The 67,799-nt window shown below is 41.0% G+C and overlaps 4 protein-coding genes, 2 long non-coding RNA genes and 1 other non-coding gene across 8 annotated transcripts; all 7 read right to left on the bottom strand.

Annotated features, from left to right (window-relative positions):
• Positions 1–2,168: 2,168 nt before the first annotated feature.
• Positions 2,169–3,945, bottom strand: LOC145436784 (leucine-rich repeat neuronal protein 1-like). Its single transcript, XM_080314012.1, has 2 exons — positions 3,642–3,945; positions 2,169–2,496 (listed from the first exon to the last, which is right to left on the bottom strand). The coding sequence occupies exons 1-2, from the start codon at positions 3,861–3,863 to the stop codon at positions 2,230–2,232; spliced, it is 489 nt and encodes a 162-aa protein (XP_080170138.1). The 5' UTR covers positions 3,864–3,945; the 3' UTR covers positions 2,169–2,229.
• A 696-nt stretch (positions 3,946–4,641) lies between these two features.
• LOC145436809 (uncharacterized) lies at positions 4,642–5,785 on the bottom strand. The gene is made up of 3 exons (XR_013914413.1): positions 5,594–5,785; positions 5,067–5,191; positions 4,642–4,810 (listed from the first exon to the last, which is right to left on the bottom strand). It is a non-coding gene; the product is annotated as an uncharacterized LOC145436809 (long non-coding RNA).
• A 6,799-nt stretch (positions 5,786–12,584) lies between these two features.
• On the bottom strand, positions 12,585–36,258 carry LOC145438049 (uncharacterized). 2 transcript variants are annotated; one of them, XM_080315422.1, is made up of 17 exons: positions 36,134–36,258; positions 35,950–36,072; positions 34,812–35,033; positions 34,602–34,730; positions 34,420–34,497; positions 34,277–34,354; positions 34,127–34,204; positions 33,927–34,061; positions 33,125–33,331; positions 32,771–32,827; positions 32,523–32,627; positions 14,083–14,184; positions 13,833–13,943; positions 13,696–13,773; positions 13,456–13,638; positions 13,082–13,153; positions 12,585–12,785 (listed from the first exon to the last, which is right to left on the bottom strand). In XM_080315422.1, the coding sequence occupies exons 1-17, from the start codon at positions 36,177–36,179 to the stop codon at positions 12,691–12,693; spliced, it is 1,899 nt and encodes a 632-aa protein (XP_080171548.1). In that variant the 5' UTR covers positions 36,180–36,258; the 3' UTR covers positions 12,585–12,690. The 2 variants fall into 2 exon arrangements, with proteins under 2 accessions (XP_080171548.1, XP_080171547.1); XM_080315421.1 differs by lacking the exons at positions 12,585–12,785; positions 13,082–13,153; positions 13,456–13,638; ... (1 more) ...; positions 13,833–13,943; positions 14,083–14,184 and adding exons at positions 30,230–30,418; positions 31,085–31,159; positions 31,232–31,414; ... (1 more) ...; positions 31,621–31,731; positions 31,868–31,969.
• On the bottom strand, positions 15,850–18,247 carry LOC145437941 (uncharacterized). Its single transcript, XM_080315312.1, has 8 exons — positions 17,998–18,247; positions 17,809–17,916; positions 17,628–17,705; positions 17,482–17,559; positions 17,341–17,418; positions 17,114–17,278; positions 16,163–16,363; positions 15,850–15,950 (listed from the first exon to the last, which is right to left on the bottom strand). The coding sequence occupies exons 1-8, from the start codon at positions 18,245–18,247 to the stop codon at positions 15,850–15,852; spliced, it is 1,059 nt and encodes a 352-aa protein (XP_080171438.1).
• LOC145436984 (uncharacterized) lies at positions 20,890–22,379 on the bottom strand. Its single transcript, XR_013914520.1, has 3 exons — positions 22,231–22,379; positions 21,718–21,848; positions 20,890–21,103 (listed from the first exon to the last, which is right to left on the bottom strand). It is a non-coding gene; the product is annotated as an uncharacterized LOC145436984 (long non-coding RNA).
• A 6,059-nt stretch (positions 36,259–42,317) lies between the features above and the next one.
• On the bottom strand, positions 42,318–42,453 carry LOC145438401 (U4 spliceosomal RNA). Its single transcript, XR_013914934.1, has one exon. It is a non-coding gene; the product is annotated as a U4 spliceosomal RNA (small nuclear RNA).
• Positions 42,454–49,837: 7,384 nt separating this feature from the next.
• Positions 49,838–56,570, bottom strand: LOC145438064 (uncharacterized). The gene is made up of 8 exons (XM_080315445.1): positions 56,404–56,570; positions 55,477–55,581; positions 55,304–55,408; positions 55,141–55,218; positions 54,917–55,075; positions 50,742–50,948; positions 50,414–50,470; positions 49,838–50,288 (listed from the first exon to the last, which is right to left on the bottom strand). Exons 1-8 carry the CDS (start codon positions 56,555–56,557, stop codon positions 50,107–50,109), a joined length of 1,047 nt encoding a protein of 348 aa, XP_080171571.1. The 5' UTR covers positions 56,558–56,570; the 3' UTR covers positions 49,838–50,106.
• Between the last annotated feature and the right edge of the window lie 11,229 nt (positions 56,571–67,799).

Consider the following 67,799-nt stretch of genomic DNA (forward strand, 5'->3'; position numbering starts at 1 on the left):
ACACAGTCTATTGTCGCTAATTTGCATCACTAATAACAAAATACTAAATTGCAAATGTATGGCGAAATAATGGAGATAAAATCGGCATTTTAAAACAAAAGGGTTTCGATTTCAACATGGAAGCTGTTTCGACCCGGGCTGGCTACGTCACTTCATTTATATGCATTGCGGTATTTATTAACGTTGGGTAGGAAGTACCGATTCAAGAAGTCTGAGCTATCGCGGCGGTTCCCCCAAAAATCACTAAAAGACAAATGACTAGCTCAGTGGTTCCCAACCTTTTTCATCTCGTGCCTCCCTTGGCCGAAATTTGAGCCAAAATTCCTCCCTTAGGAGAAATCCGCCCGATGATTAAAAGAGGTAACTTTTAACCACGCAATCACCGGTTGACCGAAGAATAACAATTGTACCCACGTACATTTTCCATTGAAATTTCCAAGTTAGTTATATTTTTTTGTACGGTATGCCGTATTTATTGGTCAGAGCGTTTAAATACTGTGCTTTAGGGAAGTATAGCACATGTTGCTGCACCAGTTCTCTCTCCATTCGTCTTTTATTTTTATCATCCTTTCTGCCCCTTCGATCAGCTATCGTCATGCCAGTCGTCCCACTTCGTTTCCTCTACCTTCGTCTCTTGCCTTAGCTGCTCAAATCCATCATGAGTCCAGAGATGTGTGACATCATACTAAGAGAAACAAATCGAAGGCTAGAAGAGTTTATGAAGCTTTCAACAACAATCTCGCAGAAAGATTTCGTAATGCTTCTGAACAGCCACCACTAAGAACATTCGAGCCCTTTACTGAAGTTGAGCTCAGTGCATTTATTGGCATCCGTATTGCTGCTGGTGTACACAGGAATAACAAAGAGAATCTGGACAATATGTGGAAAGTAGGTGCTTTGCTTCTTATACGTGCAGCTATGTCTCGTGACCGCTTCAAGTTGATGCTCAGATTTATCAGATTTGACAACGATAATACACGTGCAGAGCGTGTGCGAACAGATAAAGCTGCACCAATACGAGATCTGTGGCTAATGCTGAATAAAAATTTGGAGAGAGCCTACAAGCCACATGAATGTATCACGATAGATGAACAATTGTTTCCAGTTCGAGGACATACCAAATTCACACAGTATATACCATCTAAACCAGCTAAATATGCCATCAAGGTGTTCTGGGCTTGTGATGCATCAAACGCCTACCCGCTGCATGGTCAGCTTTATACTGGAAAACCAATAGATGGTCGCCGACAAACAAATGTTGGTGAGCGAATAGTTTTGGACCTGGTCTGTTTGTATAAAGCCTCTGGAAGAAATGTCACCACCGATAATTTCTTCACTGGTATGCAGCTAGCTAAAGTATTGAACACCTGGGACATGACTTTAGTTGGAACAGTCAGAAAAAACAAAGAGGTTTTTGCCGAGCAACATGCAGCCTGGCAAGGAAAGAGCACTTCACTCGACCAATTTCGCCTACCATCGAGATGCAACAGTCTGTTCATATGTGCCAAAGAAAAACAGAGCAGTTGTGCTTTTATTATCCATGTACAATTGCACATGACCGGGGAAGTCGAAGCAACACAATCAAGCAAACCAGAGATAATCAGGTACTATAATAAAACCAAAGAGGGGTGGACACAATGGACAAAATGGAAAATCGAGGAGCTACACCGATTGTTGGCAGTTGCTATGTCTGCAGAGATCAGAAACGAAAACAACGTAAAACCAGGAAAGGGTGCGTGGCTTGCGTTCAGCCTGTGTGCGACGAACACTCCATAACAAAAACAAAGTGTATTACTTGTGACACTTACTAAACCCATCTCGACTAAGTTTTCTTTCATATTTCTGTGTCAAATAAATCATTTCTGTACTATGTTTCATGCAACATTCCAAAAATTGTATTTGTGTTATGTATACTGGCATTATTTAGATACACAATGTGCAAGGGTACAATTGTACCCATACCGCCTGTTAAGGGTGTAAAAACAACTCGACCCTAAATCTCGGTAACGTGTAAAGATTTTTTGCCGACATTTAGTCTGCATAATCTAACACAGAAATGTAGAGATGTCAGGAAGTTTCAGGTCTCTCGGGTTTCTAGAAAAAAGACTGTCGTATTTTAAAATTGGAATGGGTACAATTGTACCCATGCAGTCGGACAAAGGTTAAAACCACTGAGCTATAAAATTATATAAAACTAGTCCGCGGCCAGGGCGGGCTCTTAAGGGGTTCTCAGGTCCCACTTTGAGAACCACAACGAAAAGTAAATGAGCCATTCATTTCCAATTTGTTTTCAATCACATAAGCATCACCCCCATCGGTAGCCACGACTCCGATCTTGAGAGCTGCTACATCGTCGGCTTCCTCGACATTGGCGATGCATCGGTAGATTCCAGAGTCGTCCAGAGATAAGTTCCGAATATTCAGTTTTCCTGATTTCATCATAGAGTGCCGGCCGCTCTCTTCGCCGGCTCCGAGTTTTTCTCCGGAAGGAAGAACCTGAATCAGATCAAACCTCTTGATACAACATACAACTGATGATTCTTGTTGTCTAATTAGAATAATTACTGTAAAATGTCGGTAATTAATCCTAATCTGACTACTGAAATGTTCCTATATGCTCTAATTTTAAATATAATATAATTTGTGGTTTTCATGAAATTGCAACAGAGAATTGTGTAGTGCGAATCGGGCGAAGCTTTGTGGACAGACATTCGAAATTTTTTTGCTTGGGAGAATGAACTTGATGTCGAAGTTTTTGCGAACTCGATAATAATTATAGTCCAAGTTGAAAACAAATGTGTAACTATATTGTGGCAACCCGGGGTTTCCAGAATGTTCTGTATTGGCCTTTTGGAAATTATGTTGCGCGTGGTATGGCTGGAGACCGCGCGTGGAGTTGGCTGATTAGGGACTCGGCTGAGAGCGTGGCTGAGAGCGTGGCTGAAAATGGATGTGGGTGAGTATGTCTCTGTGTTTGGTACCGTGAAGTATGAGTAGTCAGGAGCAGCAGCGTGAAGTTGTTGTAGTATTAGGCAATTTGGATGTCAAGTAGCAGGAAGTTGTCATGGTATGGACTTGAGGTGGATGAATCCTGTCGGAATCCATGAACCGATAGATGGACTGAGGCATGGAAAGATCACGGATGATGCTGTGCTAGCGTCTGGGGAGTGATATTGTCCCGCAGTTAGTCGCTCGCCTGTGGATGGCAAGACTACTGCTGGCGTAGGTTTTGGCTTAGCTGTGTGAAGTTCGGTTGCTGTGTGTAGGCCTGTGTCTAGTATCGGTAGGTCGTATGTTTCCGTTATCAGTTTGCATGTATCGCTCTGTATCGTGAGAATATTAGTTTAGTATGAAACGCCGTTTTGAGTATTGTGTCGTGGAAAACAATCTTATTATAACCGTATGGACCTGTGTACTGTGTTGAGCGTTCCGTCACACGAGCGCAGAGCAGGCGGCGATCCCAGAGAGACGAGGTACCGAGCCCAGGAACACACCCGCTTCCCTGTTATGTTAGGTACACAGCGCGCCGTATCAGGGACGCTACACTATAATTATAATTCCAATCTAATTTGGAAAAGTTGATAATTTTGAAGTTGACAAGCTCTGCACACATACACAGTACACACATCACGTCCACGTACCCACGTCACGGAAGGTTTAGGCTGACCGACGGCTTTGCATTTCGTCGAAAACTTCTTTCCACCTTCCAAGAGTTTCACGTCAATAAATGCCGGATCCGGGTAGCGGATATGAACCCAAGCCAGTTTAGAAAACTTTTCCGAAACTAGATGAGGCTCTTGGCTGAAGGATGAGTTCAACTCAAGACGATAGAAGTTTGACATCTGAGCAGAGAACGGTTCCATAGTTGAGTCGACTCGACATGGATATCGAATATCGAACCTTCCAGAATCGAATCGTAACCTCGTTGCTGTTAACAAGAAATTCGGAATCTGTTCCAATGGTAGCTCAAGTGAACAGCGCATCCTCTTGATCGATCCCTGGCACCTGGACCAAGAGACTTGACTCAAAGACAGGTGACCCAAACCCAGGTTGATCAAAGTAGTCGATGCCACCCAGTGTAAGAGTAATACCGAAAATTGATACCCTAAACAAGTAAAACCAGCTATTCCCAGGACGTGTTAAAACTGCTTCCAGTGGAAGTAGAAATGACATGTCTGAAAAATACACAACTAAAGGTTTCAAAAAGTACAGGTTTTAGTCAAAACTCCTTTCGCCATTTGGACTTTGAAAAGTTTAAAGTAGCTTTAAGAAAAGTGCCATGTTGAAAATATATTCAATTGCCCCGATTCAGTGATGCAAATTTATCTCCAAACGACTTTCTTTGGTAAAAAGTACACACAGGGTTAATGATTGACGATAGCGAAGAAGTAATAGCATTTTGGTAATCAGCCCTCCAAAATTAGTCAAAAACGATGAAAATATGGTGTCAAAAAGAAATTCGTTAGAATTTGTTACGCCGTGTTATTTCACGAGGTTTTCGTGATAATTTCACTCGTAAAAATGACACTAAGTAATCTCAAAACTACATTCCACTTTCTAAATAGGAAAAGTAAGTATATTTGTGTGAAATCACTTCGTATGTCTTGGGAAAATGCAAGTAGCCTACTCCGCTATAGAGCACCTCTGTTCAAACCTCGATTGTGAATCCGCTTCTGCCGTTCCGTGGGATGAGTCTGGTCGAGCGTCTCTCGTACATCCTCACGACCTCCTCTGATAATCCCAAGGACAAAAACATGGCGGAACACCGGAACTGAGATTCGAACGAAGCTCGCAATCGTTGGTCGGCCATCTGTCGGTATTGGGATGAAGTCGAATTGGGATTTTTGCTTACCCAAAACATTTTATATGTTATCTCTAGTTCAATACAAGAATTCGAAATGGTACCACTAAGACAGTAGGGTTACCATATTTTCAGATTCGTAAAAGAGTACCCTTTTTCAAGTTTTAATAACATACATAAAAACGGGAATTTATACTGCTAATCGTGATTCCACAGGTGAGTTGACCGGTATGTCATTTGCGCGAGATACCGAGAAGAGAAATACCTGACGGACTGACTTGATTGGTTCGTTTGCCAACTCGCAACGCAACGTCATAAGAGATCGATGAATGCTGCGCAAGACGATTCCAAGAGTCATCGTAACGTTGCTGTTTTCAAACAAGATAAGATCTGAAAATCAATCAACGGTGAGACATGTGTTGACAATTTGTGGCCAGCTATACAGATGATCAGAGGTTGGTAAACAAGAAAAAAACTTTTTCCAAATTAAATCAGAAATAGAATGACCGAATTCGAAAAAAACTGGATATCGAACTAAATTGGTAAAAATAAAATCAAGTTCTGTTCATATCAAATCACAGTTCATTCTTATAAGCATGGGAACGGCAAATGCCTTTACACGGAGCCTGGCTCGTTTCGTACGATACAGATCTCATACAGCATTTACAGGAAGACCAGAATTCGATTATATTGAAAGTGAGAGCATATATGCGAAATCTCTGTGGAGGCATTTTGCAAATTAGGTTAGAACTAGAATTATCTAGGTGTCCAATCTCTTACGAAGATGCGAACCATTCTCTGTTTCGATTGAACGAATTTCCTTCGTAGGAGAGCGCGAGCATTCCACTGACGAATTCAATGGAAGGCCTCTGGCTCGCTCGGGAGAATGGCACAGCGGACAGCCGATGTCACATCTGCAATGTAAAAAAAAAAACTTTTAATCTCTCACAGATCGGAATTATAGATTCGCGGGCAAAATCAAATCTAATTCTATTCAGTATCAGCGATATCTAACGTAATTGTTCCTGGCAGAGCACTGATCATTTTAAATCAACCGAGAGAAACTGCTTCGAGAACGACGAAATATGGGTCGGTTTGCGGCAACCACTGCTGTAAAGTAATATTAGGAATGTTGTCAGGCTGCCTTATCTGAAAATAACGCATTTCCACATATTCTGTCATGGCAACATGAAGGTATAGTACCAACAGTCAATGGCTCCTGGTGGTCAATACGAAGTACCTTTACTTTTTAAGATTACTGAAGGATATTTTGCCTATCTGCACTACTTAATCAAGTGATTCATGTTTGTATACTACTTTCTTTTCTGTCAAACAGTTTTTTAGGCAAGACAAGCCTACATACTCTTTGCGAAATCCGCAACTAGAGCTATAACTAGAACTACTCACTTTGCAGAACTGGCAACTAGAACTATAACCAACGACCTTTATAAGTGACGAGATAGCGTAGAAACATAATCCACAGCTGCATCACCAATGGGGTTGCGGGTTCGAGTCCGACCAAGGTCGACTCCAGCATTCCTACCTAAGTGTTGGAGGTTTATCTAGGCTCCTCCTCGCCATCTCATCCGTGTAAGCGGCGTAGTAGTAGTTGTGGAAGTGGTGACTGACAATGGCTGACCAACATCGTTCAACAGAACACCGGTATCTTGAATCACGCAAAATGACAAAACGTGTTTTCTTGTTGTTTGGCGACTCATCTTTTTTCAAATATGCAACTAGAACTAAAACTAGAAGTACTGAATTTTCAAAATCTACAACTAGAGCTAGAGCTAGAACTACTCACTTTTCAATATCCTCTACTAGAACTGGAACTAGAACTACTCAATTTTCAAAATCCGTAACTAGAACTAGACCTACTCAAAAAACCTTATTTACTTGACCGTCAACTGACTAAAAAGGTTGTTTGTAGAAGTCTTGTTATAGTATGACTGTAGCGATTTATGGGTGAAATTGTTATAGCGACTGGACATTATATCCCACGTATTTCGTCGACTTAATTTAATTTTAAAAATGCCACTTACATGTTTCGTCTTTTATCATTTTTCGTTACTCAAGAAGACTAACCTTGCAATTTTGAAAGTAGGTGAAACAGCTACCTCCGACCGACTGCTAAAAGTATGCGTTTTCAAACTCAGTTACTCGAGTACTTTTGAGAGCTTCATTTTCTTATTACAATTGAATAAATTTTGATATGTCTTGGACAGTGCTACTTCTACTTGTAACTGTGTAGAAATTTGTGTCGTTGGTTCTATTTCTAGATGGGTATTAACGATGAGTACGGTTATATGACATTCCAAAATAGAAAAACAACATAATTTTTCAAATATATAACTGTCCTTATAGAAAGGCAATCCACTCTCCACGTTACCAAGATCCCCCGACTTCAACCCGAAGAAAAATACCGGATGCAGTCAGCCGAAAAGCCTGACAATGTACGAGAGTTCAATCAAGCAAGACGGAGAGATAAACAACACGAATTGCGCGCCAACGAAACCCGAAGCAAACCAATTAGCGAAGGTCAATATCGTTCACATCGCGACCGGTACATTCGACGTAAAGTGCAACGCAATTCCGATAAGAAGTGTGGGATCTCTTCGAAAATGAAGGCGCCAAGATTACGAAATGACGGAACGGGATTCTCTAAAACACTCCAACAAACTGCTCTGTGGGAGATCAGACACAAGTAAGCTTGGATTAGGTCTACATCGGTGTACGTGCTCTGTACAGTAGTGTTTCTTTAAGTTTTTAGACCGCGACCTAAATCCGGGTTTTGGTGGCAACTCGCGACCCAAACCTCACACATCAAAAGAATGTGTTTTTGATATTAGTTATATGCTACGTTTTTACGGGCATATCGGACGACAATTGTACGCAACGCAGCTGTATGAAACATGTCTGACGCACGCGATTTCCAATGGGGTTGCATTATTTCTTTTAAGGGTCGTATCTGTATTGCATTTGTACTGCTGTCTACACCAGTGGTTCTTAACCTTTATGTCTTCGCGGACCCCTTTATCTCGATTACCGCGCAACCGTCATCTGCCTTGTGCAAATATGAACGGTAGGCCTATGCTAGTGATAAACAGCAACAAAATGACCTTTCTTGAAATTCACATCATACTATTCATGTAGAAATTGGAAAGACGTTCATTATTTAAAAATAAATTCTGTGGCTGCATTATTTGAAATACATTGTCGTGTCTCGAAAATCTGCGCAGTCGATTTGGCATGAACGATTGCGGAAAATCCATTAATTCTCACATGAACAGGTGGAGTGCGGTGGTGGTGAATGTATTAATAACGCGTAACGCTTCCGACGACACGTTTGTGTCTGATAGTGCGGATCATGGACCGGAACCGGATTGGATATCCGGCCGGATTTTTACAATTTCGACCGGACCGGATCGGAGCCGGATCAGTACTTTTTCTGTTACGGCCGGATCGGAGCCGGATCACTACTTTTTTGATCCGGCAAGAATCTTTATGGATAAGCATAACTTTTATAACTATATAACTACCAACCAACCACACGTAAATAACCACCAAGCCAGTGTGAACATAAACGAGGCATATTTATCAATTCACGGAACCTTCGTACCGAGTATGGCCGGATTTCTGGCCGGGCTTTTTCATTTTTGGCCGGAACCGGATTGGAGCCGGATCAGTACTTTTCCTCATGCGGCCGGATCGGAGCCGGACCAGAGAATTGCACAACCGGATCGGAGCCGGACCAGAGAATTTGTCGATCCGCTCCGCACTACTGTCTGATCACAACATGCATGGCACCAATAAAACGTCCACCCTGTAGTCATTATGTACACATTGATATGTATACAATACATGTTTGTTTTAAATTGATTTTTGTTTTAAACACAACCCTAGTTTAGAGCAACCAGCTACGATCAACTTTGTCCAAGCCATTTTCCAAGACCCAGATAACTGAATTTTGGTCGTTTCTATATCCTATCTTACGAATTGCAAGCGTTACCATCGTCTGATTACTGGAATCATCAACGGAACGAAAAATACCTGACGGAGAAGTGCTATCCGAAAAGGGCCTTCACGACACCCAGCAAAACCAGACAAGTTCCACCCGACAATCATTCCCCGCCGATCTACTCCAAATCAAAGACGCCATCCGTAATTCCAATCAAAGAAACGAAAAAGTCAAAAAGGCACTCGTCAACCAATTTGGAGAAGGCGAAGAAAACCGACGGACCTTCTCTAGTCGAAATTAAAAATGTTCCGCCGCCCACAATACGCCGAAAGTCGCGAGACATAATGCGAGAAAAAAGCGAAGCCCCCGAAGATCCAATCAAACCGAAATCCATCGTACAATCGTGCACTCAGTCGCCGAATATCATACCGAGACCTAGCAGGTCTTCCGAAAATCCCGCTGAGGTCTGGGCATTGCGGCCTAGAACTCACGAAGGACGAGAGAAGAATATGGAGGTGAAGCAGCTTTTGAAGTACCAGGTCCGCCACGAGAGGCCTGTCAGCACGTTTATATCGAGCGGTAGAAATTCGCACCAGTCGATGCGATGCGGGTATTGGGTTAATGCCGAAGATCCGCGACATCAGGTATGTAGATCGTATCCAGAACTAAAGCTCCATACTTCGGCATTTCATAAGTATGCGACGCAAGTCACTTCGATCCCGAGTGCAATAAGTGACCAGGTTTTATAGATGTCTGCGTGTACGCTTGTAATTTTTGAACTCAAAATCTCCGATATCCAACGACAACGTCATCATGTATTGAGCTTGATTTAAAACATTCGCAGGGTGGCTAGGTCGATCGTGATTTACCGGTAGATAGCGTAGCCATTCCAGGTAGGTCGTGCAGCAATACAGTTTGAAATGGGTGAAACGGGTGATGTCTACACCAAATTAATTATAGTTAGGTACCAATGCCGGGGTCAAATTACATCCCAAACCAACAAAAATGTCTAGAAATGGGTACAAGCTACTAGTTTCCACGTTTTAGTCAGCAGTAAGGACTTGGTATTGTAGAGTACGATTGGATTTTTGCGAAAAGTATTGTAAGATGAGTACGGGGCGGCACGAAACTATGATATTTTGATCGAACCGTATTCCATGTACTTTTTTCGTATTTCATGGTGGGTAATATGAAAATCCCGATTAATATTATGATTCAGTTGTGGGACGCTTGTCCTAGCAATGTCCTCTCGCACTGCGATGCGAATTGCTTTGCTACTTGAATCCTAGACAAGTCGCACCCGACCAATAAGGCGATAGGCACCTCCTGCGTAATTTTCAATAATGTTTATAATTATAGTGATGCCGTGTAACTCTGTTATCATCAAATATTACACCACGTAGTTATAGTTAATTTGGCAGCATCAATCGTGATTGATCGATGGAATGCATGGGGACGAAGTAGGCAATTTGTGCGACACTGGATTTTCTATATCGGCAATGCTGAAACCTACTTCGAATTATCACGTACTCAACCGATCGGCCATGGCGGGGCTGACCGTGGTCTGCAGATATCTTTGGAAAAATTGAAGTTCATGAGTCACGGTATATGACGTGGTGAGAGGAGGGGCAAACGGTGCACCTGATGTCTTCCTCAAAAATTAATTTGGCAGGTCACGGTATATTTGAAACCCTATTTAATCATTGAAAATGTATTCTTCCTTCAAATCTTTATACCGGTCACGCAAATATAGTCAGGGTATGCTTGCGCAAATGCATTCCTCATATCGAGCCGATTTCGAAACATCAGATGTAACATTCAGTAATTTAAGCAGAGGTGGTCGAAGTAGTCACTTCTCTACTCAAGTAGAAGTAGCAGTAACGCCGAAATTTCTACTCAAGTAGAAGTAGGAGTGAGGGTTTACAAGTAAGTAAGTCGGTATTCTACGCCTATCTTTGCGTAAAATACTGAAAACTGTCAAGTAGAAGTGGAAGTAGTCTAAAAACACAACTACTTGATAAGTTATGTGAGCAGACAAAATCTACTTGAAGTACTTCAAAACGTAGAAGTACTTCGTTACTGACCACCTCTGAATTTAGGTGACCGAAAATTTGTCCAAAACTATATAAGACGACATCGCCATTCATATAATACATGCAAGGATACTGTCATTTACATTTCGTGATTCCGAATCAAGAATTGTTGCAATTTCGGGATAGGCGGGATGCTGTATACACGTGAAAATATCTAGGTAACTTATATTCCATATGAATCAGATGATATCATCTATTGATATCAGCGAGTTACACGGGACACAGCATGAAGGCAATTAGAGCAGGGCATGGATAATCCATGGACTGGATATCCACCGGAATTTTGTTTATTTCTGACTGGATCCAGATCGGAGCCGGATTCGTACTATTTCTGATACGGCCGGAGTCGGATTCCATTTTGAAGAAACAGGATCGGTGTCAGTCTAGAGATTCGGCGATCTGACGTGCACTAAAGGCTATACGCAGCACTTATGCAATGTTTACATTTTCAGATGCATCATATAGGTTCGCGAGGCCGACAAAGCGCGGAAGGGGAAAGGTACACCAAAGATATGAACAGCGAATTCACGGTATTCTCTCCTTCGGGAAACAAAATTTTATATCGGCGGGCACATCAGCCGAGGCAGACTATGCAAACTATACAGCAATTGAAGAAACAAGCACGTTATGCAGCGAGAAGTAAAAAGCACTTTCTCCCGCTGCCGTCGTGCGGCATGCCGGACCGAAATTCACCAAGTCGAATGAACGATGCTCTTGCGATTCCAGCCGAAAGATTGTATAATTCCAAAACTGTCGTATTAAAAATGAATAAAGGCTAAATTGTGTTCAATACAGGACTGCCATACTGTCTTGATTTCTCAGATTTGTGGTTATGTTGAAAGGTATGTTGAAGTTTGATGAAACTACCGTGTCCTTTTTGTTATAAAGTTTTCTTGATTTTGATATGTCCTTTTTTGTCCTTAGAGAGGCCGTGATTATTATTGCTTTTGCGCCGATATTATACGACATCATAACGGAATGGTACTCTCCTGTCGTTCACGTCACAAGTATACTGTCGATTTACGTGTAGATGTATAGGTTACATCGAGCTCTGTCGCACACTTTCTCTTTGAAGTTTGACTGATTCTGCTCGTCCGGATATGCTATGCCCTTGAATAACTGTGTACATTATGATGGTACAATAGACACGATCGAACCGCGACGAAATGCGTCTGAAGAAATTTTAAATCAGTGATTTTCAAACTAGGTGGCGTGAACCAACTGAAGGTGGACGCAAGGCCACCTGGGATAAATGATGTATCTCGAACTCGGAATAAGTTTAATTTGTGCCGAAATCTCCAAGCGTAAAATCGTCCAGCAAATGGCCAAAAGTTCAGTCCGAAAAACTTGTTTTGAAATTGCACCTGTCCCCAAGCTAGAAAAATCTGACAAACGCTGCTCCAACTGAAGGATACGATTTACCACGAGTCAGTTTTTTGAGTTGAGTGCACAAATCCAATTCACACAGTATCAATTGATAGAACGAGTTGCCCGCGCCGCAGACGTCTAGACCAGACGACAAGGCAGTATTGCTAAATAACTCGCGTAGCAATATAACCTATTATAGCATTACATGGCATGAAAGGCTGTAGAGAGATGACGCGGACTAACCACTGAATCACTGACACTCAGTTGATAAATATGCTGCGCTGCTCATACGACATTCGCGACCTTCAACTGATATGACAGGCAATATTCTATGTAAATTAATCCGCTACGAGTACACAGGAAGTTATTGATGTTCACTATTTATTAGAAACTTGATCTGGGATCGATATAGATAATCGAATCCATGGAATGGCATGACTGTTAACGTCCGGTTACGTCCACTTAAATGCTTAGGCACTGACATCGGCTGCGTCTTCACTAGCGTCGGAGTCAGCGTCTTCGGATGAGTCATCCGAACCTTCATCTGATCCAGCGTCGGCAGAATCTACGAAATGTTAAGTGGATGGATATAATATTAAGCATATATGGCGTCTGCACAAAACACTTTGAGATATAATCGCAATTTAAATTGGATTCCGTGACCAACTTGAGTGAAAGGTACGGTATTTTTGTGATAATTGTTGATACGGAATGGTGGGACTGTTGCGGTCGCTGTGGTTCATTTGGCGAAATTCAGAGCCGGTATTATGGAGCACATAAGGTACTGATAACTGACTACCGTGCGCAATGCGGATGGAACGCATAGCTTTGGTCGAAGAATGAAATTGAACTTCAACATACCCTCATTATCGTCCACATCAAATTCATCATCTTCAGAATCATCCGTGGTGTCATCATCATCATCATCATCATCTATAAACATATATTGACTTTATTTGGGCAACTATAAACCAAAATCAGAATAGTGTTGTTTACGTGTCGTAGGCTATATGAATAAACCCCCCAAATACGAACGTGGGTGTAAGCATGAATAACTAAATATATTGGTGTCGGTGAGAGAGAAGTTTTACTACAGAAAAGTGTGTATACGATTCATATCAATACAGCCTTGTCATAAGGTTGAGATATATAAGAAGCACATCGTGCTGCTATATATCCCATGTATTTGGCTGCAGAAAATATAAGTTACTTATTGCACAAATGTAAAATCTCACCGTTCTCATCTAGTATGTCAAGAATGCTCTGAATCATTTCTTCCAAAGACTTGGATTCCTCCTCATCCTCGTCATCATCGGCTTTCCACTTCAGCATCATCTTAAGTGCCTGCCGGAGAAGACTACCACGTTTTTTACGGAGAGCCATTCTGTTTGGTCGTCGGCCACGGGAAGGTTGGAATCCTGTATCGGAATCAAAGCGGTGAAGCGATATCTTCTGGGATTATATTCTGAACTTACCGCGTCGTCTAAACGGTCGGCGTTGGCTCCCACGACGAGGACCTCTTCTGTCATCATCATCATCATCGCCTCGTCCCCCTATAACACATTGCACGATCGTAATATATCACCCAGCGAAACGTTGACGTAAATATTACATCCTGGCGCTATTCTTGACGGTTTGTTATCGTCTTCATCGCTCGTGCCGTTGTGTTTCTTACCCTTTCCTGTCATCTCTCCTCTGCCCCCCTGTCCTCTGCCAGGACGATCTGGTCAATGGATTAAAACCAATGTAAATATGAGTATCTTATACAAAAGGACCATTATTCTGGTCATAGGGATATTTCCGCGAAAGAAGATAGGAATAGGAATATATATTAGATTAATAGCAGATCAGCTCCTCATTACCGCCAGATCCTCTCATTGGTCGTTTGTCATCGTCGTCATCGGAGGTGCCATTAGATTTACCACCCTTTCCTTTCATTCCACGTCTACCTCCAGGTCCACCGCCTAGAAAAATGTGAGACTGACGGTTAGCCTACATATACGATCAGGGTCGGATTGATTGCAAAGACGCGTCGGCGATATTTAATTTGAATATCTCGAAGTTTTCCCAGTTATTGCTAAACTTTGAATGCACAATTGCACATTGCACACTTATGGATATCTTTGATGGCTACATGGAAGACCTATGGCTTGCTTGTTCTTCTATCATGATAATTCGGGATCACACAGTCCATGCCTCTCACTGTGTAACCGTGACTTGTATTCGGAATGGATTACGAATGTTACAGCACTTTCAAGGAATCGTTATCGATTGATCCACTCTTTACTTTTTATCTGTAATAGGAAAATGACGTGAACCGCACATTTGTCAGATCGGCTCCTATTGAAGTATTATATAGGCTTACATTACATGACTTAATGCAACATAGTGAATCAAAATGAGTTGGACATGTGAGGGAATAGTCGTGATAATAAAATATTTGACTTTGAAAATGAAGCCATTACCTCGCATTCCCTTTTTGCTTTCATCATCATCATCACCATCATCTTTGGTTCCATTAGACTTCTTTCCTTTTCGACCCTTACCACCCATTCGCCTTTTAATAGGGGAGATGTGGTACCGATGGATCAAAAATTGGAAAATGATCGCTGGCCCCGAAATGTTCAGCCGAAAACAGCAGATCTTTTGCTGGCTCAGCACTTTGATACAAGCTCTACATATCGCGCACATATACATGAATATCCGTCTTTTCAAAAAATATTTATGGACGTTCAAAATTTGTTGCTCGAACGTGTCATCGGTCCCCACCCGGTGGGTCCAATGACACACGACCCGGGGACCTATGACACATATACCCTAAAAAACTCAAATGTGACTACTTTTCTTGCTCAGTATTATAATCTAAGCTGCAGCAAGCCAAAGAAGAATGTTTGGTCGCAACTGTCAAAAAATAGAATAAATATTAACTCAAATGTTGTCATAAAACCACGTTTCGATTTAGGCCCGAACTTATAAATTTGTGGGTACATACATATTGCCCGAAAATCGACAGTGTGACTTCCAAATACCTCGTTATAGCGATAAAACATCATATGCAATTATTAGATAAAGATTTTCTGTACGTAGGCATGTTTCATTTGTTTCATGATTAGTATGCTTGATTATTTTGCTTGATTTGGCTATTGTATCATCGGTCCCCACCCTACGAATTTTATACATGAATCGAAAAAAAGTCCACTCAAGGAAAGTACTGAAAAAATAATAGGTGCCATTATACAGCCTGATACAAGCCCTACACTTCACAATGAAAATGATTGCTGGTTTGTTCGTGTTGAAGGTTACAAAGAAAAATGTATATGTCGATCTAAATTTAGTTTAGACCCCCCAAAACAAAAATCATCTGTGAGAGACCCCATAGCTCGCGCACGTCGAATTTTTTTGTATGTGAGGAAAGATTTTGCCAGCATGCAATTGTATACAAGTTCACGGAGTGCAATCATGGAATTATCATAGAGAATTGTCAAAGTATTTTCGGTCCCAGTGATCCATCGGTACCACATCTCCCCTACCTCCTAAAGTGAGGGCAGTTATATACGTTATTAATATTATACATATTGGTAATTGAAATACTATATTTAGAAGCAATAATAGGCTGTATTAGTTTGTAATCATGCATTCCGAATTCCCAAGGAAAAGCAATTCGCATATTCACCTTCTTCCATCATCTTTTTACCGTCGCATGATTTCGTGTCGTTTTTGCCTTCGTTATCTGATGAATCGAAATTGGCCATTAGTATCATATGATATATATGAAAACATACTTCATTATAAGCATAGTTTGCCGCTATCTAAACACTGGTCCACGTTCTTGGCCTTTAGCCAATGACCTAGATTCGATTCTGAATCTACAACGGCATGATGGTGATGAGCATAAGAAAACCCATCACGGATTTGTCACAGGCTATCACTACTTTAGTTTACCTTTATCGTCAAGCATAGCTTTAATTTTGCAAAGGAATTTCCCCATTCTCATTTTCTTGTCTTCTTCATCTTCATCATCAGTAATATTCTTTCCGCCACGCCTTCCTTGTCTTCTATCGGAAACTCGTTTCGCGAACTGACGAGTGAGTCCTCGCATACGGTTGAATCTCATTTGCGATCTTTGTCGTCGGCGCATGGATGCTGGAAACAGGAATAACTCTAGACGTGTACGAATCGCGGACATCTCAATATTCAGGTCGCTAGCGACACATATATAACAATCTCAGAGAGTAAGCATTTCACAATGCAACCCTAAACGAACACGCTGGTGAGTCAACCGGATGCATTACAAATATGGTTGTTGTTATATCTGGAATTGGTTACGTTTACCTTGCGCATATTGTGTGTATTTACGTATGCAGTTGATGGATAGATTCGTAAGATATTTTAAATGATGAAGCTTTAAAAATTGTAAAGCAACAGCATTTACAACAGCAACAACATTTACAACACGAAAGCTTTGCTGAATATTGCCTTAATTTGGAACACCTAACCTACTCCGGCCCACAATACGCCATAGCGCCACCCTGTGTTTTAAAACACCGGGAACCGTATTTCAATTGCAATATTATTAGTAATCGTCAGGAATGAAGTCATGTCGTAAGATATCAGTTGAATTTTACAACCGCGATATTCTTTTACCGTCACGAGGCCAATAAATAGTGATTGAACATGTAGAGTATGTTGTTGTTTTATTATTCGTGGTATATATTGGTCATTTTAAACCCGGCCAGAATTCTTCATTACAATTGCGGATGTGCCGACTTGTAGAACGGCCCAATGTCACCCGCAGCTTTCATCCATCAACGTCATGCTATCTTCACCCATTGCTACGATAACACTCAGTCAAAGCGAATAAATTCAAGTATCATCGCCGCACTATATGCTTACCTCGTCTTCTCTTGACGGCTGCTGCAAATCTACGTGGCAATGATGGGCGCCTTCTGGGTCCCATTCTTTGCATTGGCCTAGGAGGTCCACGTTGTTGACCACCGAACGATCTTCTTGCTCCGAATTGTGGTCTATTGTTGCCTCCTATCTGAGTTCGCCGTTGACCTGTGTTATTACATTGAATTATTGTGTGATAGAAAAACACAAATGTTTAATATTGTACATACCAGGCCGACCCCCAAAGGAGCCAGAGCCTCGTCTGTTCTGCATTGCTCTACCGCCTTGTCCTGGACGACTTTGACCTCCTGAAAAGAGAGGTAAATTAACTAGAACGACGCAATCTCACATGTGTATTACAATATAATTACCGAAACGACCCCCATATGAGCCAGGGCCCCGTCGATTCTGCATTCCTCTTCCACCTTGTCCTGGGCGATTTTGAGGTCCTGAAAGGGGTTTAATTTAATAACATACGACGCAAATGCACAGGTGTATGGCAATATAGGCTATATACCGGGACGACCCCCATATGAGCCAGGGCCTCGCTGATTCTGCATTCCTCTACCGCCTTGCCCTGGGCGTCTTTGACCTCCTGAAAGGCAGGCATATTTTATTACGGATTATAAATATTATGATTTATTCGACCACACAGATGCCAAAGTATAATGGCAATAGTAGCAAGTTATTAAATTTACCTTGACCACCTTGCTGACGATTGCGGAATGGTCCTGGGCGTCGGTTATCATCGTCATCATCTTCGTCGTCACTGTCTCCACGACCTGGTCCATGGCGTCGCTGCATTCCTGAAATTCAATTTAAAATATATGATTCCGTTTTGTTCAGGTTTACTGAAGATTCTGAATGTGATTAAGTGAAGTATTAACCTGGACCACCGCGTCTTCGGTTTCCCATTCCTGGACCGAATCTACCTGGTCCGCGCTTGTTGTCACCATTGTCGTCGTCACCTTCATCGCCATCATTCCCATCTTGACCCGGTGGACTATACCCTGATGAATCATAAACACAAGGGTTCTTAACTCGCAGTCTGTGAACACCTTGGGGTACGAAGCACTGAAACCGACCTAAAATCCGCCAAAGGACACACCAAGACGCATCAAGTTTCAGCACATGCATATACATGAATGGTAGGCGGATAGAGATGAACAGATAACGAAGATCATGGGGTACGAGCGCTAAAGAGATTGAACATGTCATTTGATATTCGTCAATACGATGTCCATTGGTCATCGAATTGCATTGTGAGCATTGAGCATAGACGAGACCTTTCAAGGTCCACAAATTCCGCAAAAATTCTGTCCTACCCAAGAATTGTGTGTTAATATACCCTCAGAATATTACTGTAATAGCGTGGCGTTCTAATGAACACACGAATGTAATGCCGAGACATTTATTCGCCACAATGTTGGATCTGCGAATGACATAGTCGAAAGGACAACCATCGACAATGAATATGTATGGAGGATATATGAAGATGAAGTTTTAAGTGACATTTAGCCTTCACTCACCGGGCCCATGACCGCCATCAGGACTTGGGCCGCTCATTCCTCCGTCGCCATCACCATCTGGTTTCTGCATTTCGTGTCCGTCAGACATCGCTGCAAACATAATAAATATAAAATAGTGAGGTACAAGGTGATTTGCAAAACGTGCGAGAACTTACCGATCGCAAGCAATCCACACAAAACAGCCAAACGTATGAGTATCATATTTGCTTTTAAAAGTTTGTTCGGCGTTGCAATCGAATTATTCGCAGTTGCTCCTTTGGTCTCGCAAGCTAAAACGATTATGGTTCATCATGGACTATTCGAATTTATATACCTTTGGCATGCATAAGCACAACCTGAACCGGGTATAATTAGACTGAACATGACGACAAAGTGCAGCAAAGATGCTAAAAAACGAAAGGAAATACATTTCTGTACGTTCATTTACTAGTTCTTCCTTTACTATCCCATATTTAGAATATGCCACCAATGCCTGGGGCAATACGCTGTAGATTGCTATCAATATGAGTAAGGATTGGTTGGTAAATATAGTGACACTTTATAAATTCACGCATGTTACACGTTCTTATTATGTGAAGCTAACTTTATTTACCGGTAAAAGATGAATAATTACTACCTCGACGTGGATAGTAATAGAAGTTGAAGTATGTCATCTTAAACGTTATCGTCAAGGTGATCACCGAAATAGTGGACCAAAAATGTTCCACTATTAGCTTACTATTTTAAATCTGCCGCCCATAATGATGTGTTTAATAATGAATATACTAGAAACGTCTAAATATAATGAATTACGTAATCTCTGCATGTAATGTCCGTGGAGATGTTAGATTGAAATATTTCTTCGAGTATAGGCGAATGTATCGCACAACAGCTGCGGGTATTACATAAGATACTAGGGATGGTGTGAACGAGATGTCCACGTTCGCGTTCTGTGTATGAACCTCAGCAATTTGAAGGCTCACGTTCGCAACGAACCTTGGCAGGTTCTGCACTGTGAGCAGGGCCGTAACTGCCGCACCCCAAACCCCCCAATTGGGGGGGTCGAGCTCGAAGGGGGCCCAAAATTATTTCGCGAATTAGCATAAATTATAGAGTATTTTTTGAAAATCTAAGCAACTTTATCAAAAACTTTTCGCGCCGCGCGCGATTACAAGTTGCCAGGTATCTCGAATATTGGGTACTCTTCCCACAAGAAAAAATACGCAAGATTTATAGAAATGGGCATATCAGCGTCGGCCATTACCTCGCCACGACGCACCAAGACGTATAAAGTCTTAGGTCATGTAACATGCGACTGCAAGAAGTGTGCCAGAACGATCGGCAGCGAGAAAACCTTGGCCGAAAAGTACTGCCCTTATGTTGACCGAAAACTTCGTTATATAAGCAAAATACATGTGGGTTTAATAGTCCATAGGCGCCTAAATGACTGGCACCTAAATGATCCTGTCTGGACAATCTGAACCTCACAAGACAAATACCACCTCGCAGGGAAAAATTATATGCCAGTGAAGAAATACCAATTTGAAATCGTGAGATCTTTTAGTTTAGTACGTTTCGGCGATTGTATATTTTTGATATAGCAGAAAGGAGGTCACGAAATAACATCATGTAACGAAGTCATACCAACGGGTCCACCTGCCCGAAGATGTTTAATTATTATTTACGGGCTCTACATTTTCCAAGACAACACCTGACTCAGCTCTACCGGTAAATCTGATTACGTGAGCAACTGAGTGTAGAGGACAAGAAATTGATAGTAATATGTGTGCATTGTGCAATTCCCGATCTTATTGACCGATTTTATCTTGAATTATCGAAAATTTTCGCGCCTCGCGCTGGCTTACTACGCAATACATCTATACTTTCGTGGCAAAGTGAACAACGTGGTGGCGGCCTGGAGGGTCGGTTTGTCACCCTACACTGTAAAAAATAAAAGCCTCGATTTACCGCGAAATGTTTGGAAGCACGGTAGCCAGACATTTCGTGGTAATTTAACATTACCATTAGTCAATGTAAATTGAACTTACACTCGTCCGGTAATCTCACTTTACACGCCAGACTGTAATGTTACAGTCACCTCCGGTATATCCAATCTACATTTTATCCTGTATATTTGCCACTCAGACTGTAATTTTACCGCCTACCTACATACATGCTGTCTGTGTAAATCAGGATTACATACCAGCTTGTAAATTCACGTACATCCCATACCTATCGCAAAGCAACCCGAAGCTAAAATATCGCAAAAGCTTCTTCACAGCCCCAAAACGAGATTGGAACAAACTGTATATTCATTCATGATTCACGATGAGTAGATTATCGATGGAAAAGTATTGCTGCTGGAGGTCTAATTCTTCTTTAGGAGCTGCAGTAACACGAGTGATTTCCCACCATCGGCCAAACTTCCAATTGTTTCTTTTTCCCGTCCTCGTTTCTTCTGTGTAGCTAGTATCTTGCAGTTCCACTAAAACGAATTCATGCGTTTCATGCGTAAATTGCTATATTAAGCAAAGTTCCTAACCTAGACATGACATTATAAAGACTACTGAGACAAAGAGGGTAACAAAAATATAACAATTTTTGAAGTACCGGTACTGATACATTGTGTGTGACGGTGCCTTTTACATGATATAGCAGAGATTCATGACTTACTTATTCCCATCTACGGCAGCAGGTTGCCCATCCCTGATCTTATGTCTTACGCCAAGTTTGAATCCGTATTCCAGTCTTGAACATTTTTGATTAATTTCCCCAAACTTATTTGAAAATAGCAAAAAAACATTGGACAGGACATCAATTTGTTTCAAAGTAGGTTGCACTGAGACTAATCCTAATGCTGGTAGTGACTACAGAGAACAAGGCGTCGTTCTGCACTTCCATGCTCAATTTGATCAGTTTTGGAATTGAATTGAATTAAATTGTGTTGATGTAGGGTAGCTTAATTGAGGGCGAAACCAAGCAACCTTTATTGCATCTAAGTCTGTCTTACGCAGTGCAGTTCGCCAACTATTAACAACAGCTACCCAGCGCAACGAGCTTTAGGCTACTGCCAAAGCTATGAAGTAATGAATGACTTACACGTGGAAATTCCTCCAAATCTTCAAAGAATATCAAAAATTTGCTTAAATGAAGTTGAGCGCGACTGCTGGAGTTCGGATTTGGCGAGCTTTCTTGAATACGAAATAAGTTTCATCTTCAACAATCGTCTTCTGAAAATGGTTGCAAAACACATGTTTAGTCAGAATTCATACAGACTAAGTCAATTTCTCGCGTTCCCCAGGTTGAGAACCACTGATCTTATGTATGGAAGGAGAAGGTTCCTCATTTGAGGTGGCATGTGTGCCAAACAAATCCAGCAGTGGATGAAAACATCTCTATGCTATGGCCCAAAAATGACATAAACATGCCAACAGTTTCAACTACTCCGCGGCAGAGTATGTGGTGTCACAGGTCAGTATATAGGTCAACCAACATCCCAAAATAGAACAGAGAATGCGGCGAATGAAATATTTCAATCATGAAATCAAAGTCATCCCGGTGGTGTGCACAGTCGTAGATATTCACGGTAACGAATACTATGTAGTACTGTACCTTTTACGATGCGTATCCCAATCAGCATTCCTAGGAATCTTCAACGATCGTGTCCACTAAGCACAAGCTTCGCTCCACCCTTTGCTCCAATCTCAATAATGGCCAGACGACGATGCGACTATAGAAATTAAACATGGAACGGCAACGACCGCTTTTGCAGCTTCGTTCCGCTTCGCCGGGGCTGGAGTGGAGAATCGTTTTACGTAAGCGACTGTAGGATTTCTGGCAATCCAAAAGCTATCTTCCCGAGCGCAGAAATTATTGAATCTGGTCTTGATCGAAAGCTACTGTTGCACTTATTCCGGAAATATATAGTAAAATAATTATCAGGCACTGATCCACCTAGAATCCGTCCTCCAATCTGAAATATCGGCATTGTTCGAACAATCGGAGAGTCGCAACGGTTCATTGTTATGGTCATTGTGTTGCGGTTACCCGATTGTTCTAAACAATGCCGATATTTCAGACTTGGAGGACAGATTCTAGGTGGATCAGTGCCTGATCAATATTTTAATGTATATTTTCGGAATCGGTACAACAGTAGCTGTCGATCAAGACCAGATTCAATAATTTCTGCGCTCGGGAAGATAGCTTTTGGATTGCCAGAAATCCTACAGTCGCTTACGTAAAACGATTCTCCACTCCAGCCCCGGCGAAGCGGAACGAAGCTGCAAAATCGGTCGTTGCCGTTCCATGTTTAATTTCTATAATGCGACACTCGAACGATTTCGAAATAAGTGGTATTCATCCGCTGACATGCCACCAATAATATTTACTGACCACTGCGGTATAATGTTTGATTAAGGTCGTTTTTTCATACAGAAACATTTATCATTACATCTAGTCCCTTTCTTTTCCATCTAGTTGCATATAAGTTGATATTTATTCCATATTTTGTCACTACTTACCGTACTTACGTAACCAGACGCTCCTTGTGATGTCACAGTTGTGCGTTGGTTGTTTACTACGAATCTCAGAAAAAGCAGTAACGCGTAACGGTAACCTAATGTATAACTTTTTACAGGTCGCCTAACTCGCCTTGTTCGCCATTAACAAATGGTCAACTTAGCATGCGGTGCTGATATTTCTAGTTTCCCGAACAATATTATACATCCTAAACTGATATTCTAACTCATCAGTCCTGTCCGTGACAACGAATGTAACCAGCGAGACCGGCCGTATAGCCATAGCCTTATAATATAATATAGTGGCTATCTACGATTGCCAGTTGTTTCTTTTACCCTACTATGTACTATACCGAAATTGGTACTAGGGCCAACAATTTCCGTATGACAGACCCCAGTCTCGCGAACGAGGTTGAATCAGGTCAAATCACCACGAGAATGATATCAGTAACATTCAGTTCCACGTATACAGTGGCTGCAGAGATTTTCAAGCTAATCAATTTTGTCAATAGCCTGGTAAACTTCAGTAACGAGTAAATGTCAGTAATTTTTCCAAGAAATTCTGGTAACTTGACTTTAGAGCCAAACTGAGGTAATAATACATATCAAAATGTAAAATTACAAGCTACGCACAATTATTGGCAGCTACCGATAATTCGTTGCAAGAGTTACAGCGATTTCCCAGTAAATCTACCAGATTTTTTACAGTGTATATGAGCCCAAGACTCCAGTTTTTTGGGGCCTGACGAAGTGCTGTTTCGTCCCTGCCAACGGGTATACAATACATCCGGAGATGTTTATTTATTATTGAGGGGTCCTACCCTTTCAAACACACCTCACTGTGCTCTACCGGTAAATCTGATTACGTGAGCAGAGAAAGGATAAAAAGTGATAGCAATATATATGCAATTCCTGATCATATTGCCCGATTCAGTCATCTAATTATAAAAAATTTTCGCGCTTAGCGCGTTCAGGCGATACAGACTGACTCACTAAATGGACACCCAATATAGATGATAAGCAGCGGTCAAGAACGTACAGCCTGAGGGAGTCTGGGGGGCTAAGCCCCCCAGAAGTAAGGTTTATCACCGTATGGGGGGCCCAGGACCAACGTTTTTTGGGGGGGGCTGGCCAAGTGCTGACTGTGAGCCTTTTCATTCCATACATTTTCCCACATCAACATAACATCTAGGGATGGTACGAACTCCTGAAAGGTTGTGCTTCGTGTGAGCGTGAACCTTTTTGAAAGGTTACGTGTGAACGCGAACGTGAATCTTTAACGCCACATATCGTAATAGTACCAATTCTAACCCTAAATTTCCGTAAAGTAATATATTAATGCACATGATAACTAGCAACCACTCAGGTAACGTTATGACACAATGCTAAAGTACAGGCTGACTTTTTAAACGTCACCCAATGTATCCAGTGGAACAATCAAATGCTATAATAATTTCACAAAATTAATAATATTTTCCTTCGCATTGCCAACAGTTTCAACGTGGACCCGGCTAAACCGGACCTATATGTAGGCCTATTATTCTTGAGAGTGAAACACCGGTTTCCATACTTGCGCCGGGTATTATCTCAAAAACAAGTTATACAGTAGCCAATACCCTAATCGAGTATGCAATAAGGATATCAAATCAAGATAGATCCCGTATGCCAGACAGATTTTTTACATTAGACACCGACGAATTCTCTATATCAAATCAGTTGATGTACATATATTTGATTGTTTCACCAAGCACAATTCCCTGACTTTCTACGTGCAGAGAGCTTCGTCTATGCTATTGTGTGACTGCGGGTAAATCTCACAGCAGAGCGAAACAAAGATGTACAGACGGAAAGCTGAACATTTCGAGCAAACCATCGCGCAACTTTCGCGCACATAATCTCTGAAATTGGCAAGGTGCATGCTCGTTTAGAACTGAGATTCTTTTCATGCTGCCAGCGCCTTGCTGAAAGTGGTCTGAAGTTCAAAAACAAAGAATTCCAACGCATGAATAGTAGGGATGTTCAAAAAAAACTTTTTTTTCCAAATCTCACTCGCCTACTGACTAAATCGTCAGGTTGTCCAAGAAAACGATGCACACCAAATTTGACTCAATTCCAACCAGTCAAGGCCGTGCAATCTTGAATTGAAAATTTTAATTTATTAAAAAAATTAAAAAAAAAATTTCTCAAATTTTTCTGTCAACCCCATGAAATTGTCGAGCTGTCTTCAAAGACGATGCACAACAAATTTGAGTCAATTCCGACTTGTAGAAGCGGAGCTATTTGAGTTTTTCGTTGATAATCCCCGGATCAAGGATAATCCGACAAATATCAACGAAAAACGCGAATAACTCCGCTTCTACAAGTCGGAATTGACTCAAATTTGTTTTGCATCGTCTTTGAAGACAGCTCAACAATTTCATGGGGTTGACAGAAAAATTTGAGAAATTTTTTTTTTTAATTTTTTTTAATAAATTAAAAATTTCAATTCAAGATTGCACGGCCTTGACTGGTTGGAATTGAGTCAAATTTGGTGTGCATCGTTTTCTTGGACAACCTGACGATTTAGTCAGTAGGCGAGTGAGATTTGGAAAAAAAAGTTTTTTTTGAACAACCCTAATGAATAGGTTCACAGTGCAGACACAACCAAGGTTTGTTTGTGAACGCGAACATACAAATTGCAAAGGTTCACACTCAGTATAATATATGTTTATGGTATCATAAAAACCAAATACGCCATGGTGTTGGCTAAGGTATACCCTATTTTTGAGCAGCATACCTACCAAGTACAGCAGTGGTTCCCAACCTTTTTGTCTTCATTCCCCACTTCAGATATATTCCGAGCCTTCATTCCCCACCAGGACCGTAACATCACTTTGTTAGCCCCGCAAAAAAAAAACTTTGGTCTTAGGCCCCCAGAACTCCCTCAGCCTCGCTGAGCCTGTACGCTTTTTCCCTGCAACTTATCAGCTACATTGGGTCTACTGTTTAGTGCGTCGCCTTATGTCGACTAAACGCCCTTAGCGCGAAAAATTTATATAATTCGTGTTTGAATCGGCCAATATGATCGGGAATTGCATATTTTTCTATCAATTTTTTATCCCCTCTCTGCTCACGTAATCAGATTTACCGGTTGAGCTGATTGAGTTGTGTTGGAAAAGGTAGGACCCCTAAATAAGAATTGAACATCTTCGGGTGGACCAGTTGGTATATTGACTTCTTTACAAGATATGGAAATCGCTAAAACTGAAAGGCACACGCGATTTCAAATAGGTAATGCTTCACTGGCAAATAATTTTCCCTGCGGGATGGCATTTGTCTTGTGGGGCTCAGATCGCCAGGTCAGGAACATTCGGCGCTAGCCATTTAGCCAACTAAACATATATGTATCGCATATATATCGAAGTTCTAGGTCACCACAAGGGCATTTCTTCTCGGCCAAGGTCTTCTCGCTGCTGATCGTTCTGGCACACTTTTCGGAGTTGCATGTTACATTGCCTCTTCCTTCATATGCCTTGGTGCGTCGTGGCGCAACAATGACCGACGCCGAAGTCTCCATTTCTATAAGTTCTACGTATTTTCGTGAGGGAAGGGTACCCAATAACTAGATATTTGGCAATATTAAATCGCGCACCGAGCGCGAAAATATTTTGAAAACGTGACATAAATTTAAAAAAATTACTTTAATTTAATAATGCACTAAATAAATTTGGGCCCTTCGAGCTCGCCCCCCACCCAATTGGGAGTTTAGGGTGCGACATTACGGCCCTGTTCTCCACTACCCAGCGCTTTTGTCATCACAGAGCAGCTATTTGCTGGTTTGACTATACACAAGACACACAGCCACACCAGTACGCGAGGCAATCGCCTATAACTGCAACATAACACGTTTTGTGAACCAATACCAGTAACGTTCACAATTTCGCGGAAGCGTTATTTCACGTAAAACTAGTCGTGCTGGATGCGATTGTGACGCCAGGATTGGTCATCCTGATTTAAAAATGAGGTTTTGTGAACAACACGCAATATAATTTTCGATACATACATTCCAGAGCAGTTAACTGGTATCGGTAATTGCGCATGTGTCTCCGTGAATATGTAGACTGTCCTGTATATAATTTTTAACAAATGCGTCTATTCCCCAACCAGAAACCATTGAATTCCCCCCCAGTGGGGAATTCCCCACCGTTTGGGAGCCACTGAAGTACAGCAACCGATATTTTACACTCTTCAATGCTAATGTACCAATGGTCTGGCGCCATGGGAATACATTGATGGTCTAGCCTGGATTGCTAAGGCGTAAGGTGATATTCCATTGCAAGTCCTCGTCGAAATTGTTGTCAAAGCGACGGAAAATATTGATTTCACGGAATTATCATAGAAATTGACTGTTCCAGTTAATACAGTGGTCAGCATTGTGACAGAATGGGCCCTTAGTCTTCGCTAGGTATCGCGGACATTAATGTATTACTTTGCGGAAATGTATGGATGGAATTGGCAATATGACACCACGTGATGCGATAGGGTCACGTGTTCGTTCATATATAATATATCACGACGCCGTGGTATAAGGTATTGTCAGGTTTACATTTCACAACATCGTCCGTCTTAATACGTTAGGTTCTCGGCTATGTCAATTCTCTGTTGAGTCCATTCTCGGTATTGGTTTTCTCGGTAGTGACAAGACATCGTCAAAAATTCATTGCAATAATTTATTTCCGTAGATTGTGCTTTCTTGGAAGTAACGGCTGCTGAAGGAACGGCATTCCGAAAATATCATGAGAACAGTATTAGTATTATTAATGTAGGTAAATAAAACAAGGGAGAAATTCTATGCCGATCATGTATATTAGGGTTACCATATTTTGGAGTCGGAAATAGGAACACTTTCATCAAATCCTAAAAGTTAGTATACCAAAATCGAAAGCAACCGATTTTGAAATATCTGTACAGGAATATTGTATCCATTTGCGGATTGCTGCCGAAAAAAATTTGAAATTTGAATGGTACAGAAATTTGAGTGGTACAGCTAACGAAATGATATCTGCTTACAAAGGCATCAGCACCTGAATTTTTTCCCGGCTTGAAGCAACTGATTGAATAGCGAGACACTACCAGTAGAAAAATTGAGGTATGCCGCCGCCTTCGCGCGTGCAGCACGGAATCCTTGGAAAGTTGCGATGTTTAAGAATATGCAGTTAATTCGCACGTTTATATTATGATTGTTGATTTTGCTTCAAATTCCACATCTTAATTGCCTCAAGTTTCAAAATATATCACATACCTCTAACGCAGGGGCGGCCAACCCGTGGCCCGCGAGAAGGTCTTGCGTGGCCTCCGAGATAATTCTTGAAATTAGTTATAACATCAAAAATTAATTACCCAGGAAAAATTGCAAGGCCAACCAAAATTTGATTAGTCTGAGCGCGTAATTTGGGATGTTTATGACTATAACATCAGTTCCGACGCATTGACGTAGCCAGGTGCCAGCCACAATTTTTTAGATCTTCGTGCCGACAAGGTAGCGTAATGGTGAAGCGTCCGGCTTCTTGATCGGTAGGTTGTGGGTTCGATCCCCAGCCGGGCCAGACCAAAGACCAGATTAGTAACACAACTTTCCATGACTTCCCCGCTAGGCGCTCGTGCATTATTGGGATAGCATGGAGGGGTGGTGCAAGACTTAGAAAGCCGTACGAGCCTATATCTCCACCTTCCTTGTCCAGCGACACATGCACATCATGCTCTCATGGTATGCATGTGCACAGATAATTTGTGTGTTTAAAATGAACTACGTCTGTTCCTTTCCTTATATCGCCATAAAGTAGAATAGTTCGGAGCGGATTTATTTGACTTAAAATTTTTCTTAGCACTTCGCTCAATTTATTGTCACTCGATTTCTTTCTTTTAGTATTGGAGACTGAAAATCAAAAAATATGTGTAATTTACAGAGTTGAGTGTAATTGTATTCGCTATTGGGAGAGAACTTATCGTCAGACATCGCCGGTGAGATCGTCGCAATGAAACCTTTTCACAAAATGATAGACGCCGAATAAAGCGCCGAGTAAACCTGTCCTTGCCAATTGAGCGCAGTGGTATACAAAGGCGACCCGCAATATATGCAAGTAATATTATTATTGATCGAATTCATTCATTACCTTTGAAAATATTTCGCGCGTCGCCCGACCAGGGCGTGAATACACACAGAGTTTTCATGACATTATTGTTATCAATTTTAATGCGTAATAATATAAGTCTTGTTTTTGTTTGAATTCTACACATTCTCCTCGGTTATCAAAACCTGCACACGTAGAATAATTTAGAGTTACCATATTTTGAAATCGGGAAAGGAGGACACTTTTTCAAAATTTTCAAACTTAGAATACCGGAGGAAAATCCTGGAAAACTGGGAATTTTTTCCCCAATTTGAGGTCGGTTGACTAATTCGAAATTGAAGCGATATAGGCCATAACCTCTGACACCAATTCGCGACAAGACGTGGAAGTATATTCACGTGAGTGTTATCCAACTACCAGTTATTGAATCACAAGCTCTTGGTAAACTCTAAAACCAACAAAGCTCACTACATGTTTTCGTTCCATGACGATGGCGATGGTGGTGCCTTATACAATCAATTGCAGTGACAGACATATAGATTTCACCTTGAAGCTAAGTAGCGATGGGAGCTGGCCGATACCTCACTTATTCTCGCCTGAAGCACGTTCAGAATGTTCAAGCATGACGAACTTTAACTGCGATCGCTCTATCGATCTGCATGTCCGCTTGTGGACATATTCGTAAATTCAAATAACATGTTGACGGTCGAAAACTTATTCTTATTGAATTATTTGTCAACAAAGTCGCATAATTATTCATCGACGAGCGCTAGTTGGGCACTGGGTGATGAAGTTAACAGATAGTTGGAGACTCAATAACACGGCCTTACAAAACACAGGTGTGGGTCGAATAAAAGCGCTATCGATTCATTAAAACTGAGTCTCCTACTATGCCAGACTGGTTTTGCGACCAGTGCGACCTACTACATTGGTACCGATTAACTATCTCATATAGTAATCCATGTTGAACATAATGAATAATATATGGTGTTTATTCTCAGTAGAAAACGAGATTGACATCACATTTAGCCAGTGAAATTGAATGAGCTTGTTAACACTTGGTCGCATTCTAGTAAATCCTTTATTCGCTGTCATCGGTTGCATCGTCACTCGCTCCGGATTCTGCATCTCCGGAATCATCCCCATTATCATCAGAACCGGTGTCTTCAGAATCTAGAAATCGATTAGGGAGAGGATAAATTACATTGAAGTGGATAAATGTCAAAGAAACATGAAAATGCTTACAGCAGCATCACAAGATGTCACTATGGGAATCAATGTCCATCGATTCTGAAATTCTGACCATTTTGAATATTTGGGGCAGTGAGATGTTATCCTCTAATTTGAGTGTTTTGGTTTGCAAGAAACATGTAAGCACTGCTGGTCAAAGGCATAAGAAGATTATAGTGTAAGTGCTGTAGGACGCCCTGCGCCCTCTCACGGTTCATACACTTTGTAAGATACAACATCATTATGGTACATCGCCCATATCTGTATATCACGTGACTTATATCTTTCTTCTCGCTACCACGTGACTTACCATTTATCAGCTCGTGCATTTCAATTACAAAGGCAAACTCATCTGCGATATCCTACTGTATATTCCATACATATTCGACCAATATATCTATCTGAGGCAATACTGTCGTTGCATTCACGTTGAAGTTGTCAGATCAAGGACTAACGCAGGGACGTGCGTCTACTACGAAAAGAGCTAAGTATATCTACCCAGCCACACATTACGTGGGACTCAGGTTACAACTCTAGCGGATTATCAGACGACACACCTTCCTATAGTGCATAGCTTCAAACGGAGGACAGCATTAGATTTTGAAATACCTCCAATATCATCCACATCCGTTTCATCATCTTCAGAATCTTCAACGGCCTCACCCTCGTCATCATCGTCATCATCTATGAACATTAATAGTTGGCGAAAGTAAAGGAAATTTCACATAGTCGCCGACTCCAGCTAGTAAATCTTACCGTTCTCATCTAATATATCAAGAATGCTTTGGATCATTTCTTCCAAAGACTTGGATTCCTCCTCATCCTCGTCATCATCGGCTTTCCACTTGAGTAACATTTTAAGTGTCTGCTTGAGAAGACCACCACGTATTTTACGGAGAGCCATTCTGTTAGGTCGTCTACCGCGGGCAGGTTGGAATCCTGTTTCAGAAACACAGCCGTGAAATTATATTTCCAGAAAGCATATTCCTAATTTACCTCTTCGTCTAAACGACCGGCCTTGGCTCCCACGACGAGGACCTCTTATTTCATAATCGCCATCATCATCATCACCGCGACTTCCCACTATATAGAACAATGTAGGACGGTAATATATCAATAAAGTGAAGCTTTGATGCAAATATTACTTCCTGGACCTCTTCTTGACGGTTTGTTATTGTCGTCATCGCTCGTGCCATTGCGTTTCTTACCCTTTCCTGGCATTTTTCTTTCGCCCCCTGGTCCTCTGCCTGGGCGATCTAATCAGATTATTGTAGCCAATGTAATTATCGATATCTGATAGAAGGGGTCAATTAATCTGGTCGTAGGATTATTCTCATGAATATGATACAAAGAGGAAGATACTAGATAAACAACAGATTAACTCGTCCTTACCTCCGGATCCTCTCATTGGTCGTTTGTCATCGTCCTCATCGGAGGTGCCATTCGATTTACCTCCCTTTCCTTTCATTTCACCTCTACCTCCAGGTCGACCGCCTAAAAAATGTGAGATTGACTGTTACATATACGATTGGGATCTGATTAATTGCATGGACACGTCGGGGTTGTCTAATTTGAATAACTCCAAATGTTTCCTAGGTAATGCTAAACTCCATCTGAATGCACATCGTACAAATGCACATGAACGCACATTGCACAAATGCACATCTTTGATAAATACATGGAAGACTTGTGGATTGCTATTTTCAAATCACGATAATTCGGTATCAATTAGTTCATGCCAGATACTATGTAGGCCAGACCATGATTTGTAATCGTAATGGAGTACGAATGTTATAGCATTTTCTAGTAATCATATTAGATTGTTTTACGTGTGAATTGATTTCTTTGTAAAGGAAAAATTGCTTCACCTATTACTTTGTACCTTTAATTAGACTATGAAGCGAACTGAACATTTGTCGGATCGGCACCTATTCAAATATTATATACATTACATGACTTACTGCAACGGAGTGATTTAGAATGAGTTCAGCATGTGAGGGAATAGTCGTGATAATAAATTGTTCGACTCTGAAAATGAAGTCATTACCTCGCATTCGTCTCTTGTTATCATCGTCATCATCACCATCCTCTTTGGTTCCATTAGACTTCTTTCCTTTTCCATTTTTACCACCCATTCGCCTTTTCATACCTCCTAAAGTGAGGAAAGGTATATGTAATTATTAAGATAGTCATTGGAATTGAAATGATGTATTTAGAGGCAATAATAGGCTTTATTAGTTTGCAGTCATGCATTCCGAAATCCTAAGGAAAAAAAAACACAATTAATCTATTCACCTTCTTCCATCATCTTTTTGCCGTCGCAAGATTCTGTGTCTTCATTTTCTTCGTTATCTGTTGAATCAAAATAGGAATATTATTATCATAATCGCGAGTTTCAAGTGGCGTCTGTCACATTCGGATTAAGAGTTTCCAATCTGACATTGGCCCGATATAGGCCATACTATCAGCTGATATATATGAAAATAAACTTGATCATGAGCATGGGTTCTCATTACTTAAAACACTAGTTTTCGATCTTGGCCTTTGACCAATGACCTACATTCGATATTGAATCTACAACGGTGTGTCCGTGACGGACGGAGAAATCCCATAACGGATTTGTTACTGCTTATCACTGCTTTCGCTTACCTTTATCGTCAAGCAAGGATTTTATTTTGCAAAGGAAGTTTCCCATTCGCATCTTGTTGTTTTCTTCTTCTTCATCTTCATCATCATCAGCATTCATTCTTCCGCGTCTTCCTCGTCTTCTATCGGAAACTCGTTTCGCGAACTGGCTAGTAAGTCCTCGCATGCGGTTGAATCTCATTTGAGATCTTTGTCGTCGGCGCATTGATGCTGGAGACACGGGAAATGAAAAGGAATCTATTTAAAGTTATGCTAGATTGCATTTATATGTTTCGACTCGTTGAGCATATCCAAGTCGCTGGCGGCGCGGAATACATACAAGGCAACTCAGCGTTAAGTGAACACAGTTATGAGGTAACCAGGTGCGCTACAGATTTGACTTTGTCGAAAATTTAGCTGAGTATTGCATAATTTAGGGATAAGAATATTAGTACTTTACTATAGAGATAGGCTACGCATTGTGTTATAAGCCACTGGAAAACGTCTTTCAGCTACTATTGACAGCAAATTCCAATCTATAAGACACGTGTTTACTATCCATGTTGCTAATGAGGATTGAAATCATGATCGAAAAATACCGCTGAATATTGTCATTCCTTGACTATCACGAGTCCAGAGAACATGTAGTTATCATTGCTGTTGATTTAGTAATCATGGTGGTTTACTACTGTGTTCCATACACACCAAGAAGATATTCTTCGTGATGATTGCTGATCTGCGACTTGCAAAACGGTTCACTTTCGTCTTAGGATCTCGTCTATCAACTTAGGTTGTCAAGCAACTATCATCATAATATTTCGCTTACCACGTGGCATTGATGGGGGTCTTCTCGGGCCCATTCTTTGCCTTGGCCTGGAAGGTCCGCGTTGTTGACCACCGAACGACCTTCTTGCTCCGAATTGTGGTCGATTGTTGCCTACCATCTGAGTTCGCCGTTGACCTGTGGTGATACGATGATTAATGTATGATTAAACCACACATATTATAACTAAGTAGGCTATATACCTGGACGACCACCAAAGGAGCCAGGGCCCCGTCGATTCTGCATTCCTCTACCGCCTTGTCCTGGGCGACTTCGAGCTCCTGAAAAAGGGTTTGCTTGATAACGTACGACGCAAACACACTATTACAACTAGAAAAAAACATTGTATTTACCGGGACGACCCCCAAAAGAGCCAGGGCCTTGTCGATTCTGCATTCCTCTGCCGCCTTGTCCTGGCCGACTTTGACCTCCTGTAAAAAGGAGTTAAATTAATTAGCTACGACCTAATTGCACGAATGTATAGCAGTGTATATACCTGTACGACCTCCAAATGAGCCAGAGCCTTGTCGATTCTGCATTCCTCGACCGCCTTGTCCTGGACGTCTTTGACCTCCTGAAAAGTGAGTTTAGTTTATTGCGGATTATTACATATCATTATTCATTCGACCACACATATGCGCTATTATAATGGAAACATCGGCAGGATCTAAAATTCACCTTGTCCACCTTGCTGACGATTACCTTGTCCGTAGTTAGAGAATCGACGGAAGGGACCTGGGCGTCGACTATCCACGTCATCATCGTCGTCGCTGTCTCCACGAGCTGATCCTGGGCGTCTCTGCGTCCCTGAAATTCAATTTACAATCTTGTAGGCCGTTTTGTTTGGCTCTTCTAAAGACACGGTCTGTGATGAAAAGGAGTGTTAACCTGGTCCACCGCGTCTTCGACCGAATCGACCTTGTCCTCGCATGTTATCATCATTTTCGTCATCTTCGTCGTCATCATTGTCATCTTGACCCGATGGACCAGGTCCACCGCGTCTTCGATTTCCCATTCTTGGACCGGAACGACCAGGCCCTCGCTTACTGTCATTATTGTCGTCATCATCTTCGTCGTCATCATCCCCATCTTGACCCTGTGGACTGGTCCCTGATGAATAAAAAATTCACGGGTTCTTAACTCGAAGTCCGAAGCACTAAAAACAGCCATAAATCCCGCCACAGGCCACACCACGCTTATAAAATTTCAGCACATGGAACTACGTGAATGGTAGGCGTATAAAATACATACATAAGAAATCTCAAGGTGTACGAGCGCTAAAAATATTAAACATGTAACTATATATTCGTCAATAGGAAGTCCATCGGTAATTGAATTCCATTGTGAGCATCATGCGCGGTCTACAAATGCCGCTAAAATTATCCCCTTTCCCGGAATTAGTTGTTAATACTAGAGCCCGATTAATTATTATCGGTTCGCCGATGATATCGAGTCGACATTCAATTTGAAAGAATTGTCGGTATCGGCCATTGGAGGTGACAAAATATCGGATATTTTCGTGACGTCACAACATGATGGTAGGAAGTCAGAAAACTTAAATCCTTGATCGCTAGAATGCAATATTGCTATATTTCATATAGCTTACACTTTTATGATGTCCAGATGCCGCCTTTAGTTTATTTCATGTTCAAGTATGACAATGGCTGTAAAGCCGTTGAAATAAATGCTCTGAAGTTTTGAAAATGCGCCTGTTGAGGTAAACTGCATCTTATTTGAGTATCGGCTGAATATATCGGTGCTATCGGTGTAGGGGTTAGATATCGGTTTAATCGGCATTTACCCAAAAATAATCCTACATCAGTCGGGCTCTATTTAATACACACTCAGAATATCACCGTAATCGCACGGGGTTCTAATGAACACATCCAATGTAATGCGGATACATTCACTCGCCACAATTTTTGATGATCTGCAAACGACATAGTTCAAAGGACAACCTCCGACAATTGAGCTATATGGAGGATATATAAAGTTGTCAATTTTATGTATTGTAGCTTTCTCTCACCGGGTTCACCTCCTCTCCGATGTCCCATTCCTGAGTTTCGATAACCACCAGATCGACCTGGGCCGCTCATGTCAACGTCGCCATCGCCATCTGGTGTCTGCATTTCGTGTCCATCAGACATTGCTGTAAACAAAAGAAATATAAGGTACTGAAACTTTGATTTGTAAAACGTGTGGTAACTTACCGATCGCAACCAATCCGCACAAAACAGCCAAGCGGATGAGAATCATATTCGCTTTTGAAAGTTTGTTACGCTTTGTAATGGAATTATTCGTCGTTGGTCCGTTGGTCACGCAAGCAAAAACGGTTATGCTATATTCATGGACTATTCGCATTTATATAGCTTTTACATGCATGAACACAACGTGAACTTGGTATAATTAGACTGAAGATGAAGATAAAGTGCATCAGAAATGCTAAAAAATGAAAGGAAATGCATTTCTGTAACTTCAACGGCTGATAATTCCGCAACTAGCCCATATTTAGAATCCGCCAGCAAGGACCTTTACTCACATAGCCCGGAGCAATACGCTCTTCATTCGTATTGGTATGAGGTCGGATTGGTTACTAAAAATAGTGTCATTTTACAAATTCATGCATTGTCCATGTTCTTATTATGTGAGGCCAACTTGTTTATCAGAAAAAGATAAATAATTACTACCCCGGCGTGGACAGTTATAGAAGTTGAAGTATTTCATCTTCAACGTTACCGTTATGGTGAAAGCCGAAACAGCGGACCATAACAACTTCTATTATTAACCTACTATTTAACATTTGTCATGTATAGTAATGAAAGTGCCCTAAAATTTATAGTAATGCCCTATTATTTTCTCGCTCAATTGTGCATAATATAATGTACAGTTTCATTTTTTGGGATAAGGAAATTTAATATCGCAGGAAGCTATCTGTTAAAAGACTTGTCCATAAGTAAATCCCAAATTCGTGATCAAGTGTAGTTAATTGTAACTGATTTCTTCTAAATCATTTCTGGTGCCACAATAACAGGAGCCAACAGAGCAAGCTCCAGTAGCGTTGTAAGTTGAAAATAAATTAAAGTCATCGTGTATTTATTTATTACTGACAGATTATCACAACAAACTTCCCAATAGAATCAATTGCGCAATGACTGCATGTTCTTACCTGGACATGTTGCATCCAATTAATATTTCTTCAAATATAGTCGAATATATCAAACAACAGCGTGTGAGATACATTCTCAGAAGTTATTAACAGAGTTGTTCGAAGCCAAATCATTGAATAATATGTATTTTCTTGTATAGTTTTAGCTTTCTTAGTAGTAACACCGGCGAAAGGAACGACGCTCGGAAAAGATGCTAGGCACGTGATTACAATTGTTCATGGAGGTAAAATAACGAGAACAAATACTACGCAGATCGTATTTATAGAATGCTATTTATAACACGCTGCAAGGTACTATATCGATAGCAATATGCCGGTACCCTATATGTTGAGTTTCGGATGAGTCAATTTTTACAGTATATATAAAGTCATTTGTTCTAGCAGATGCCAATATAGTTGATAGATTCATATCGTCGCAGTGGAATCAAAGTGACTTATGTCCAGTTTTCAAATTTTCAAGGTCCATTTTTAAAACTTGAAAAAAGTCAAGTTTTTGAAAATTTTTAAATTTCTTGCTGCCATATCTTGGCCATGATTATGTCTGTTTCATTAATTCAAAGTCAATCAGGGCCAATATATGGATGAAAGAAGATGAAAATTTTACCAAAAGTCAATTTTCTCAAAATGTATAAAATGGACATAAGTCACTTTGATTCCACTGCGACGATATATGAACAGAGGTGGGCAAAGTAGTCAATAAAGCAACTCAAGTAGAAGTAGAAGTAGAAGTAGCGACGCAAAAATCTACTCAAATACGAGTAGAAGTAGTTATTTTAAAAGCAATATAGAACTAATTGAAGTAGAATTGACTTACTTTAAATCTACTCAAGTAAATAAGTAGTTGTGAAAACGGTCGTAATTCGTTCGCATGGACCGTCAAAAGCTGCAAATTGAGCAATGCGGAAGGTGCAGAGAGCTTGATTCATATTGATGCATCCCAGGAGGTATCAATTTTGGACAGCATAACCATTGGACCGCATCATGTGATGCAAATGATAGTGTTGATATGGCAATGCGATACTAATTCTTTGTTTACTCGAACATCCCGTCTTAAAACATATGGCATGGCACCCTTCACCATATTAGAAGGCCCGTAGCTTAGTCGAAGAGCAATACGGAGAAGTTGTATCGGATACGGTGTTAACACTTTGAGCGATTACTATACTTTAACAAAAAATATATCGGATTGTAAAGATGTTATACAGTGTAGATATATATTCGGAAAATAGAGGCATTACTACACTTGCTTTTATACGTCATCATGCATGATCCCCCCCCCCCAAAAAAGAACTGAAGCTAATTAGAACTTATAGTGTGATACTATACTGGGAATTGAAAGACAAATAGCAATACTACTTCCAAAAGACGGAAAATATATTTTGTGTCTTTTGTCCAGAAAGTTTCAACGGTGTTCTGCTAAATAAGGTCTAACGCACAAAAAAGTCAGAGTCCGCACTTTTCCAGATTAGGACATACGCCTTGGGCTGCTAATGAAAGGTAATTGCTAGATTGCGAAATGGTAGTTGCAAACGTATGGGCCATATTTACTATGATGGAAGATTTCATATGGGCGACAATGCGGCGTGAACGGAACGACACAACCCGCTACCTAAAGTATATTCACCGAAACTTTCGTGAAAACATATTTGTCACTCTATAAATGTACCGTGCGCGAAGCGCCACGAAAATTCTGGACTTTACTTAACTTCTATGAAAATTAAATGTTGGTAATCCGCGAAAACACTACTTCTACTTGACAAACTGAAAATTGCGAGAAGTAAGTAAGAAGATCACAAAATTTTACGAAGTAGAAGTAGAAGTAGCAGAAATCAGATTTACTTGAGTAAGTACCGCAAGTAACGGGAAACTACTTGAGTACTTCGAAGAAGTAGAAGTACTTCATTACTGACCACTTCTGTCTATGAACAATGAACATACACAGGCCTAACCTACATGAGATACGAAACAAACGTTATTATAAGGTCAAACATCAGACGAGATGTTGTTCAGCGAACCGGATGCACTCATGCACCCACTCACAGTATGCATATACACAGATCTTGTGTGTATATATATCACGAGTTAATGTATATGCCGCAAAACATCAAGGACAAGACATCCTTTCCTTTCCTATGATCAACTTAGACCTGAGGTCTTAAACTCTAATGCGCTCCTGGGCCAATTTCCTGGCACTTGATGGCGCCACGGGCCGCAGCACTATTAACAGCGGAATTAAATGTGTTTCCAAGTAGACCTTATTTGACGGGACGTTGCAGACTGCTGGAATTCCACACACATCGTGAAAATGTGATTTACTATGGTAAATTCACGCCTGATACGAAAAAAACACATTTTCTATATTTGAATAAAATTGTTGTTGCACTTGGTATAGTTTGTCAAAATAAATAGTTATAGACAGCATACGATTACGCAAATGCATCGTGACAGCGTATAAGCTTATAATTTTGCGTTATAATTTTGCAGCTATTGCGGACAATTTGACGTGTCACTGTTATAGGTAGAATATTTTAGAATTTAACAAAGATTGATCTGATATCAGAGCATTAGCGGCAGCTCAACCAATTCCAGGTTTTCGGGCATACTCCTGATAACATGTCATTAACAAGTCCATTTAAATCAGCGTTAGATTCACTTTCCAATATTGGAACTGGAACAGATCAATAACAACTTGCCTATATTGATTAATGTACCATAGTAATGGACATGTCAAATCGCCGAAGAATCCATTGATGTGACAGCGGTAGATGCTACCACTACCTGACTCGCCACTTTTAATTAGCCATGATATCATGTATAAAGAGAGTAGACCCAACATGACGCTGGATGTAGCCTAACTAACAATACACAAAGGGGAAAGTAGAGTGCCAAAGGTTTCCATTCCCATACCGAACTGATTAGCTAAATGCGCTACGCCACGCAAGCTACGACCTTTTTGATTATTATTACTCATACCAGTCTGATATTTTGTTGCGTCCTTGGTTTTATCAAGTAACCTCGTTCGGAGTCACAAGTCCTTCTGTGAATGTAACGTTTGACCTGACTCAGCTCGAGTCATTTTTATTTTATCAACCGTGCAGCGCGAATTCGAGTAATTTTGCAAAAGGCTGCGCGCAAGTCCAAATCACAATTTTCAGTTATGAATCAGCAAGGGGTCATACTTTTTGGAGTAGTATTAGGGCGAATTTTAAGTTCTTAAAACTAAAAAATAATGTGGCAGGTAAATATAGCTGAATACTTCAAAATCCAAAATGTCGACGCGGGCCGCCAAAAATGATCTCGCGAGCCGCGTGTTTTAGAACTCTGACTTGGACACTGTTACCATTCGGGTAGAATCAAATGTACTGCGTCGGGATTCAGCCAAAATAATAATACGAAAGCAGGGTTGGGATGACTCGATTCAACTTTTCACACGACATCACTCCACGAGTCACTATTATAGTTCGAAAATTCGACTTGATTTGACCTGACTTGAACCAAGACTGCTTCCACTCAACATAGAAAAAAAACTTAAGTGGTAATGTGGGCCTATAAAAAGCTCCCAAGGAATAGATACTTTACATATGTCTGGGTAATGTGGGTGTCGACACTTGACAATTTCACGAATTGCGTAATGAATCTTTGTGAGCGACACATAGCAACAAATGTAATTATAGTTATATCGATTGGCTCGTTCAAATTACGTGCTACATTACCTTAATACATCCGCGAAACGTAGATAATCTCAAAATATGTAATCTTTATTTGTCAATCATGCAATCCAACAGCATGCATAACAACAAGACTATTGAGCGGAATGTGATACACAGATTAGCAAATATAGAGGGCAGGCTCGATATGACATGGTCATTAAAGCCGATCCATAACGAACAGGAGCGTGTTACTACGGAAGTCGTTACCTACGAAACCGTATAAGTATACAAACTAAACTGCAAACGTATAGGAAAAACAACAACATCAAAAGCACACAGATCTATGGAAAACAAATGAATAAAGATATGTCATTGCTGAAACAAGGTAGCGTTAGCATAAGAGCGTAGAACCACAGAATTGTTCATTGAACTCATAAGAACACAAACTACGGAGTTCAGACGGTATATGCTTTACTATATATTTACGCAAATGTACGTGGTCGACTGCTGGAGCGGTGTTTCACAGACAGTGACAAACCACAGGAGAATCTTGATCGATGTTAGTGAGTATCCGCAGGTTTGTGAAACAGATTATCATCAAAATAAAGTTCATATAAATATGCCGAAATCATAGTCAGCGTTGTAAGCTCATTAACGCAATATTAAAATATTGAGTCGACTTATATTAGACTCGTGGTCCCCAACCTTTTATTCCAGGAGAATATGAAACAAGATACTCCAAAAATATTAATAAGTTCATAATAATGTTTATTCACTCGAAAAATATTTCGCGCGTATCTTATCAAGAGTCACTACTGCCGCTGAAAGGAAATTAACAACTGATTAAAATTCAAAACCAAAATACGAATCATGACGCCATTGTTTCGGATTTAGAAATAGTATCTGAACAGCGAAACTGAACCGTAGCAACAATGGTGCAAAAACCGGCAGCCTAAGACACTAGAGCGCGCATAGGAAATACAACGTAAAAGAAAGTTATCGATTGTATAAAACTCAAAAATAGAAGCTCGCCGCGTGCAATCGTGAGACTATACACGAATTCGTTCTGGCGACATACGACCAGATTGTTCAGTTTGATGAATATTCCTAAAGACGCAATTACGTAAAGCGGATACCGTAGATTCACGTACACAATTTGCGAAGTTACGTTTGAGATGTAGGCGTACGAGCGACGCAAGATTAACCGGTAGCCCGCGAGAGCCAAATGAGTGGCCCGCGAACGCAATGTTGATATCAGTGATCTGAAAGTCGACGCTTAGAAGGGTTTCATATGAACATGGGTTAATCGACCCTACGGAACATACGAACGTAGTTTTCGATAGGGTGTTGCTCGTGTTCGCCCACGCGGAGGCTTAACGGGAATCTAGTTTATATTCCCGCTCCTCGACGCGGACATTGGCGCTTCTGAACGCAGTGCGGCAACGCAACTGAGACCGAAGACGCTGGCATGAGTCCTGGCTGGTGAGAGTTATCTGTTCTCGGTAAGGGGCGGGTACCCTGCCTAGTGCTCTGAATGTCTAAGTGAAGATATTAAACTGTACAGCATTGTTTATAAAGAACCCTTGAGTTCTCTCAGAAATTGCCGCGCCGACCGTCAGGACGACTTGGCGGGGTATTCGTAATAGTTTTCAACTAGCAATAACCACATCTCTCAAGACGATCGTGGATTGTGGTACTGCCGCTGCACAAAGATAACGTACACCATTTTTTTTCTTGAGTCTGTCTGGCTGCAATAATACTGATTATGGTGATTAGTCTAATTTGGCCCTACCCGCTTATTAATCAGTGATCAATATGATCGGATTACATAGCTCCCGTGATGCTGTAGAGAGTAGAGACCAACATATACAGTGGAGTCATCAATTATTTAGCCCGGATAAAGTCGACGGATTCTATGATATATTGACACAAGATATATTGCTCAGATATTGTGACTCAAAGTCAGGATCAAAAACATTTTGATTGATCTGATGCCATTTGATAAGAACGCGGAAGCGAGTTACTTATGGAGGTGCCAATGCTTCCGCATTGAGCAGAAAGTATAACAACCACAATTTCCGTTCATAAAATTATAAGGAGCGTATACTTTCTGTACTTGAAAACATACAATTTTAAACTGCCACGTAAATCGTGTGTTTCGAGAATGCAAATGAGAGAAATTGCACGTTGCTTTACCACATCCTGCTCTCACACAGATAGATTGTAATGTATGAAAACAAGTCAAATACACGATGTTTCTATGGAGATATATCTCATGGGCAGATTGGGCTCACTTGTCTTTTCTGTAGGATTAAATGTCCGATTATTTATTCGGAATGCCGTCTTGCGGATCAATTCGTTAATTAGACGTCCGCAAAATTCGATCGATGCCAACGCAGGCTATTGGATTATGTGTAAACGGCCGCATAATTATTCATCGACAGCCGAATAGAACTACAGGGTTGGTTCGATTATGTTCACAATAAGAACAGTCTCATGTTCACAATAAGAACAATCACGTTCGCAATAATGTTCACAATGCACACCCCAGACATGATGTCCGAACACTCCCAGACACGATGTCCGAGTGTCAAAACGCTGTCCGAAGCTCCGAACACACCCAGACATGATGATCAAAAACTGATGAATTTTTACATGAAAAAACATAATTTTAACGAAATCTGGCAAGATGAAGAATTCCGGAGGTTACATCACGCATCATGGTAGAAATTATTCAAAATTTTCGTAGTGCAACGCAGTGTTGGGATCAAGTCACTATACCTTCGAGTCACGAGTCATTTCAAGTCATTGCACATTTTGACTCGAGTCAAGTCAAGTCAATCGATTTTCGAAGGTGACTCGAGTCAAGTCAAGTCACTTGACTGTTCTTATTGTGAACATGAGACTGTTCTTATTTTAAACATGACAGACCATATTGTGAATTGGCGACACAGTCCGATAATACCTCAGACATCGTGTCTGGGGTGTCTTCGGACTGCATTGACATTCGTACATCATGTCTGGGGATGTTCGGATATCATGGCCGAGGTGTCTCCGCACTGCGTTGCCAATCGGAAATCATGTTCGGACATCATGCCCCGGCCTGTGTTCAAACATCAAGTGTGGGGCGTGTTCATAAAATCATGTTTGGGGTGTCTCCGGGCTGCCTTGACACTAGGACATCATGTCTGGGGCGTGGCGAGTTCGAACATCGTGTCTAGAGGGTGTTCGGACATCATGTCCTGGGTGTGTTCGGACTGCGTTGGCACTCAGACATAATGTTTGGGGTGTGTTCGGACTGTGTTTCCAATCGGAAATCGTGTTCGGTCATTATGTCCTGGGTGTGTTCGGACTGTGTTGGCACTCAGACATAATGTCTGGGGTGTGTTCGGACTGTGTTTCCAATCGGAAATCGTGTTCGGTCATCATGTCAGGAGTGTGTTCGGACTGCGTTGACACTAGGACATCGTGTCTGGGGGTGTTCGGACATCATGTCTTGGTTGTGTTCGGACTATGTTGCCACTCGGACATCGTGTTCGGGGGATATGTTGGTGCTGTGACCTATGTTATTGTGAATATAACGACTGCTCTTATTGTGAACATGAGACTGCTCTTATTGTGAACATGACTGTTCTTATAGTGAACATGAGACTGTTCTTATTGTGAACAAAATTGTTCTTATTGTGAACATAATCGAACCAACTCTCCTCAAATAGAATACTGCTATAGCAAAGGACGAAATACAGATGAGTCATTTTACTAATTATAGTGGATCATGGTCTCTCAGTCCGTATACTACAGTATTGCTCTTCAATCTTTTTCGTCGCGGTACACCCTTTTAACGTTTACTCAAAACTCTACAGCCCTGATCACCTAATACACTATACACCGATTCCGTAGTAAGCCCCATTTGGATAAGATATATATCGTCATCATGGCCCATGTTGACAGCAAATCCTCTGTGAAATTGGTCACTAGGAACTTTGCACCGTGAAGAGCCCTTGCAGTGTTCTGTGACATCACTGATTTCTTGAGATATACGTTGAGTATAAATGCTTCTAATTGTAGAAGCAGAGCATCCTCATATGCTTAATATGCAGGTCAGGGACGGGCAACATACGATCCGCGGGCCGGATCCGGCCCGTGGACAGTTCCCTGTCTTACATGATAATGTGGCCCTCGGCCCCAGTCTGCCGAGATTCCCCACTACTTGCTTAAACGTCAAAATTTATTGACTGTATGTTATTATATACGCGTGTGCCCAGCGTGCGAGAGCGGAGCTTACGTAGGGTTACCATAAGTCCTGTTTTAGGAGGATTTGTCCTCTTTTTTGACTTTTTTGAAAGTGTCCTCGGAGGACGCCCAAATGTCCTCTTTCTCGAGATTGTTTCCTATTTTTTTGAGACTTTCGCCTAGATATAGGGCAAAATTCGACTGAGATACAGTAAAAAAGCACCGAAGTAACACTCCGGCGGCTATTTCGGGAGCTGAGCCGGAAAGCTGACTTTTTCTTTAGTCAACCGACCACGAAGTGGGGAAAATTTACAATTTCTTCAGGATTTGCCTCCGGTATTGGAAGTCTGAAAATTTTTAAAAAGTGTCCTCTTTTCAGATTTCCAAAATATGGTAACCCTAAGCTCACGTGTATGTTCGTCGAAGCGAGAAGACTTATATTATCGGCATTTACGATGTACCCAACCCTAATGAATTGATATCCTGGTAAATTTGGATTATAGGGCTTATCGAACGCCTTGAACTCTTAATTAAGGATTGCGCCGTGTCATAATTGACCAGAGAGAAGCAGACATGGCTGCACCTGTATGAAAATGCTGTTCTCAAATCCACACTCTCTTCGTCATTATCGGCGAAAAATGCCTTTGAATTGACATTACTGTCGCTAAAATACAGTAAATACGATTTTTTCTGGTATATGTGGATAAATGTGCGAATAATGTATCGATTCAGCAATCCGGCCCGACATGTATCTAATTTCCATATGTCCGGCCCGCCCACTGGAGAAGTTGCCCGCTCCCGATGTAGGCCGATGCTGCAAGATCGCGAGTATATAAATCTCAGGAAAAGTTATTGAGATTAGCTATGGAGTCGCGCCTTGCGCGAAAATTTTTTAAACCTCTTGAATGAATTTCGCCGGTAATGTTGGTATTTTCACATATTACTGTCAACATTTATTTCATTCCCAGCCCACGTAATCAGATTAACCGGTAGATATGATGGCGGGGGTGTCTTCGAAAAACGTGGGCACAAAACTAATGATGATTCATCTTCCGGTTTTTACCGATCCCTTTGTGTTGCATGTTGTTATTTCTTGCTCTCCCATTAGGATTGTCGGTATTGTCAAATATATTGGACTCGCTCGAACGCACCAGCAAAATTTCATTCGTGAGCGGTAAACGATTCCAACTTGCTATTTTTATGAGATGAATCCTTCGGACACTATTATATTAAAAACGTAAAATCCAAGCCACTCTGATGCGCGGAAAGCGCGAAGAAAATATTTAGGTTGAATTAAATCTCTCAAAGATTTAGGAACCTATTCGTAAATTTGAATTGCATATTGACGTCCGCCAATACTCGCTCATGTAATTATGTGTATAATGGTCGCAATGATTATGGTTTCACGGCTGCATGCGGCCATGGGTCCACGAGTTGGCCACCCCTGGTCTAATCGAACTAAGGATGAGTAAGGCCGTATCGTATAGGAATGCTGAATAGTGAAGGGCTCTTGGTTAGCGGACCACCATCTAACACAGTGGTTCTCACACTAGACGCCAAGACCTCCTGACTTCACCCCTGTAATTATTTACACGACGCTATTTACAAGCTTGTCGCAGTAAGTACCAATTCAAAATGTCTGATCTTTCGCTGAAGTTTCCTCTGGAGTCATTACAGATTGATATCGCAAGCTATTACCTCCACCCTGTTCTACTACAAAAGGATCCATTGCCAACGTTTAAAATTCTGAGGAGAAACAATTGCTTATGCCCTCACGAAAGGAAGGGTAACTTACAAGCTGCATAGGCCTATAGTTGATATGCAGATTATAGGCCTACGATGCTGCACAGTGCACATCCGTACTGATCATGCTGGTCGCCTTATTTGAGCATGCGAAACTTGAGTTACGAGAACGTGGGTTTGTCGTGATGCTCTCCTTATGCGAGAACCCATGATCACATGTGTAGGTGGAGCCATTGACGATATCGTCTTTACCTCTCAAAGGCATGTTCATACTTCCACGAGAATTCGCGAGATATGTTGGTCGCCGCCGCGACTGTAACTTAAATTTGAGGATTTTTATAAGGAGGGTACGAGCGAGGGTATACGAGCCCGTAAGCATATTAATACTGCCACGAGAATATTTGTTCTGGCTGTGTTGAATATTTACTATCAAGTCGCTGCAATATTGCTCAGTTCAAAACAAAAATAAATATTTGGCAAAGACATCTTATACCCAAAAGAGCCATATATGGCTCGCGAACCATAGGATCCCGACCACTGTACTATATAGTATAGAACTTTCGATTTTGAAATGGCTTGGTGCAAAAAATCATCCCCAGTTATACGCACCATTTCCAATTATACATACATACATCACCATCCGAATAGTATTTTCGACGAGTTGCATGCAGTCGAGATAGTAACAACAGTCAGGCCGATGATACATGATTGGAATCGGCTTCAGCTAACTATATAGTCGGATGGACCACAGGATAGCACGGCGTTATAAAATACAGATATGGGTCGAAGATATGGGTCAGCACCTTCGGTGCCTGACACTGACTCACCTACTACACCATACTGCTCTGACGACCAATGCGACCTGTTCACGATTAAACCTCCCATAATCAAGATACACGTTGAGCCTAACGCGTAATTTATTGCATTTATCCGCAGCACCAAAGAATTAAATATAAAAAAGCCGGTGAAATGGAACGAGCTTGTTATCCTCGCAATTATTTATTCACTACCATCGTTTGTGTCGTCACTCGCTCCGGAATCTGCATCTTCGGAATCATCCCCAATATCATAAGATCCGGCGTCTTCAGAATCTGCTAAACATTGAAGGATTGGATAAGTTACATTGAAGTGGATAAATTTTTGCAATGGACTTGCACGAAGTACAACCGAAAAGGATGCTTATATGTGATTCTTTGGCCATCCTTACTGAAATTCATGAAAATTTACAATGTTTGCAGCAGAGAGATGTTCTAAGTAATATTTATGCATTGTGGTTTGCAAGGATCATGGAAGTTACTGGTAACTGGTTACTGTGGGGATTATGGAGGAAGTGCACAGCTTCAAATTGTTAATAAAATTAGAATAATACGTACCTGCGATATCCTCCTCCCCCGTTTCGTCATCTCCAGAATCTTCAATAGTTTCATCGTCGTCATCGTCATCATCTATTCAAATACATTGATAGAGTAAGTAAACGGAAGTTTCGTGGCCTAAATTTCTGATGCTAAAATCTCACCGTTCTCTTCTAGTATGTCAAGAATGCTTTGAATCATTGCTTCCAAAGACTTGGATTCCTCATCATCCTCGTCATCATCCGATTTCCACTTAAGCATCATTTTAAGCGCCTGTCTGAGAAGGCCGCCACGTTTTGTATGGAATACCATTTTGTTTGGTCGTCTGCCACGGGTTGGTTGGAAACCTGTTTCGGAAAGGTAGTCTTAAAGCATTATTTTCTGGGAATACAATCCTAATTTACCTCTTCGTGTGAAGGGTTGGCCTTGGCTTCCACGACGAGGACCTCTTCTTTCGTCATCACCATCATCATCGCCACCTCTTCTTCCTAACAGAATACAAAGATACTGTAATACATCACTAAATGAAGCTTCGACGCGAATATAATTACCTGAGCCTATTCTTGATTGCTTGTTATCCTCTTCATCATCACCTCTGGTGTCGTTATGTTTCTTTCCTTTTCCGGACATTCCTCCCTTGCTGTCTGGCCCCTTTCCGGGACTATCTAATAAAAGTGATGAATCAAATGTATATATGACCATCTCATCTTAATTGAGAACTATTCTGCTAAACTATATCTGAATGCATAACCTTGGTGTGTATATGGAGCGCTTGCTCTTTATAACAGGATATTTTACATCCCGTAGTATATCAGTTTATGTCACCTCCTATCCATATTTTTTCCTCAGTGATTTATATTGAATTCGTCAACTCCGCACGCTAATATAGCACCTACAGGCTACATCGCATGTAAATGCTTCAAGAAAATAGCCACATAGATCGGTTTCAGTTAGGTCGTAGGATGGCGTTTGTCAGGTATATAGTTGCTCTAAATGATAATTCAGTGGTTTAACCGGCGCCGAATAAAAATGGCGTTGCAGTTGCAAAGAAACATTGCAAAGTAGCAATCGATAAAATCTGTCAATTCTCGCATTTTGTTCGTGAAATATATGCCGGCGATGTTTGTAACGTGCGGTTACCATGAATGCAGTGGTTTAATATATTTATGTAAAAAGAATTGCGCGTATACTTATAGATCGCCAATTCCTCTATAAAACACTCCCGTCACGCTAGCTCGGGTTATTTCCGAAAACTGTTCCGAACTATAGGTATTGCAAGTTGCAACCAGCAGCGCACAGCGTGTCGAATTCGAAGAGACACTGTACCACCCTTGGGAGTGAAAGCCTTTTGTACGTTAAAGGTGCTCCGAAGCTTTCTCGACAAAATGAATAACTAAATATAAATGTAGCCTTCTTGAGAGTTACAAAATTAAATCGTAAGAATATTTCTTCAACTTATCATAAAGGATGATACTGATACGCCTCACACGAGTGTTATGTATATAATATGGGTTCTACGTATTGCCAATCGCAGATGTGAATTCATGATGTATACATCGGGCTTGAACCAGATTGTATACGAGCCCTACCTGATGGTTGTTGTAGCAACCTTGATTCAATCCCGAATATAGCGCATACAATTATTATATCGTTAATTAGTTGAGTGGTCCCGCCCGCGATTCAAGCGCGAAATTTTCCAATAGTAAAGTCCCACCCCGAAAATACCGACCGCACTTCGAACTATATTTCCCATTGTTTTTTTACTACAGTCCTATGGGAATGTGCAGAGCTAGGCAATATTTGAAAACGAGTTGAGCAAAAAGGATAAGAACAACTTCTCTACTTGAACTGATCGTATATGGGTGCAAGTGCAGGTGTAATGGGAAAGTATAGCATGACCAGATATTAGTTGACGAGGACCTCATATCTAACAGGTAGCTCTTTAGAATGATGGATGTACGCATGAACGGATGGATGAGTGGTTACGTGATACCAGGTATGCGCTTATTGAGGTATTGTATGCAAGCAACTATTATGCGTTAAGTAGAACCGGTTGAACATGTCAGTGAATTATAGGTAAATAAAATGGCCGTAACGACTTTGAAAATTAGGTCGTTACCTCTCATCCCACTCTTGATATCCTCATCACTCTCATCATCATTATCCTCTTTGGTGCCATTAGACTCCTTTCCTTTTCCACGCATTCGCCTTTTCATACCTCCTAAAGTGAAGTCAGATCTATGTTACAATACGCCTATACTAAATATTGCAGCGATAATAAGAGCCTATATTATCTCGTAATCATCCATTCCAAAATCTCAAGGAAAAAGCGAATAGTCCGCTCACTTTCTTCCATCATCTTTTCAACGTCGCAAGATTTCGTGTCGTTTTTGTCTTTGTTATCTGTTGGATCAAATTATGATTAAGCGAGTATAATCTGAATATATCTGACTATATCTATCATCTGAGATATAGATGAAAATACAATATAGAAAGTGCTGATACGAAGTTGTCCGAGAACGTTCTATATTATTGGTCATACAATTATCCCTTCTCTGTGAAGGCTAATAATATGCGCAGACTCGACATTGACTATACAACGCTGTGACAGAAACAGCCACGGTAAATTTCATCAGGGATATACTACTGTTGTCTCACCACTGTTTTATTTTACCTTTATCGTCAAGCATGGATTTGATTTTGCAAAGGAATTTCCCAATTCGCATTTTCTTGTCTTCTTCTTCTTCGTCTTCATCCTCAGTATGATTCTTGCCTCCACGCCTTCCTCGTCTTCTATCGGAAACTCGTTTCGCGAACTGGCGAGTGAGTCTGCGCATGCGGTTGAATCTCAGTTGAGATCTTTGCAGTCGGCGCATGGAAGCTGGAAATACATGAAGTCATTAGGAGTCACACTATAGACCAGCGGTTATCCAAATGGGAATGTGAAAGCCACGGAGGTGGGCTGCGAAGCTGCCTACTCAGAAATGATGTTTTGGGAATCGGAATGAGATTAACTTGAGCCGGATCTTAAGTTTTAACATCGGCAACAATCCAAATTATATTATGATTTTAAATGTCATAATTGCCCCGTGCTCCATACGCAATGCGACCAATGCAACCAATTGAACTGCGGTCCTATTCGTTTATTCTATTTCCCAAAGTTGAACTTGGAAGCAAAGGCATACCACGAGTTGGTTGATATTGAACCTTTTAAATAACTTCCTCCAGCGATTGAGCACTTAACTGCTGCAGAGTTGGAAGAATGCCGCGAGAAGCCTCTGATTTTGTTTCATCCATACCACAATCAAACAGTGGAACGACATGTAAAGCTCGTAAGAGAAGCATCAGCGCAAGTTTCGGGATTTGAAAGACGAGATGGCCTCATTTGCCAAAAAATTAAGTCTCGTAAACTGATGAAAAAATTTGACACAAAAATGCATTTTCAATAAGTCGTTAAATGTGAATGTTTCATTATGATGTTTTGAACCGATTTTAAAAGAACTGTGTTGTGAATATATTTGTATTATATGCCCAATATTCGGTTTTGTCAGTGTGTTACTTTTCTTTTCAAAAAAACTGATGACAGATCACAATTCGTCAGAATAAATGCTGAATTTCAAGAAAAATGTGAGTGTATATTGTTTTTTGGCTATAACTCATTTTGTGTTCACAATAGAGAAAACTTTCTTCTTAAGACAGATAGAAACATGATGTTTCCGCAGATTTTGAGCTATATATCATGACTCTACGACCAGCGGTTGCCGAGATGGGCCATTTTACCCCCCACGCGCAGAAATTGGGGGGTTGCCGGCTGGAAAATGGGGGTAATACCCTGAAGTCACTTTTTATTGAAGTTTTAGGTCATTTGTCAGGATTGAGGAAGCCCTTTTTTCGATTTGAAAAAAAAGTCATTTTCACTCCACCCTAATACGCATATTCTAGATTTTGGCCGATACTGGACCCTGAAAGCTGTCTGAATTGATTGAGAGTAGCTGGCGAATCGTGTAGCTGTCAGCTGTCGCTTTTTGGGTTTGTCAGTCAAGCATCTATGGAGACTGCGTAGAAAGACTCAAAAGTTTTGAAGAAATAAGACGTCAGGATTGCAAACAGTTTGGTTGCTATTTTAATACGATATTTCATATGATGATGGGGGTGCGAAATTTCTCATTATCATCACGGGGGAGTGTATAAAAAGTTCCAGAACCGCTGTTCTAGACGTATACGAGACTATATACATTTATGTGTTTCGAATCGTAAACACATCAATGTTTAGCATGTTGACATAACGCATATAATTAGCTCAGAAATAGCCTATAGGCCAGTGGTTCCCAACCTTTTTCGGTGACAGGGCCAAATTTAGAATTTCAGAGTACGGCCGGGGCCGCACGAATACCAAGGCAATAAAAGGTGCCAAAATAGTCACCAAAATATGAAAATTGGCATTGTTCCGATCTTATGTTTGACGACATTGGCCAATGTGTTGCCGCGCTCCCATTGTTCAGAACAATCAACCTTTGCTGGCTATTTCGGAGTAGTTATATTGCCCGGGCGAAATTTCAATTGGTATTTTTGGAATCAGTGCAACACTTGCTTGCGATAAACACCGACATTTCAAATTATTCGGACGCCTGGGTCGCGAGCTATAGGACTACAAATTATGCTGCTTTTTGCCGGCTAAGCAGTACGCATATCGGCGTATTCAGTCGTGAGTCACTTGTTGCACATCTATCCGTAAATTAGTTATCAATACCCAGGGCCGTAACAGCACTTCGTCAGCCCCCCCCCAAAAAAAACGTTTCTCTTGGCCCCCCATAGGGTGATAAACAGAGATTCGAAGCCCCCAGACCACCTCAGGCTAGATGGCTGTTTACCGCTATTTATCATGTAAATCGGGTGTCCGTTTTAGGCAGCTTCTCTCGACTAATCGCGCGAAGCGCGAAAAAATTCTATAATTCATGATTGAATCGGTCAATATAATCGTGAATTGCATATATATTGGTATCAATTTTTATCCTCTCTCTGTTCACGTAATCAGATTGACCGGTTGAGCTGAGTGAGTTGTGTTTGAAAATGTAGGACCACTCAATAATAATTAAACATCTTCGGGCGTATACCCGTTAGCAGGAACGAAACAGCACTTCGTCAGGCCCCCAAAACATTTAGGTCTTGAGCTCCCATAGGGTGATAAACCGGAACCCCGTGCCGGTTGTGCGCTTCTGTCACGAAATCACGATCCTAGTTTAGTGAGCCAGCGTGGAGCGCGAAAATTTTCGATAATTCAAAATAAAATAGTTCAATAAGATCGGGAATTGCATATATATTGCTTTCAATTACTTGTCCTCTCTGCCCACGTAATCAGATTTACCGGTAGAGCTGAGTGAGGTGTCTTGGAAACTGTAGGGCCCGTAAATATTAATTAAACATATTCGGACGGGCGGACCCGTTGGTACGACTTCGTTATACATGATGTTATTTGTTATTTCGTGACCTCTAGTCTGCTATATCAAGAAATATAGAATCGCCCAAACATACCAAACTAAAAAATGCCAACGATTTCAAATTGGTAGTTCTTCACTAGCATATAATTATTCCCTGCGGGATGGTAGCCTATTTGTCTCGTGAGGTTCAGATTGCCAAGACAGGAATATTCGGCGCCAGTCATTTAGGCGCCTATGGTCAATTATACATATATGTATTTTTAATATAGGCCTGCATAACGAAGTTCTCGGTCAGCGTAAGGGCAGTCCTTTTCGGTCAAGGTTTTCTCGCTGGCGATCGTTCTGGCACACTTCTTGGAGTCGCATGTTACATGGCGTAAAACTGTATATGTCTTCGTGCGTCGTGACGCGGTAATGGCCAACGCCGATATGCCCACTTCTATAAATCTTGTGTATTTTATCTTGGTCGAAGAGTACCCAAATAATTAAGGTACTTGGAAACTTGAAATCGCGCGCAGCGCGAAAAATCTTTGAGAAAGTTGCATAAAATTTTCTAAATTACTCTATAATTTATGCTAATTCACTAAATAATTTTGGGCCCCCTTCGAGCTCGCTCCCCCCAATTAGGGTGCGGCAGTTGCGGTCCTGTCAATACGTATATCTAAACCTATATCTATAGCTACTGCCCGTTCAACTAGAAAGTTAGGGCACATTGCATTGAAACAGCAGTGACGTAATCTTAGCAGTCTACTCCCAACTTTCCTGCAATCCTTATTGAAAACTCCAGACTCCAAGCCAAGCAAGAGTATTTTATAAATATAATATTTTTTCATAAATCGATTTCTCAATATTGTTGTGGGGGCCGCATGCGGCCCTCAGGGCCGCGGTTGGGAATCACTGCTATAGGCTATACATTCCACAATCTGAACACGAGACGGCACCCAAATAGTCGCTCGAACCGCTTGATATCCACCTTTCGGATGTATTATGCAGTTACATATGTATCCGATTGTATGGATATATTTGCAAGATAATTCAATTGATAAGCTTCAAACTAATAGCATTTTGAACACGGCAGTTTAAGTGAATAGAGCCTGGCTTAGAAACAAAAATAATTGTAAGTTACCACAGCGTGAACCCGAATATTGAAGCAAAACAACCAGTATACGCCGTTCACGAAATATTGATTACTTATTCAAATATTTGATCAAATAAGTTTACAATACTATCGATAATCGTCAACGAAATCATCTCCGAATAATGCGTTCAATTTTGCCAGGTGACATGCGACTGTGCCTCACGTAACAATAGCTTATGTTTATTTCGGGGGAACGGTATTATCATGGATTTAACAGCGAATAAAATCGTCGTCAAGAATACCTTGTACCAACGTTATATTGATGAGGCTTACCTCGCCTTCTCGCGACTGCTGCGAAAAATCTACGTGGAATGGATGGGTGTCTTCGGGGTCCCATTCTTTGCATTGACCTAGGAGGTCCACGTCGTTGACCACCGAACGATCTTCTTGCTCCAAATTGTGGTCGATTGCTACCTCCTGTCTGAGTTCGTCCTTGACATGCGAGACGATGAATTTATGTACGATGCAACTGCATAAATATATGAAAACACATTTACCAGGACGACCCCAGAATGAGCCAGGGCCTTGTCGATTCTGCGTTCCTTTACCGCCTTGGCTTGGGCGTATTTGACCTCCTGAAAAGCGGGTTGAATTAATTATTATCTATCCACGACGACAGCATGCTATTAAATTTACCTTGATCACCTTGCTGACGATTACCTCGCCCGTTGCGAGAAAAACGGCGGAATGGACGTGGTTGTCGACTATCATCGTCATCATCATCGTCACTGTCTCCACGACCTGGTCCAGGGCGACGCTGCATTCCTGAAATTCAATTTACAACATAACATTTCATTTCGTTGGATATTTCCAATTTAATGTATAACATCAACCTGCTGCACCGCGTCTTTGATTTCTCATTCCTGGTCCTCTCTTGTTGTCATCATCGTCGTCGTCGTCGTCGTCATCATTCCCATCTTGACTCGGCTGACCAGATCCTGATTAATCGCAAGCATATGACTTTATATGAATGCGAAATATGCGGGTCGGTGCTGGGCACAATGATTAGAGAGTACTCGAATCTGAATCGAGTATTAATGATAATGATTCGAGTCGACAAGTAATAAAAGACGATTTTTTAGAGTACTGAAATTATACGCTCCTCGCATCTGAAAGTTAATTTATCAACGCAAATTATAGTTTCGTTCCTAATTTTCACTGCTGAAGCCTTGAAACATTGATTGGCCGTATAGTAACATACGAAACATATAGTACAAAGTTACGAACGTTACTGGAAATAACACATTTCCGAAGTCATGATCAGCCACAACACTCTCACCAAGTGCAATGAAATCGGTGTGGTCGAAATTACCAAAGTATCTTTAATGTGCTGGTTAACAGGAATTACATTCTTTGTGGTCGCATAAAAGGTGCATATTTGAACTTGATATATTGCATTCTGTTATGCCGTCATAATGAGATATACTGGATTACTCGACTCGACTCAGAATCGAAACTCGATTTTGCCCTGCCCTAATGCCGGTACTCAAATTGCATTGTGAGCATAGCTCCGATTTTTGCGGTCTACGAGTGCCACCACAAGTGTGTCTTACCCCCGAAATTGGGTGTTAATCTATCCATCAAGATTTCCTATTAATAACTTTGTAATAGACACGTTAATTTGATGCGGATACATTTTCATTCGCTACAATGTTGGATCAGCGAACTACATAGTCGAACGGACAGCCAACGACAATGAAGATTAAGAACGATATATGAATATGAAGTTGTCAGTGGCATGTAATGTAGTTTTCTCTCACCTGATCCATCTCGTCTCCAGTTTCCCATTCCGGAGTTGGGAAAGCCACCCGATCGACGTGGGCCGTTCATTCCCCCATCGCGATCGCCATCTGGTGTCTGCATTCCGTCTCCATAAGACGTCACTGTAAACATATGAAAATAACATAGTAACATAAGCACAAATATATGTTCAGTTGTATACCCAAGAAAATAGTCGTTTAACTATAGGAGTTGGTTTGTAAAACGCGCGGTAACTTACCAATCGCAAGCAATCCACACAAAACAGCCAATCGGATGAGAATCATATCGGATTTTAGGTTAGTTCCGCGTTCTAATCGAACTCGTCACTGTCGCTCCTCTCGCAGAAGTTAAAGCAAGGATACCTCGCCAATCGACAGTTCGCATTTATGTAGTCTTGGCATATACATGATCGCAACGTGTTCCGGGAGTATAATTAGACTCAACATGGCGATGAAGTGAAGAAAAGATGCTAAATACTTCTATTGCCAAATATTCATGAACTATGGCCTATATTTGGACTACGTAAGCTTACTCACATGGCCTTGGGCAATGCGCACTTACGCAAATGATTCATATCAGTACAAGGACGGGTCGGTTGGTAAAAATAGTGTCATTCTGTGACATATATGTCATATGTGCGACTATCTTTCCAATTAGAAAGGATTATTATTAGGTCTACTACTAGCTCGAAATGGGCAGTAATGTAACTGTTAATACAGGGGTCGCCAACTCAAAATGGGTCGCGGGCCACATTTCAAAATTCCTAGAGGCCGCGGGCCGCATGACTTTAATATCGAGATTAACATAGCCAACGCAGCTTAACAACTACGTGCTCTCTGCTGTGCTCTTTTGCATGGGCGATGAGCATATAGTCACCACAAAATAAATAATATTTTATTGAACAAACACAAATACAACAAAAAATATCATGTTCATCAATTTCATTATATTTTGAGCTATTAGCTGCACACGATACCAGACAACACTCTGTAGCAACTAAAACAGGGGTGGGCAACCTGTTGGCTATTAACGGCCGCATTTCGATTACTCATGTATCCCGCGGCTGCATTCCGGTGCATAGTGGTAATAAACAAACTGGGGCCAAATATCCACGTGAAACTCACCATGCCCATTGCTGGTACACTCCGGACAAATCTATTTACTCATATCGGCTTACTATGGGCACCGAAACCGTGAATATAGTAATGTTTTGAAGAGCGACATGGATAAGAACAGTAGTCGCGCGAAGCGCGAAAATTTTTCATGTTTATGAGTGAATTTCATCATTTATTATTAGTATAGTTTCACATATTACTATCAAATATTTATCCTTTCTCGGCCACTGTGATCAGATTCACCGGTAGAGTTTATGCAGGGGGTGTCTTCAATAAGTGCTGGGTGCATCTTTGGGTAGGCCGGTTCTCATTAGTCCCCTATGTTGCATGCAGTTATTTCTTGACCTCCCATTAGAATTGTAGTTATAGTGGAAATATATTGGATTCGCCCAAACGCAGGCCTACCAGAAACAAAATTCGGGATGAGGAGAGAACGATTAAAAATTGGTATTTCTTTATGGGTCGCATCATTTTCCTCCGCTGTTCGCATCTGTACTGTGGGACTCAGAGTACAAAGGACACTGCTGTATTAAAATCCAAAATCAACTCGCATTGAAGCGCGCATAGCGCGAAGAAAATTTCAAGAATAATTCAAACCTCACATTAATTATGGAGTCAATTCGTAAATTCAATCTGCATAATATTGACAGCCACCAACACATCCTAATTGAATTGAGTGTCGACGGCCGCATAATTTTTCTTCTACTGCCGCAGAATGGCCGCCCCAGGATTAAAGAATCGATATTGGGGTTAGTTGTAGACACGGTACGACGGTAGCGTATTTGCTGGAAAACCATCTCCTCGTAAAGCATGATCTCTTGGAGAGTCCGAATTCGTTTATCAAGCCTCCCGGTCTTGGCAGTGGTGGGCCATTGCACGCCAAGGCAATATGCCCATTCACATCAGCAAATTATTCCTCCATATAATGATATTACCATGCCGAATCGCAGGAATAGTGATATTGGGCACAGTAGATTGGCTTACTTTGAACAATAACAACAATATGTCTAAACTGAAGTCAATTTCGGCATTTCCAAATGGCTTTCTGACCGCTCTTCCAAAACTTCCCCAAATCAGGCCGCGGGCCGCAAAATATGACCTCGCGGGCCGCATGCGGCCCGCGGGCCGCGTGTTGGTGACCCCTGTGTTAATATATGCCTTGCTGAACATTATCCTCGGGTTGATTGTCAAAAAAGCGGACCAAATTTGTTTCAATTATTAGCCTACTATTCAAAATTTATCTCGTGCATAGTAAAGGTCATTATAGAAGGCAGTATAATTCTTGACTTTTATTCTGGCGTAATTACGCAAGTAAATAACGTATACTCCGCTTAATATAATCGCAGTTTGTTTCCGTTCAATTTCGCTAGATTTAAACGGTGGAACGGCTTTGTCCGACTTGAGCGGAAAATCGAATTCTTCGCTTTATAGTCGTGCGTAAAGGCACACAACACACTCGAAATACGGTATTGCTGTGGCGTGACAAATCAATTGCAGCTGCGCTCTACTGCAGTAATTGCCACAAATCATATGAAATGCACATTAGTTATACCTTCAGAATTCAGGTTAGTTGTGTTGTACAGTATTTTCCATACCAAACCATTACCAAATAATGTATACTATATTACTGTGTAACACACTCATAGAGTTCATATAGGCCTAGTATATTTTGATATCCCCGCCAACGCCACTATAGCTGTCTCACTGTCACGGAAACGTCTTTACCTTTTTCATCGTTTACTTTAGTGAGCAATTTCACTTTTTCCGCCAATAATTCTGTACCATCTGTTCTACAAGACGTACCCAATTAAACGCGAATATGGAGCTGACACGGCCTTATATGGGTTAATTGTTGATTTGTACTGCATTGATCGTCATTGTTTCACTATAGCAGTGGTCGGGAACCTATGGCTCGCGAGCCATATATGGCTCTTTTGTTTTTGTGCTTAATTTATCAAAACTGCATCAACTTGTTGTTAAATCTTTAGAACCACCAGCAGTATAATCATTCTTGTGGTAGTATAAACATGTCTTTGATAGGTTTATACAATTGCGTATTCAGGGTTTGGGGTTCGGGACCCCCTTTCCAAAATCCTCAAATTTAAGCTGCTGTATCGCCGGTGACCAATATCACTCCGGATTTCGATGTACCCCTACACGACATCATGGATTGCACGATACGGTGATTGATCAAAGAGACTATATAGGAGACAAGGCAGCACCTGTATCACAGTGCAGTTTTGAAAATACACCGTATCTTCCCGATCTTCGGCGGGAAATGAACTGTCGTGGATGGAAGTGACATTCACAATTACAAATTCAAATTACCAACAACGCCATAGCGATCAACGTTATTGATTGATAACGTAGCTTTGTAGTCGCTGTTAAAATATAGGCGTGCGGCGCAACGTTATGTTACCGCCGAATACTTTGAGAATTGAGAAGTCGAATCGGAATCAGTGCGACAATTACATTCGATTAATTTCAGTTATTATCAATTCCAAGATAGTTACGACGAATCGCGCTATCACAGGTAAAGGCATGGCTCGGCCGTGCCTCACATATGCGATATGCCTTACCTCTCCCTTCGCGCTTTATTTTCAAACAATTTGGTAGTAAAAATGTTCAAAATTAGTAGACAGGTGAGGCGCGGCCTCACTTACCTCCCTGACCCCACGTCACTGACACAGCACACATTACAGTGTGTGTGTATGTACTGCTGTAAAGTGGCCATTGTTTCGCTCCACCTACGTATATCATCACGGGTCCTCGCATCTAGACGAATCTACGATCTCGTATAACTGAAGAAAGTCCCAAATTTTGTATGAACAGCAATTATTATCAACCAGAGTACAAAGCCATCAGGAATAACATGCTACACAAAAGTATGTATTAACTGTAAAAAGCGTGTAAAAGTATATTCAAGTATATTCATACTTTTACTGTTGTCTACGTCTGTTGGAATTCTAAATGTTAATTGTCTTGAGCTTCGAAAAATATCATAGGCCACTCGGTGCAATACGATTAAAAATATATGACTTGCAAAATATATATGTAACTCAAGTTTGGTATACTCCTTACTTAAATAAGACGATCAGCATGATTAGCCTAGTATACGAGTTTTGACCGAGGAAATAGTTGCAAACGACGAATCCCATGTTGTGATTCCGAATCTGTGCTACCATGACGTCACGATTTCTCAATTGTGACGTAATTGCTGAATGACATGTATGGCTCTGTGAGAGTTAAAATGGAAAATATAAGGTCAATATGGCTCTTCGGACGAAAAAGGTTCCCGACCACTGCACTATAGTAACTCATTTTGTGTTTAAAAAATAACGAAGTTCTGTTTATTGTGCGATAACTTTACGATAGGAATTACATGTTTAAGTACTAATTAAGCGTAGTTTTTTACGTGTAATGTTAACTTTTGTTCCGTTCCTGAGCAATTTGACCAAATAAAGCGGTTGTCCGGGTTATCTAGGGTTCTGGTTTAAATCAAACTGATTTCGTTAATTTTTGATTATAATTTTACCATTTTGATTTTATTCATTATTTTGTTTTTTTTTCAAATTTTCGGACGAGATGATTGAATGTGGTTTATTATGGGACAATCATGTGCATTTTATATAAACCGGAGTGGCATCTCGTCACCGGCACCGGTATAGTTCAGCTATTTGACAGACAGACGGGAAAAGAGCAAAGAGCGATCGTCAATCAATATATTACCGTTTCGCTGTGGATACTAGTTTGTTGTCTGCGACATGCTGCTGCTATTTCCGAGGCACTGGTGGGATACCGCAGACGAAGCGCAATCCGGAGTCTCTATCGAATTCGAAAGATTCCCTCATCTCTGATCCAGTTTGCTGGCAGAAACCAGTCCATCGATCAAGATGAAGATGCAACTATATTATGGATGGTCCCGATTTGACTCAACGTGTTTCCTCGCTACTAGAACAGCTCAGTAATGATTCTGGCGACCCCATCATTATCAAATATGTTGAACGTTTTCAGCTATCTTTTCAGCTATTCCGATATGTCATCATCCTGCGGTTTTCTAATTTGACGAGGAACATGTTGACAAATTCTTTGTTGCAAACGCAACAGACGTGCGACCGATATTTAGACCCATATTTCCAATTTGATGTTAAAGCGCATTTACTGACGTTCGCTCCTGATGAGAGTTAGTTGAAAATCTTCGAGTGGAATACACTTTATTGTTACAGTTGCTACATTTGGTGATGCTTAAAAAGTCAGCAAGTACTTCAGCATTGTGGCATAATGTGGCCTGAGTGGTCGCTACATAGGTATCGTGTTCACTAATATATTACTTCACTGAACTGTAGGGTTGTAATCGAGCAATATAACGTCACGCGACGTCATAGGTTCGTGTTCACGTTCCCGCTCGCATAGATTCATAGAACCTTTCAAAACAGTTCGCGGTCATTGTTTCATACCATCCCTGGTAATTATCTATGAGGTCAGCTATGCCACCGTTGTAGAAATTTGTATTATTGCAACCGCGTCAATAAATAATATATATTCGTCAGAATATATTTTCATCCGCCCAAGATACTCAAGGAATTTACTATATTACTATCGCAATTACGATTGAAAATCTCCTCGCTTTTGCGTTAACAGAAAGATCGTCGACCATGAAACCTAGGCACAAAATAATTGAGGCATGTTAGCGGAAACCTCCGATATCGATATGTCCAGATGTCGAATAGTCCTGTCATTGCAAACTGAGCCCAGCGGGCGGTATATATACGACCGCAATACTCAAAGTAATCATATTATTGACTTAGTTCATTTATAACTAGGGCGGTTTTTTTACCTAAAAAAGGGACATTTTGACCTAAAAAATTTAAATTTTGACTTTTTTTGACCAAAACAAACTGAATTCTGACCAAATTTTGACTTAACGTATGCAAATTAGGTGTTTTCTCACATAATGTTAAAATTGTACCACTTATCTTCATTTCTGGTTGAAACTGACTGTCCTAACGAAGTAGTTTGGCATGAAAAAACGTTTTTGGCTTAGAAACAAGCAACATTTTACACGGAAAGACCATTATTTTAACGAAATCTGGTCCTATGAAGAATTCTAGTGGTTACAATATGTATTATGGTAGAAAAAATTAAAAAAATTTGCAGTACAACTAGAGATACTTTTCTGCATTCTTGGGTAGAAAGTGCATGTCTTTACTAAGAAGCTTGCCAAGGACGTTCAACAGCAGCAGTTGTTGGCTGACAACACTCAAGTTGTGCGTACACTGCTGGTGACACACCGTGTTGCTTCATTCTGACAATGTTGTCTACATCACAATTTTTCATCAAGCGCTTCTTAATATAAAAATGATGCAATGCGCAAAAAGTCTTTCTTAAGTTAGGATAGTGCGGTACGTTGACCATAACACCATGTTTACCTACTTGTTTTATTTGACCGTTTATGATTCGCAATGAGCAGACAATTAGCCGTTTACAACGGTAGGCCTATAAAATAGGCTACAAGCTGTAAAATATCAAATGTAAGTTCACCGACAGTGCAAAATCTACGATAGGAACGAAATGCAGGCGTCAAAAAAAATTTGACAAATTTGAAAAATTTTGACAAATTTTGAACTAACGCTACAATTTTGACAAAATTTTGACACATTTTGACATGTCAAAAAAAAACGCCCTATTTATAACCTTTGAAGTATTTTCGCACCTGGCGCGGCTAGTGACCCGCGCACTGACTCGTCAATTGCATGTGGCCCTTTGGCCGAAAAGGTTGGCATCCCCTGGTTTGAAGACATTATCGATAGCACCAATAATTCAGGATGATAAAACCACCTGGGCGATTACTTTGAGGAATTCCTATAATCACACGTCATCATTCTTCACCATATATTAGCAGTGTGCACTGTCAGTCATTTAGTCAATGATCAGTTGCGATTATGCGTCGAAATTTAACAGCACTTGACATGTGATATGCTGCATCATGGCGTTACAATTTCATTGATCGTACCACGGTATCGTCAAGCGGCAACTGAGGCCACAATGCAGAATGAATGCCATTTACCCAGCATGGCTGGAAAGATACTTGACATTCTCATCGTTATCGATATTCTTCCGACTTCTGTGCTGTCGAGTTGGACTGAGCTCCCCCCTTTTGCGATTTTTGCCGGATTTAGGTGGAGGCTGTGGGTCAGCGGTATGCATATATCCGGCTCGTTCCAAAAGAGAGCTAACGTACCATATCGAGTGCAGATGTAACATGGGTATCCCGTATGTTGCGGTAGCGGTACGCTATTAAGAGTGGTAACTTTTTTCGTTCTTTTTTTGTATGGATTAATTTCCACATTTGGTTCAGTATCTCCGAGCGCAATTCCCGGTTGACAGCTCGTAGATGTTGGTTGTCTTTGTGTAAACTGTGTACCTCGTCCATCAGATTCGCGTACGCCTCATTAGCCAAGTTTACAGTATTAGCTGCAGAGCTTAGATGCTGGCTTTGTGGCGATTTATGTCCATCGTCGAATTCCTTATTCTCAATACATTTCTAAGTTACTGTCAGATGAGTTGCCTTGCTAGTTAGTTCAATCAATGACATATTCAGATAATGCGGCAAAAGTCTCTTAGCTATTTCGTCATCCAAAAGACTGATTAAGCTGTTTTTCAAAAGAAGCTCTGACTTTGTGCCTTTGATATCGTCTGCGTTGCGATATCCGCTTTCTTCCAAGATCTTCGAAACTATATGTGGCCAGGAGGTAGACCCCGACACTTCCAGTTTTGTATGTTTGCCAGAGGTTTTTTGAAGCGATCCGCTTTGCGTCGGAAATTATGCATAAGGAACTTTTCGAGCCTGTGATAACACTCCAGCTCATCATATCTTTACACGGAACTTTCTATGCTCTTTCTTATCCGATCGGGTAAGTGTGATCCCATATGAAGTAGTATTTGACGATCTCGTTCGACACCCCAGCTATACCGAACGCCTTTCTGCAATCAGCAATAAATCTCCCCATGTCATTTTCGTTGAAGTCAATTTTGAAATTGTAATTTCGTAACCAGCCTGCTTGATTAGCGCATTCTTCATCTTTGCTTATACTGCACCGGACTGGTTGGCCCAGCTACTGATGAGTCGATGTCGGTTTATTTTCCTTATTTGGGATAGCTTTGGCCACGCGTGAGAGAAGCATGTAATGTATAATCACTTGCGATCGACTCTCTTTCGTCAAACTAGCATGAATAAGGGGAACAGCTCGAATTTCTAGGCATGACCCGTTACTTTCAGTGATTTGAGTGTCTGAACGTCGCTAGTTCACATCGCTATTCACACGATCACTTGAAACAGTTGTGTAGGTCTTTGACGAGTTCGAATACTTCGACATCCTGGATTCTCCGGGTATATCGATTGAAGGTATAAGATAGCCGTCGCGTTATGTCGTAAACTGAGGAACAGACGAAGACGAGTCCACCCGATGTGCTTGCGTCCGAGGCCAGTAACTTAATATGACTTGCTGGAATGAATGAGGATAACTAAAATGAGAAGTTTCAATATCACAGGTGATAATGTCGAATACTTACCTATAATAATCCTGACGAGCCAACAATGATTGCGGGAGCGGAATGATCTATCGTACATACACACTATACGCGGGCCGCTGCCGTGACGTCAATAGAGTCGAAATTGAGAACTGCAATAAGTTGTCATGTTTATGAAACAATAGTCAGTTTTCTAGCAAAATAAAAGAATGTTACTGTTAGATTACATTACAGAGGCCTGCCATCATGGGTTTCTTGCTTTTCATGGAACTTAATTTACTGATGCAAGTTTCGTTATGATATTTGATACGTAGAGGATACGATTGTTCGAGCGCGTAAAGTATTACGAACTAATTAGCTACAAACAAGGCAGATACGAAAGCTTTCCCGAAGTTTTCACACTACCCTTGATAATTCACCTGCACTTGTCGCGGTCACAACAACAATCGTCAATAAGGCGATATTTGAGCAAAAAAACTGTTGACCTGGAGAACACAGTGACGAAGATGAATATTACCGCCATGGAGAATAGATAATGTATAAATGTACTGGCTTCGACCTTCAATACAATGAGAAATGCGTAGTTTGTGATAATGATCCAAATCAGGATTGCTGCAGTGAAGTAGTTGATAACTTTTGACATCTTAAATGTGTTCGATTTGATACACACATATCTAAAATGCAGTTATCAAAATCTTCCGAAATATCATAAGAGATGCTAAATCACTTTGATCAAAATGGGGATGTGGAGTGAAACCATTCGATATCACGCATGGTGCTCTAGTGGAAAATCATCGTATTATTAGTTATTGTATCGACAGTGTCAATCACGGGTCTGACCGCGACCTATAAGTTGTTGATATCGAGGGTAAATGCGGGACACAGCGCTACATATATCTTTACCAAACCGCAAACCGAATTGACACACTTCCAGACAATACAATGTTCAATTACACATCAATTTAAATTCCCAAGGATGATCCAATAATCACCAACAACGTAGATGAAAGAATCGAGCTAATATATTCGCCGTACGTACAAATATCGCAAGTAGAATGATATAACATAATGGTTTACGAATGGGTTTGGCAATAATGGGTTTGGCAAATGTCTTCGCCTAAGCACAGAGCACGACGGTTTATTATGGGCATACATCTCATTAGGAATACACCAGGCGGTCGGGCGTCACGCCAGTTCAAAGGAGACTCTGGTTTCGTAAATTGCGTAAGCGCGAGACTTTTAATGTATCCACCAACGAATTACGTACAAAAAGAACTTGGATTACTTCCGCCAACTAGATTGGAGATTTCCCGGATAACAGCACTTCTGTAAGTCGACATTTCGCAGCCAATTGTTGAGTCGCAGACTGCCACCGACACACCTCTCGACATAGTTTTCTAACACATTATGCATTTGATTTATATAAAGGTGATTAGAGGGCAAGTTTTTGCAGCTTTTGCAACTTTTTCAAGTTTGCAGACTTAGGGGGATTGGGGTTTGGGAGTTGGGGAGTTGGGGAGGGAGTTATCGCTATGTTGTTTTGTTTTTTGGGAAAATTTATTCCCGAATTGCGTAATTTACTTGCTGCATACCGGGAAAAAATATAATTTTTGGCGGTCTTGCCAAAATGTCCGTGAAATGGCAAAGTAACAAATGTGACTGCTCTTCAGGAATTAGGTTATACAATGGAACCTTTCGAGTATCTCATACCCTACTAATTGAACAAAAATTATAAATGCAGCATTTTACTGCAACTTTTGTCAAACTTAAGTGCATTTTTCCCGCATTTTTAGTGCAACAAAAGTACGATATACATACATGGATATTGGATATAAGTAATTGGTAAATTTGCATAAGTATGAGAGGTGGCGTCAGTGGCGTGTTCCGAAGTTTTTTTGGTAATTAATATGCAGACACGAACACTGAACACTGTTAATAACGGTGACTAATTCGAAATCGATTATGAACTCCCCTCTGCAGTATGAAAACGGTCCATGTCGACATGCGCCTGGCATATTCAAAGACCTGCGGATGCGCACCATAATATCCCGTAAGTGCAGCTAAAATTTTCGATCAGTATATGTCTCCATGTCGGTCATTCTGCGCCGGATGAAATCGACTAGTAATTGACGCCACGGTATTGGATACTCATACTCACATGCTTTCCGAACTTCAAACCTCAATCAATGCACCTATATTCAGGTAATTTACTGCAAGATCTAATCATCGGTAGCCAATAGTAATACATTACCCATAGCATAGCGTGACGAGCAGTTATGTTTATCGTATATAGAATATGCGACGCTGTGAACCATCATAATACCACATATACTCACATTCACATTGGCATATATTTATTAATTATGACATGCCATTCAATCGTATTCGAAATTCGCATTATTTCCGCTGTGCCGATGTAATTCCTACACTTGCTGACCACGTGATGATAAACACGTGCGGTCGTCTGAAAGTGCGCAAGCTTAGTATTTGACCTCGTTTTAATACCACCGATGCTTGAGGAAATCTGCGACGCGTCGCTGGAATACTCACCCTGCATGTGGGAGCCAGCTTTACACACAGCAATTGTATCGTATTTACAATACTACAAACATCAGTAATTATCATACTAAAGCAGATCAAGCACACAATACCATACAACATAATATCCGTGAAACAACACCAGTGCCAACCTTTCCCACGTAATTGCGATTGCAACGACGCATGTCTACTTTACGATTTAGCGGCACATA

This window comes from Botryllus schlosseri, chromosome 4 (genome assembly GCF_051294905.1).
Source record: "Botryllus schlosseri isolate E-star chromosome 4, Bs_hap1, whole genome shotgun sequence".
In the NCBI taxonomy this organism is placed as follows: domain Eukaryota; kingdom Metazoa; phylum Chordata; class Ascidiacea; order Stolidobranchia; family Styelidae; genus Botryllus; species Botryllus schlosseri.

Coding starts and splice junctions, on each gene's coding strand:
- LOC145438064 (XM_080315445.1), bottom strand. CDS start 56,557: ATGTTACTATGTTATTTTCATATGTTTACAGTGACGTCTTATGGAGAC. Junction 50,949..54,916: donor AGCAGTCGCGAGAAGGCGAG/GTAAGCCTCATC, acceptor ATGTATTTCCAG/CTTCCATGCGCCGACTGCAA. Junction 50,471..50,741: donor ATCCATGCTTGACGATAAAG/GTAAAATAAAAC, acceptor TTGATCCAACAG/ATAACAAAGACAAAAACGAC.
- LOC145438049 (XM_080315421.1), bottom strand. CDS start 36,179: ATGATTCTCATCCGCTTGGCTGTTTTGTGCGGATTGGTTGCGATCG. Junction 31,559..31,620: donor GTCAAGAAGAGGTCCAGGAA/GTAATATTTGCA, acceptor TGTTCTATATAG/TGGGAAGTCGCGGTGATGAT. Junction 31,415..31,471: donor CCGGTCGTTTAGACGAAGAG/GTAAATTAGGAA, acceptor TTTCTGAAACAG/GATTCCAACCTGCCCGCGGT.
- LOC145436784 (XM_080314012.1), bottom strand. CDS start 3,863: ATGGAACCGTTCTCTGCTCAGATGTCAAACTTCTATCGTCTTGAGTTG. Junction 2,497..3,641: donor CTAAACCTTCCGTGACGTGG/GTACGTGGACGT, acceptor GATCTGATTCAG/GTTCTTCCTTCCGGAGAAAA.
- LOC145437941 (XM_080315312.1), bottom strand. CDS start 18,247: ATGCATGTGCTGAAACTTGATGCGTCTTGGTGTGTCCTTTGGCGGATT. Junction 17,706..17,808: donor TCGTCAGCAAGGTGGTCAAG/GTAAATTTAATA, acceptor CCTGCCTTTCAG/GAGGTCAAAGACGCCCAGGG. Junction 17,419..17,481: donor CTCATATGGGGGTCGTTTCG/GTAATTATATTG, acceptor CTCTCTTTTCAG/GAGGTCAAAGTCGTCCAGGA.